The sequence below is a fragment of the Gossypium arboreum genome, chromosome 8 (genome assembly GCF_025698485.1).
Source record: "Gossypium arboreum isolate Shixiya-1 chromosome 8, ASM2569848v2, whole genome shotgun sequence".
NCBI lineage: Eukaryota > Viridiplantae > Streptophyta > Magnoliopsida > Malvales > Malvaceae > Gossypium > Gossypium arboreum.
In genome coordinates, this window is record NC_069077.1 from 138,191,184 (window position 1) to 138,263,272 (window position 72,089).

General features: G+C 34.7%; 2 protein-coding genes and 2 long non-coding RNA genes across 5 annotated transcripts; 1 reads left to right on the plus strand and 3 right to left on the minus strand.

The window, feature by feature from the left end:
- Positions 1–12,906: 12,906 nt before the first annotated feature.
- LOC108458721 (uncharacterized) lies at positions 12,907–13,527 on the minus strand. Its single transcript, XM_017758123.1, has 2 exons — positions 13,112–13,527; positions 12,907–12,994 (listed from the first exon to the last, which is right to left on the minus strand). The coding sequence occupies exons 1-2, from the start codon at positions 13,525–13,527 to the stop codon at positions 12,907–12,909; spliced, it is 504 nt and encodes a 167-aa protein (XP_017613612.1).
- Positions 13,528–22,124: 8,597 nt separating this feature from the next.
- On the plus strand, positions 22,125–25,247 carry LOC108458720 (uncharacterized). The gene is made up of 5 exons (XM_017758122.1): positions 22,125–22,648; positions 22,751–22,867; positions 22,919–23,682; positions 23,767–24,561; positions 24,607–25,247. The coding sequence occupies exons 1-5, from the start codon at positions 22,125–22,127 to the stop codon at positions 25,245–25,247; spliced, it is 2,841 nt and encodes a 946-aa protein (XP_017613611.1).
- An 11,863-nt stretch (positions 25,248–37,110) lies between these two features.
- On the minus strand, positions 37,111–37,830 carry LOC128296284 (uncharacterized). 2 transcript variants are annotated; one of them, XR_008286841.1, is made up of 2 exons: positions 37,711–37,830; positions 37,111–37,485 (listed from the first exon to the last, which is right to left on the minus strand). It is a non-coding gene; the product is annotated as an uncharacterized LOC128296284 (long non-coding RNA). The 2 variants fall into 2 exon arrangements; XR_008286840.1 differs by having other exon boundaries at positions 37,575–37,824.
- Positions 37,831–53,739: 15,909 nt separating this feature from the next.
- LOC108459932 (uncharacterized) lies at positions 53,740–54,473 on the minus strand. Its single transcript, XR_001867436.2, has 2 exons — positions 54,337–54,473; positions 53,740–54,112 (listed from the first exon to the last, which is right to left on the minus strand). It is a non-coding gene; the product is annotated as an uncharacterized LOC108459932 (long non-coding RNA).
- Positions 54,474–72,089: the final 17,616 nt, after the last annotated feature.

Genomic DNA, 72,089 nt, shown 5'->3' on the forward strand with positions numbered 1-72,089 from the left:
TATCTTGACCCAAGCTGTAGTCGTTAAATACATTAATTAAATCAAGTCACTCTTTATGAGTATTATGTGGAAATGACTAGCTGGCATGATATTATAAAAATAGCCGTTAAATCAATTAATTAAAAGATTGTATGGATAGCATATAAATTCGATGGATCGAAAATTAGAACCATGCATATTCAATTGAAAAGATATGAAATTATGATACTTGAATGAAGTATAACAAAAATAAATTAGTTCTTTTTGACAACCTTTTTATTCACTAATCATTTATTTGCAAAAGTTTTGGATACAAAGTTTATCTTATAATATATGACATTGTTGGAAGGCTTAAATTTAGTTCTCTGAACCAAAAAAATATTGTTTTATTTTTCTAGGGACAATGCTTGTAGAAACAAATGCCACCTTGAATGTTATAGGCTTAATAAGCTGGTGGGAAATCCTTTGCAGTTTCCGTCATCGCTGCATAGCATCCACCTTTGTTGCAATGTTAGATGGTAGTTGCTCTAACACTGGTAAACAACTACATTTTTTAGTTTTCAAGTCACAAAAGCCACCATGTTTACACTGGCCCAAACAGTTCCAAACAGTCTATGTCATGAGTGCATGCTTGTAAGTTTGATACACTCGCAAATTAAACAACAGTTTTTTCATCATTTAAACATTTTGTTAGTTATTTTATATTAGGTATTATATATAATGAGTTTAAGACACACATGATTTGAATCGCAACGATTGCAAACCTTCCCTTATTTTAAGATTGCAATCTCTTTTATACTAAAAAAAAAACACATGTACATATATTATGTAATAACTAAATATTGAACTAGATAAATATTTTAGATACTAGCAAAAAGCCACAAGCAAAAAGAGAAACAACGCCGAAAGAAGCCATAAATTAAAATAAAAGCTATTGAGAGATGAAACAAATAGTTAGTTATATGATAACAAGCTCATGATATACAAAAAATGACATGCATTTAGCCATTTTACAACTGAATTTCTTGGAAATTTTTTAACCTAATATTACATTAAAGTTATGACTTGGTAGGTGAAGATATACGTGTCAATTTTGTAGCAAGAGAAAAATCATATAGAAGATTTTGCAATATGCTTTATACGTCATCTATGGCAATATAATAATTACACAATTAATTTAGATATCGTTACCATATATTAACATTTTCTATTTTTGATAATTAATTGAAAATAATATTTTTATATTGTAGGTAATAAAAAATCGCAAATAATTGGCTATTATTTTTGTCCACACCTTAGTAATTATGCTCATAAACTCAAAATAAACCCTAATTAATACGGTTGAATTTTTTTTATTAATCTCTGTACTATACATAAGTTGTAGATTTAGTCCTTTTAATTTTATCTAATCAATTTTAATTATTCTACTTTTTAATTTGAAATTCTAGTACTTGCAAAAACAATAGCAGTTAGATTTGTTAGATTAAATTATGCAAGTAGTCTAGTGCTATGTGTTAGTTGTGGATTTAGTTCCTATTCTCTAATAAGATCATTTTTTTTTTGTTTTTATATTGTCGAAACCATTTTTTAAAGGAATGTTTGAAAAATGGGGATCGACTTTTGAAAAACGAAAACGGGAGTCACCACCAACCTTTTTAGGTGTGATTGGATCACCTTATAAAACGTTTTGGTCTACGAAAATTAAGAAAACAGGTTCGGGAGTCGGTTATGTACGAGGAAAGATTAGCACCCTCGCAACGCCCGAAATTGGTACCAAATTGAATAGTTTTCTGTCTTAATGTCAAAAATTTGAAAGGATTTAAAAATAGGATCCCTTTTTTAAAACCGAAATTATTTAAGTTGAAAAATCGAGATTCCTTATCTCCGAAAGAATACAAACATCACATCCAGCATGATAGGACACGGTATACTTAGACTCTCGTAACTGAAATCATCTCGTGATTTACAAAATCTATTTAGAAGGATACTTTAGGCATTTAGACAAATGGGAAATCGCAACCCAGCATGTTAAGGCACTATTTCCCGAATTCCTAAATACGAAAAACATTGCCTCATTTTAGAAAAACCTTTGGATAAAATATGACAATTAAATGAAATATATTTTTTAAAATAATGATTTGAGTAAAATTTAAAAATAACTAAGAGTAATACTAAAAATAATTATTAAAAATGAAAGAGTTTGATATGATACTAAAATTATTAAAAAATTAAAATATATATAAAAAAATCCGGGATACATGGATTAAATCAAAATAAAAAGGGTTGAAAAACGAAGATGAACAAAGAATAAAATAAGAACAAACCGTAGAAAATAAGAATGTAAGAGGGAGAGAAATTTGAGTGAAAGCTCTCAAAATTTTTTATTGTTTCCCAAAACTCCAGTGTGTTTACAATGAAGGAAGAGGCCTCTATTTATAGTTGAACCTCCTTAAATCCAATGGTACAGATCAATTACATCAACAGTTAAGATTAAAAGGTATCTACAAATTAAATCTCTAAGATTACAAAATCATATCTTCTAAGATTGCATATCATATCTAAGATTGTATCATATCAAAGATTTCATATCATATCTAAGATTGCATATCATTGAAGATTATATTTCCATATGAGTCAAGCTTGTAGATGGACCTTAAATCTTTTCAAGTAATAGGCCATTCCAATCGGGCCAAACTATATTTGTAATTCTGGACTGAACTTGGACTTCGTTTTTTTTTGGGTTTATTATTTTTCTTTTTGGATTTATTTCTGGGCTCGGGCAAAATTGAGTGTCTACAGCTGCCCCTCTTTTCTCATTGTTGTGTAACAGGAATAGAGCAAAGACTATAAAAGGACCAATTTTTCCCGGGCTCGCCGAGTCTTGAGTTCTTGATCCTTGATCTTCTTTAAATGGCCTCTTGACGGCTTCAATCTGCTTCACTGCAACTCAGGAAGGCGATATCTGCTATCTTTGATCTGCTCCCCGTCTAATACAGAGACGCCAAATCTGTTATCTTCGATCTGCTCTCCGTATAATATAGAGACGCCAAATCTTCTTCTTCAATCTGCTCCCCGTCTAATACAGAGATGCCAAATCTGTTATCTTCGATTTGCTCCCCGTCTAATACAGAGATGCCAAATCTGTCATCTTGGATCTGCTTCGATGTAAACATATGAAGGTCAGATCTACTATGTCTTCGATCTGCTCCCCATCTAATACAGAGATGCCAAATCATCTTGGATCTGTTTCAATGAAGGTCCAATCTGTTATGTCTTTGATCTACTCACTGTCTAATACAGAGATGCCAAATCATATTGGATCTGCTTCAATGAAGGTCAGATATGCTGTGTCTTCAATCTGCTCCCTGTCTAATACAGAGATGCCAAATCAACTTGGATCTGCTTCAATGAAGGTCAGATCTGCTATGTCTTCGATCTGCTCTTCGTCGAATATGGAGATGCCAAATCTGTTTCTTCGATTTGTTCTCTGACAGTACAGAAATGCCAAATCATCTTAGATCTACTTCAACGTAAACACGTGAAGGTCAGATCTGCTATGTCTTCGATCTGCTCCTCGTCTAATACAGAGATGCCAAATCATCTTGGATCTGCTTCAATAAAGGTCCAATCTGTTGTGTCTTCGATCTGCTCCCCGTCTAATACAGAGATGCCAAATCATCTTGGATCTGCTTCAATGAAGGTCAGATCTGCTATGTCTTCGATCTGCTCTCCGTTGAATATGGAGATGCCAAACCATCTTGGATCTGCTTCAATGAAGGTCCAATCTGTTGTGTCTTCGATCTGCTCCCCGTCTAATACAAAGATGCCAAATCATCTTGGATCTGCTTCAATGAAGGTCAGATCTGTTATGTCTTTGATCTGCTCTCCATCGAAAATGGAGATGCCAAATCTATTTCTTCGATTTGTTCTCTGACAATACAGAGATGCCAAATCATCTTAGATCTGTTTCAGCGTAAACACGTGAAAGCCAAATTTGCTATGTCTTCGATCTGCTCCTTGTAAATGCAAGGATGCCAAATCATCTTGGATCTACTTCGATGTGAAAACATCCGAAGGTTAGATCTACTATGTCTTCGATCTGCTCTCCGTTGAATATGGAGATGCCAAATCTGTTTCTTCGATTTGTTCTCTGACAGTACAGAGATGCCAAATCATCTTAGATCTGCTTCAGCTAAACATGTGAAGGTCAAATCTGCTATGTCTTCGATCTGCTCCTTATCAACGCAAGGATGCCAAATCATCTTGGATCTACTTCGATGTGAAGACATCCAAAGGTTAGATCTGCTATATCTTTGATCTGCTCTCCGTCGAACATGGAGATGCCAAATCTATTTCTTCGATTTGTTCTCTAACAATACAGAGATGTTAAATCATCTTGGATCCGCTTCAGCGTAAACACCTGAAGGTCAAATCTGCTATGCTTTAGCCTGTTACCCTACTGCTTAGGGGGTTAAGGCTCATCAATCTTCATTGTCCCTTAAGGACATAACCTGTATAATGTGTATGAGTTCATGCCTAATGATTAGGATGCTATGACCGAAGTGAGTCAAATACTCTTAATTAAACCTGTTATAATGCAAAATGTTTATGAATATGACCCCTATTCCAGACGTCACCACCCATTCTTTCGTCGAAGTTTATCCTTATTTCTCTCGAAGTATCATTCCTACTCAGCCTGTGGGTTTGTACCATTCTTCAAATGCTATGACCCACCAAAAATGTCTGTAAGATGATCCTCTCTTAGGATCGAATCATTTGATTTGTCCAATCATCATTTTGGACTAAAGAAAGAATTTTCTCGAGTTCTTTCAAACCTCACTTACGTGAATTCTTGAACAATTGTTACGCTTTTAGTTTCTTGTATTATCTAGAAATTTCCGAGTAATGAGCAAAACTTCATTTGTGAAAATTATTTAGTTCATCTATCATTATTTTAATGCAACATACTTTAAGAATAATGAAAGATGAATTTAATCTTGAGAATAATTAGATTTGAATAAATTTGTCAAAAATACAAAGGAAATTAATCTGAAAGCCTATCTTTGAGAAGAAAAAAAATCTAAAGATAGCAAACAGGACAAAAGTTAGATGCCTTAGATATCACCGTTTGAGCGTTTATATGCCAGCTCCATGAAGACTTTCTTGAATTCAACATGTGTTTAAAAGATCCAAAGTACTTTGTTGATGCCCCGATATGCAACGCGCTTCACTCTTCGTTAAATCAGATATAGCAATATTACCGTGTGCTCTTCAAAATTTGAGCTACCCTTTCGGTTTTTCAACTCAAAACCCCTTTGGTCACAAGGTGCCCTTTGCAGGTTTTCACCTTAGCCTCTCTATTTTTTTTTCGAAAACTCAAGGCGCCCTTTGCGGGTTTTCACCCTGAATTCTTCTCTCCTTTAGACAAAGTACTTTTTGACTGAGTCTGAATTCACTGGATTGGGAAAACTCTTCCCATCCATTTCCGTTAAGATCAATGCACCCCTAGAGAAGGCCTTCTTCACGACATACGGCCCTTCCCAATTTGGCATCCATTTTCCTCTAAAGTCTTTCTGAATAGGGAGGATCTTTTTCAACACAAGATCCCCCTCGTAGAATTCTCTTGGTCGCACTTTCTTGTTGTAAGCTCGTATCATTCGCTTTTGATACATCTGACCATGACGAATGGCCTTTAGCCTCTTTTCCTCAATCAAGTTCAACTGATCATATCGCGATTGTATCCATTCAGCTTCATTCAACTTTATCTCTAACAAGACTCGAAGAGACGGTATTTCCACTTCAATGGGTAACACTGCTTCTATCCCATAAACCAATGAGAAAGGAGTTGCCCCGGTAGAGGTTCTGACAGACGTTCAGTAAGCTAAGAGTGCAAATGGTAACTTCCCATGCCAGTCTCTATAGGTTTCAGTCATTTTCCCCACTATCTTCTTGATGTTTTTGTTAGCAGCTTCCACTGCCCTATTCATCTTTGGGCGATACGGCAAAGAGTTATGATGCTTAATCCTGAACTGACTGTAAACTTCTGCTATTGTTTTGTTGTTCAAGTTCAGTGCATTGTCTGATATGATCTTTTCAAGCATCCCATACCGACAAATAATCTCTTTCTTTAAGAAACGACTTACAGCCGACTTAGTAATATTCGCAAAAGAAGCAACCTCTACCCACTTCATGAAGTAATCAATGACCACAAAAATAAAGTGATGCCCATTTGAAGCTTTTGGTGATATTGGCCCAATGACATCCATGCCCCACATAGAAAAAGGTCATGGAGAAGTCATAACGTGCAGAGGTAAAGGTGGCACATGAATCTTGTCTCCATAAGTTTGACATTTATGGAATTTTTTGGCATAGTTGATACAATCTCCTTCCAAAGTAGACCAATAATATCCAAACCTCATGATTTGTCTAGCTATCGTGAAACCATTAGCGTGCGTCCCACAAACACCCTCGTGAACTTCTTCCAAGATTAACTTAGCTTCCACGGCGTCAACACATCTCAACAGTACTTGGTCCTTTCTTCTTTTGTACAAGATGTCCCCATCCAAAACGTAGTCGCAGGCTAATCTCCTTAAAGTTCGCTTATCATTTTCAGTTGCCTGTTCTGGGTATTTACGATCTCTCACATATTGCAATATATCCTGATACCAAGGGTTATCATCCTTTTCTTCTTCCTCAATGTTACAATAGTGAGCAAGAGCCTCAAAGATACTCATTTGAATGGGTATCATCTCCTCCTCTTTATTCACTTTAATCATTGAAGCCAAGGTTGCTAGAGCATCTGCCATCTGGTTTTCGCCTCGTGGGATATAATTGAAAGTGATGTCATCGAACTCCTCAAGTAACCTCAAAAATACCTTTCAATAATTGATCAATTTAGGATCCCTTGTCTCCCATTCACTTTTAAGCTGGTAAATTACCAACACGGAGTCTCCATAAACTTCTAAGGTTCTTATTCTTCGCTTTATAGCCGCTCGGAGTCACATGATGCACGCTTCATACTCGGCCGTATTGTTTGTGCAATCAAAATCCAACTTGCACGTGAATGGATAATAATCACCATTTAGGGATACCAAGACTGCCCCAACTCCATTTCCCACTACATTGGATGCCCCATTAAAGCTCAACTTCCAAGGTTAATCCTCTGTAGCTACTACACACATCAACTCCTCATTTGGGAAATCAAAATTCAATGGCTCATAGTCTTCTAGAGCTCTACTAGCCAGAAATTCCGCTATCGCACTTCCTTTTATAGCCTTCTGGCTCACATAAACTATGTCAAACTCTGAAAGCAGAATTTGCCACCTCGCCATTCTTCCATTCAAAGCTGTTGACTCCATCATATACTTCAGAGGATCAAGTTTTCAAATAAGCCAAGTAGTATGATACAACATATATTGCCTCAACCTTCGTGTCGTCTAGATTAAAGCACAGTATAATTTCTCAATTGGCAAATATCTCATCTCACACTCTGTGAATTTCTTGCTGAGGTAGTATATCGCCTTCTTCTTTCTTCCCAACTCGTCATGTTGGCCAAGCACACATCCCAAAGAATTGCTAAACACTGATAAGTACAGAACTAATGGTCTACCTAGATTAGGTAGAGATAACACAGGAGCATTTAACAACTATTGCTTAACCTTATCGAAAGCACTCTGGCATTCCTCATCCCAAGTACCTTGGTTGTGTTTTCTAAGGAGGCGAAATATAGGGTTATATTTCTCAGTTAATTGTGAAATAAATCGAGCAATATAATTCAACCTTCTAAGAAAACCCCGAACTTCTTTCTAAGTACGCGGTGAAGGCAAATATTGTATGGCTCTAACTTTTTCTGAATCAAATTCTATTCCTTTTTCACTGACCACAAAACCTAGTAACTTTCCCGACCTGGCTCCGAAAGTGTAGTTTGCCGGATTAGGTTTTAACTGAAACTTCCTTAATCACAAGAATAGTTTCTTTAAAACCTCAATATGTTCCTCCTCTATTCGAGATTTGGCAATCATATCATCAACATGCACCTCAATTTCCTTGTGCATTATATCGTGAAATAAGGTCACCATAGCCCTTTGGTATGTTAGCCCTGCATTCTTTAGCCCAAAGGGCATTACCTTGTAACAGAAAGTCCCCCACAAGGTTATGAAGGTGGTTTTGTCCATGTCTTCAGGATGCATCTTTATTTGATTGTACCCTGAAAAACCATCCATGAAGGAGAATAACGAATATCCCGCTGTGTTGTCTACCAAAGTGTCTATGTGAGGCAGAGGGAAATTATCTTTTGGGCTAGCTTTGTTCAGATCTCTGTAATCAACACACATTCGTACCTTCCCATCCTTCTTAGGAACTAGTACAATGTTAGCTACCCATTCAGAATACTTCACCTCTTGTAAGAATCCTGCATCGAACTGTTTCTTGACTTCATCCTTTATTTTTAATACGATATCTGGTCTCATTCTTCACAACTTCTGTTGAACTGGTTTACAATCCTGTCTTATTGGAAGATGATGCACCACAATATCAGTATTTAACCCTGGCATATCCTGATAGGACCATGCGAAGATATCCTTGAACTCATGTAACAACTCAATCAGTCATTGTCTTATATCATCAGCAATATGCGTGCCAATTTTCACCTCTTTCCCTTCCTCTAGGGCTACATTCTCTACTACCTCTTTATCATGTGGCATGACTTGTTTCTCCTCTTGTTTCACCATCCTCAAAAGATCTAGAGACACATCACAATCCTGGACATCTTCAAAATCCTGTGATTCCTCTAAACACATGTCTTGCTCACGAGAGAAATTAGGATTTGTAATATCAATGCTCATGTCATTGCTATTTAGGGATCTGTGAAGTATAAAGAATATACAAAGAATGAATGAATTTAAGAATGATTATTTATGTGGTATGAATGAAAGAATAAGAATTGCCAAAATTTAACGGAATATTGGTTGATAAAAATGAAACAATACTCGTTCAAATTGATAAAAGTTACGCTTTATTAAAAAATAATAGATGATTGTAAGCCCATTTCACAAATGAAATCCTATTACTCTTAGGCTCTAGAGTAGCAAGAATGTTTCGAGAATTACTCTGAAAAATTCCTAAAGACTACAGGAAGTTCCTCCACAGTCCAATTGTTCAGAGAGCTTCCCGGTTCGTAAGGGCGAATGCCCTCAAGGTTTTCTTGCTCCTATCCTTTGTCGTGTATAGCATTAATCTGATGACCTTCTTCTAAAAGTAACCCTCCTGGTATAAAGGTTTGGGATATTGGAGGGCATGTCATCGGCTCCCACTCCACTTCTCTTCTATTAAGGTGCGCCCTTCTTCCCTCTTTGTGCTTCTCAACTTCCTTCCTCCTTTGCTTATAGTCTGGCTTGAAGCCCAGACCAAAGCGATCTCTCTTCTCTTTTAGTTCTGGGATTTGAGTCCCTCCTTGCAGGTATTTTCCTAACCCCCTTCCTGGTAAGGCTCCCTTTCCCACTATCATTTGTAGAGCCATCCTCATGGCTCTTGCTATCTTTGGCGCCGGTGGCTCACTCCCTTCTGAAATGAAGGTTGCATTTACAAATTATAAAGAGCGAAAGGAACACTCAATAGACTCTTCGTTCGTCTCGACAGGGCCTTGCTAGTGACTGTGGCTATAATATCCTCCTCCGCATTGATGGTTACTAACCATCCATCCGTCACTAACTTTAATTTTTGGTACAACGATGAGGGCACCGTTCCTACTGAATGTATCCATGGCCTCCCTAATAAGTAATTGTAGGAGGGCTTGATATCCATCACCAAGAAATCTACTTCATATATATTCGGCCCAATTTCCAAGGGGATGTCAATCCTTCCCATCACTTTCCTTTCTGTACCGTCAAAGGCTCTTACCACATTTTTACCTATCTTCATGTGAGAATCGTCAATGGGTAATCTGTTTAGAGTAGACAACGGTAGAACATTCAAAGCCGATCCATTATCGACGAGCATGCTTGGAAGTGTGTATCCCTTACATTGAGTGGTAATGTGTAGGGCCTTTGTTGACCCCCTGCCCCCGGTGGGATTTCATCGTCATTAAAATAGATGAAATTATCCACACTTATGTTATTCACCAACTGGTCCAGCTTGTTAACGGATATGTCATGGGTGACATATGTTTCGTTGAGCACCTTCATCAATGCATCCCGATGCACCTCAGAACTCAGAAGTAGAGCTAATACTGATATGTGAGTCGGCTGCTTACGCAATTGTTCGACCACGTTATACTCGCTATGTTTAAGGAACTTTAGAAATTCCTTAGCCTCTTTCTCCTTTACTAGCTCTTTGATAGGTGCTTCGGCCTCTTTCTCATTCTCTGTACTAACATTCTTTATTTTTGTGGGCTCCTCTCAGATGCCCACTATATCATACCGCTTCCCGCTTCGTGTATGGGAACCCTCACCTTGAACTTCCTTAGAAGCACTTACTATATCCTCCCTCCCTGGCATTGACACATGGCAGTTATAACTCCATGGTACTCTCTTGTTATCCTTATAAGGAAAGGAAACAGGTTTATGAATGATGACTTTCGGTACCGTCAGTATTTCAACTTCATTACTTCCTGGTAAAGAAATAATGATCCTTGGCTGGTTTTGATTCTTCAGTGCACCTTTTAATGTGCATATATGTCTCTCATTTGGCCCAGCTTCATAAAATCCTAGCTCCTTGTTGTCCATAAGGCTTTGTATCAAGGCCTTAAACTCATCGCATTTCTGAATCTTGTACCCCTCTTCGGCATGGAACTCACAATAGCCCCTTGCTTATTCAATCCCCTCTTTAGAGATTATCATCTCTCTTTTTACCATTTTTTCCCAAATCATCTTCATCGGTATTCTCACCTCAGCCACGCTTTCCTTTATTCTCCTCTCACTGGTTTCATCAATGGCGTTCACTCCTTGATCGCTATGATTTGGTAATGGGTTTTCAGTATTCGAGGTATTATCAAACTTCACTACCCCCATCTTAATAAGCCTTTCTACGGCCTTCTTAAAACCAGTACAGTTTTCAATTGAATGCCCCGGTATTCCAGCATGGTATTCGCATCTGTGTTTGCGTCATACCATTTAGGATATGGGGGCTACAATGGCTTAAGGTGAAAAGAAGAAATAACATGTGCATCGTATAAGCTTTGATAGAGCTCATGATACGTCACGGCGATAAGTGTGAATTGCATCCTTTCAGAATTCTGCCTTGTGCCTGACTCCTGCCTTTGAAAACTCTATTGCTCAACCGCAGCTATTTTAGGTTGACCAACTGTGATTGCCCTCATGTTGAAAGTTCTTGTGTTATTCACTTCACTATCCTTTCTCTTTGGGGCCGATCTTTTAGTTGTTTCCCCCTCAATTTGCCACCCCTTATGGCATTCTCAATCATCTCTCCTGCCATGACTATATCCGCAAAGCTTTTGGTGGTGCTCCCAATCATGTGAGTGATGAATAGAGCTTTTAGAGTGTTGATGAACAACATGGTAGTCTCTTTCTCCAACAACGGTGGTTGAACTTGCATTGCTACCTCTCTCTATCTCTGTACATATTGCCTAAAATTTTCATTAGGCTTTTTCTCCATGTTTTGCAGCTTGATCCTATCCGGAGTCATGTCAGTCACATGATTGTACTGCTGCATGAAGGCCTGTGGAAGATCCCTCCATAAACTTATTCTGGCCCGGCTCAGTTGATTATACCACTTGGCTGCTGCTCCAATTAAACTGTCTTGGAAACAGTGAATCAACAATTGATTATTATTCACATACCCAGTCATCCTCCTACAGAACATTGTAATATGGGCTTTTGGGCAAGTAGTCCCATTATACTTCTCAAATTCTGGCATCTTGAATTTGTGAGGAAGCACCAAGTCTGGGACCAAGCTTAGATCTTTGGCATCAACCCTATGATGCCCATCAGCATTCTCTAAAGCCTTGAACTTTTCCTTCAACCATTTGCAGTGATCTTCTAACTGTCTTGCAGCTTCAGTTCTTAGATCCTCTTTTTCAGCCATGTCTAAGTCAGGAATAACAGAATTTGCAGGATTGTCACCCAAATTGAATCCTGAACCAGTTGGGAAATTCATGGGGATCCTAGTATCGACCGACCCTTGTTGGGGCCTTATAGTGACAGATGGCCTCCTAGGAAGTGCCTCGGTTTGTGTAGGCACGTGGGGTGGGGTGAAACCTGGAGGATGATCCTCACCCTCCTCGCCAGTAATTGCCATGGGAGCCTTTCCCTTATCAGTGGCCCTCAGAAGTTGGGCCATCTCAGCCATCATGTTCCTTTGTGCCTCCAACATTTGCTCCCTCATGTCGTTTTGCATCTTTGCCAATTACTCTTGCAATTGGTCCTGCATGTCCTTCATCAGAATCGTTCAAATCTTTGGTCCATGTTCTTAGTTTTTGCACGAGTTTCGTAGTGATGTGTTGCTTCCAAATTTTCTTTCTCTTACTCTGTTTCTCCCTATTAATTTTAACTAATTAGGGTCTTTCTATAAGATTGAATGCATATGATACAATGAGATGCTATGAAATGCAAATGCATGAATGCAAAAAGATGTCGATTCTGATTCAATTTCATTTTAAAAAACGTTATTTAAGGAATAAAAATCTTTTCATAAAACGGATTACAAATACGCTTTCGCCCGTAGGCCTAGAGTCTTAACCCTATCTAATAACAATGTTAACTCTCTTCCTCTGTCTGATGATGACTCATACATTATACTCAGCGTTCTAGCTTGTACTGCCAAATCCTGCAAGTGTTCAGCAACCTCTCGAATCTGAACTAAGGCTTCTCCTATGAGATAATCCCTATTTCCAAGTTGATCCTGAAGATGGTGAAGTTCTCCCTTCCACTGTTCTTCTCTTACCTCGAGCTGCTCAATCTGTAGCTCACAGCCCTATAGTGCTGCTCCCAACCTTCCAATATCGTGCTTCATTTCCTCAATCTTATTCAAGCTTGCCTTTAACTCGATTGCAAGGTTACGGCTTCAGTGATGATGAAGAGATCGTCCAAGTTCAGCCACCTTAGTTTTTAATCCTTGATTTTCCTTCTCTAGGGCCTGATTACACGACTGCATCTCTTGGAACTTCTTCTCCTAATACTCGGCTTTGGCTCTTTCTTCCTGAATCTCTTGCTGCCACTGCTCTAGAGATCTCCCTAATCCGACCCTTTTCAACATTACCTGGGCCTTTTTATAGTGCGTCTTTAAATCATCTCGATCTTCCTCGATCTTTCTCTTTTCCTTTTTGACCTTCTCGACTTTCATCTTTTGAACATCAATGTCGAGACTTAAGCACATTTTTTCCTCTTCGAGCTTTTCAATCCTCTTTTCAATCTTCGAATCCTTTCTCTCGAACTCTTGCTTCATAACCTCCAACTCTGATGAAATCACTTGTAAGCTCTCCTCTAATGATCGAGCCACTCCCAAAATTGGCCTAGGGACATTATCGTTGCCTCTCCTACTAAACCATCCTTTATACTCAAGGATTGACGTCGAGCCTTCGGTCAAGATCTTCATATAGAAAGGCTTCTTCCAAGCCTCAAAAATCTCTCGCACTTCTTCTTATAGTGATCTCCTTTATAAGAGAAATCACTTTAAGCTAGACCCTGTGTAATCGGTATGAACTGCCTCGCTCTATATTGCCTTAGAACAAGCAATGGTACATATCCAACAACTCCCCAAATTCCTGGCAAAAGGACCCAATCAAAACTGCCACAGCAGTAAAAGACTTCACTAGGAACCAACCAAGGAGCCTTCCACATAACATCTTCCTCTCGAAGATTCTGAAGAATGTCTATCCACCTCTCCTCTGAAATGTCATCTCTTCTCGGCATTTCTACTGCTTCTTTTAAGGGAGAATAACCCTCAAAGAATACTCGACAAGGAACCTTATCAAGCTTCCAAAAATGACTGTGGAACCAAACCAACAACAACTATGCACATCCAATGAATCTACCTTCGCCGACTCTCCGACATGCACTCAAAGATCTAAATGTCTCAGCTAGGATTGCTGGTATCGGTGTATTTTGCTTACCAACGCGATCGAACAAATCCACAACTACCTCATCTATGTGCCCCAACACCTTTGGGAAAATTATCATGCCGTAAATACTCAAAGCCAGGACGTCGACCCTTTTCTTTACGTCTGGATATGTCGATATCAAATCCCTCAAAATGGCCCATGGAATGCACTTACTATCATCCTTTTGCTGTATACGAGCTACAGTCCACTGCTCCCTCATCCCAGTAATCATCACCAACTTCTTTGCAAAAGTTAGAAGACTAGCAGGCCTAACATAAGCCTTGTGACCCTGAATCCTCGGGTAACGCAGTAAAGTCGTATACTCCTCCAAAGTAGGTGCAAGATCAACATCACCAAATGTAAAGCAACTATAAGCAGGGTTTCAGAACTATACCATAGCTCGAAACAAGTGCCTATCTACTTTTACGTCTAGCAAATAGGAAAGGTCTCCATAATTCTGATAGAAAAGCTGCTTAGCCTCGTCATCCCATTGGGCCCAAATGTTTCTCAGCTCCTGAAACTCATTCTGTGTCGAATTAATACGGGTGAAGTCCCATAACTCTGACGTATATCCCTCGGTGACACTATCTTCTTTCTCTAACTGGGTTTTCTCTGACCAGGTATAGATAGAAGCATTGTCCTCCACTCTATCAAGGTATTCATTCCTCATTACAAAACTTTTTAATCTAAAAATCGAGTCGTGAATCGACACCTTTAAATGCCAAATGACATGCAATGACAACAAAATAAAAATAGGTCAGTATCATAAAAAAATGATAAACAAGTACTTACAAGGGTAGCTTACTAAAGGCTATCACTATCTTTCCTTAACTCTTTAAAGTTCACTATATGAGTTTTAGCTCTAAAGCCAGGGTACCTGAACCAGCAGATGAAAATCTCACGAAGACATAGGTACAGTATCCCGGAAGCAATCTACTAGCTCATACGAAGGTGAAAACCTTACGAAAGCGCAGCTTCTCACTCTCACTTAAGGGTGTGACCACAACGGTCATGGAAATACAATGTACAACAATAAGGAAACAAACATATGCAGGAAACACATGTAAAAAGGATCCAATTTTAAATTTTCCAAACTTTCGACATTAAGACAGAAAATACTCAATTTCTTGGCTTGACTCTCTTAAGTCCCCAGTGGAGTCGCCAAGCTGTCGAAACCATTTTTTAAAGGGATGTTTAAAAAATGGGGATCGACTTTTGAAAAACGAAAACTGGAGTCGCCACCAACCTTTTTAGGTGTGATTGGATCACCTTATAAAACGTTTTGATCTACGAAAATTAAGAAAACAAGTTCGGGAGTCGGTTAAGTACGAGGAAGGATTAGCATCCTCGCAACGCCCAAAATTGGTACCAAATTGAATAGTTTTCTGTCTTAATGTCAAAAATTTGAAAGGATTTAAAAATAGGATCCCTTTTTTAAAACTGAAATTATTTAAGTTGAAAAATCGAGATTCCTTAGCTCCGAAAGAATACAAACATCACATCCAGCATGATAGGACACGATATTCTTAAACTCTCGAATCGAAATCATCTCGTGATTTACAAAACTATTTAGAAGGATACTTTAGGCATTTAGACAAACGGAAATCGCAACCCAGCATGTTAGGGCACTATTTCCCAAATTCCTAAATACGAAAAACATTGCCTCATTTTAAAAAAACCTTTGGATAAAATATGACAATTAGATGAAATATATTTTTAAAAATAATGATTTGAGTAAAATTTAAAATATAATTTACAAAGAGTAATACTAAAAAAATTATTAAAAATGAAAGAGTTTGATATGATACTAAAATTATTAAAAATTAAAATATAGAAAAAATCCGGAAACATGGATTAAATCAAAATAAAAAGGGTTGAAAAATAAAGATGAACAAAGAATAAAATAAGAACAAACCGTAGAAAATAAGAATGTCTGAGGGAGAGAAATTTGAGTGAAAGCTCTAAAAATTTTTTATTGTTTCCCAAAACTCCAGTGTGTTTACAATGAAGGGAGATGCCTTTATTTACAGTTGAACCTCCTCAAATCCAATGGTAGCAGCCCAAAATTGACCGGGCTTAAATAAAACAAAAGAAAATAAATAAATACATATTTATTTATTAAACAGTCCATTAAAATCCAGGTTATAAAGCCCAAACAATTGGGCCCAATGTCTAAACATAGCAGACCGACCCAAACCCCACATCAGGCCCAAATTCTAAAACACGTTACAAACAGACCCTTAAAAATCTATCAGGTTAACCCAAATCTAAAAGCAACCCAAAAGGCCTAAATGACTGAAGAGAAACAGGAAACCTTAGGGTTTCCTGAAGACTGCAGCGCCGCAGCATCTTCTAGAAGCCTCGGGGAGCATCTGTCCAACTCCCCAAATAGAGGCCATCAATGCACTGTTGACGCACCATTAATGCGCTGCCCAGAAGCTTGTCTCTCTCACGACCGTCCAGCTCCAGAATCAAGGCCCAATTGACTCTGTTCTAGCGACCTTTTCGCTGCTGAAATCATTGCCCCCGTAGCAGTCCTAGCCTTGGATCGTGCCACCATCGGCGCTTCAGCATTCATCACGCCAGCGGCCCTTGAATCACCGATATCCTCGCGGTCACATGCAGGAAAAGGAAAGAAATCAAAGCAAAATCGCAGCAAATAGATTAGAACAAGATATGGAAAGAAACCTTGTGATTTCTTTCCTAAAGTATGTCAGTTTAAGGCTATAAAGCCTTTCTGAGAATCTGTAAAGGAATTACGCAGAGGTTACCCACGAGACACAGAAAAAAAAGTAGAGATTTATATCCAAAAAAGCAAAGAAACACACACTTACATACAAAATAGAGTTTCTTACACATACAGAGAAAAAGAATACAAAGAGACAGATATTTATAAACAGTTGTATCTATTCAAAGCGGAAGAAATAAAAGGCAGTTTCTCATTTTTTTTCTCAAGGTAATCGAGTTATTTTTTTAGTTTCATTTACCTGTTAATTTTCTAGCATGAATACACAGATTAAAAAATGTAATCAATGAAAATAAGAAAAAAGGATACCTGGCGATTTGCAAGGAAAGGGGGAGGTTTTCTCGAACCCTAGCCACCGTGTGCAGTAGTTCTTAGGACGGCGTGTCGGCGCGTAAAGACCACGTACAACGGAGCTCAAGGATGAGCAGTGATATTCCCTTGACCGGAGCTTAGAGAGCCGGAGGGATTTGAGAGAGATTTCTCTCGTTTTTTTTAGAAACGGGCTAAAATGAATTTCAAATAAAAGAAATCGGCCTTATATAGTTTCGACGAAACGACACTGTTTCTGCTTAATCCAATAAGCTCAAAACGGTGTCGTTCTAGAGCTAAGGATTCGCGTGTTGACCCGTTTACCCGGGAAAGATCCGCGTGTTTTTAAAGATTGGGTTAATTACTCAATTGGTCCTCTCGTAATTTTAATATTTATAATTCCGTTTTATTTATTTTTTTAATTTAGCTCTAATGTTCTAATTTTGTCTCAATTTAATCCTTATAATGATTTTAAATTGTAATTCGGGAAACAATGTCATTTGGGATTAGGGCAAATTGCCCAAGGAGTCCTTCAACTTTAGTCCGTGTTCCAATTTAGCCCAGTTCTCTTTATTTATTCGTAATTAACCCTAAATTCCCTAATTAAATTTAATTTTAATCCTTATATACCTTTAATTTAACTTATTTAAAACACTTTATATATTTTTTTAATAAACATTAGTTATGTATATAATAATATATTATTCTATTGTTTGTAACATTATATATAAATTTTATTATATGTTATGGATTTTATTATATTACATATTTTATTGTATTTTGTGTAAAACATTTGTTACATTATTATTATTATACATATTTCATATTATATTTCATTATAATTATTTAAGTTTTCTTCATTATATATATATTATTATTATGCATTATTAAATATTGTATTTTAATTATATATGTTTATTTTTAAATAATTACTCACTTTATTTCATGACTTAATACGTATTAAATCTTTTATATATTGTTGTGTTTTATTAAATGCTAGTTTCATAATGTTATTAAGTGTTGTTTGTTTTATATATATATATATATATATATATATATTACTACATTGGTTTATTTTATATTATTACATTTGTTTTTTATATGTATTTATATGTCTAATTGTATAGCATGCATCGTTTTTAAATTAATTATTACTTGGTATGTTCGCATATTTTGTTTATTCATGTTCAATATATATTATGTACATCTTAATTTGTATGTTGTTATGTAACTAAGATTCGCTATATTTATGTATGTATCTAGTATAAGACCTTCATATAATTGCTATTATATTATTTAAATGCATGTTTTAGTCACTTATTATTGTGATATACTATCTTGTATGTTATATTTTATAATGTTAATATGATTCCTCATGCATTAATTAAAAACGTGTTTCAAAAGTTTTCAAAAATAAAAAGGCAATGCTTGGTATTTGGAAACTTCGAGAAAGGTAGTGCCCTAACTTACTGGGTTGCGACTTTTCACGTTGAATTCGAATAGTCAAGCACCCTTCTAAGTTTCTAAGGTTTTCAAAATATGAGCAACTGTCTTGAAATTTCAAAGTGTTGTGTCCTAACTTTCTGGATATGGCGTTTTGCCGTTTTGAGATAGGGATTTTCAAAAAGGGCTAGCTTAGCTTCGAATGTCTTAAAAATATCGCTTCCTAACTTATTGGATGTAATATTTTGATTCATTTGATACAAGAGAACCCTAATTTTTGAAATTAAAGTATTCTAATTAAAAGAGGTTTGCATCTTAAAACTTTCAAATTTCAGACATTAAAGACACTTGATAATCAATTAGGTACCAATTTTTGGGCGTTACGAGGGTGCTAACCCTTCCTCGTACGTAACCGACTCCCGAATCCGTTTTCTCGACTTTCGTAGACCAAAATTAATGTTTTAAAACAAAACATTTTATAAGGTGATCCAATCACACCTAAAAAGATTGGTGACGACTCCCGTTTTCGTTTTTCTTAAAGTCGATTCTCATTTTCCAAAACTCGATTTAAAAATGGTTTTGATAACTTGGCGACTCCGCTGGGGACTAATAAGAGAGTCAAGCTGTGTAATTGATTATCTCTTGTCTTAATATCGGAAATTAAAAAATTTAAAATTTAATCCTCTTTGCATTACATGTGTTTGTATTATTGCATGTGTTACTATATTCTGATACGCATTACATTTGCATGACCGTTGTGGTCACACCCTTAAGTGGGTGTGAGAAGCTATACCTTCGTGAGGTTTTCGCCTCCGTGCAGGATAGTGGATCACTTTCGGGATACATCCGTACCTATGGTTTCGTGAGATTTTCATCTCCGTGTAGCCATTGGGAAATGTATTCCCCTAAACTGAACTCGATTCAAATGATCCTATAATGGGTGAGAATCGAGGAATCTGCTGGTTCAGGTACCTCAAACTTTAGAAATAAACCACATATAGAAAAACCGTAAGAGCTCAATATAGATAGAATTATACTTAGGTTATTTTTGTGTTTATTAATATCATATGATACTGACTGTTTTCTTTCTTTTGTGCATGTCATTTTGCATTTAAAAGGTATCGATTCACGGTCAGTTTCTAAGTTAGAAAGTTTTATTATGGAGAACGGACTTCTTGATAGAGTGGAGGGCAACGCCAACGTCCATAGATGGTCGGAGCAAACTCAACTAGGAAAGGGGGATAGTATAGCTGTGGGATATATGTCGGAGTTGTCAGACTACACTCGCATCAGTGTCACACAGAATAATCTGCAGGAGCTTAAGGAGGTTTGGGATCAGTGGGGCAATGAGATCAAGCAGTTATTCTACGATAATTACAGAGATTTACCTTACTTGCTCGATATTCAGGTAGATGAGCACTTGTTCTGAGCCCTTGCTCAGTTTTGGAACCCTGCGTACAGTTGTTTCACTTTTGGGGAAGTAGATTTGGTACCTACCGTGGAGGAGTAGACTGCTTTACTTCGTTGTCCCAGGTTTCAGAGTGATAGGATCTATTCTCGAGCTGCCTGTGTCCCTACCTTTTGGAAGAAATTAATGACCATTACGGGAATGAGCGAGCAGTGGATCACGGCCAGAATTAAAGAAAAGGGTGAGTGCAAGTGCATTTCATGGGACGCTTTGAAAGATCTGATTTTGACACACCCCGATGAGATGAAGAAGGTAGACGTTTTTGCCTTAAGTTTGTATGGACTGATGGTTTTCCCTAGGGCTTTGGGATATGTGGACGAGGCAACCACGGATCTTTTTCATCGACTCAGTAAAAAGGGTTACTTCTATCCCTGCGATTTTGGCGGAGACATTCAGGTCCTTAGGTGTATGTAGGAGGGCTTGTGCAGGCAGGTTTATAGGGTGTGCTCAGTTACTTTTGGCTTGGTTCTACAGTCACTTTTGATTGATTGATGGGATTGTTTGTCGGGTTTTCTTTGAGAACTACTCCCCGTTGAAAGATATAGTAGCCTCATCTAGGAAAGTGGATGTGCCGGAAGAGAATTGGATAGCATTACTTCGAAATCTTCAATCGGAGGATGTTGAGTGGAGAGCTCCATGGATGGTTCCTGGTGAGATATTTTATCGATGCGACAGCTTTGATTAGGTTCCCCTGTTGGGAATTTGGGGTGCTATTGGTTATGCCCCTTTGCTCGTGCTAAGGTAGCATGGATTGAGGCAGTTCGTACCAGTGACTCATGGGTTAGCTCAAAGTGAGTTTGTATACAGAGGAGCCGATTACAAGAGGAAGGTTAGCGAGGTTTCTAGTGCTTGGAACAAGACTTGTCGGTTGAAGGGAGTGGCCATTAATCCTGCTACGACACCGGAATATGTGAAGTGGAGGAGTAGAAGGATTAAAGATAATGTCCCTATGACAAAAATGGAGGAAGTTCAACCAATGGAGGAATATCTACAAGTGATACCCTCGGAGCTTGATATCATGAAGCAAGAATTTAAGAGAAAGAATTTGGAACTTGAAAAGAAGATAGAAAAGCTTGAGGAGGAGAAGATGTACCTGAGTCTAGATGTTGACCTGCAAAAGAAGGAGGTTGAAAAAGTTAGAAAGGAGAAAAAAAAGGTTGAGGAAAACTGAGATGATTTAAAAGAGGAGTATAAGAAGGCACAAGTATCTTTAAAGCGAGTGGGGTTAGGAAGGTCTTCGAAACAGTGGCAGAAAGAAGTTCAAGTGGAAAAAGCTAGAGCCGAGTATTGGGAGAGGAAGTTCCAAGAGATGCGGTCGCAGAATTTGGAATTAGAGGAAGATAATAAAGGGTTGAAGACCAAGGTAATTGAGCTTGGAAGATCCCTTCGTTGGCATCGAAACCATGATCCTACGGTCGAGTTAAAGGAGCTAAAAAGTAAGGTTGAAGATTTGGAAGTGGCATTGCATGATGGTGAATTTCAGATTGAGCAGCTCTAGGCGTAAGAAGATTGTATAAAAGGAGAGCTCCATCAAGTTAAAGGTCAAGTCAGAGATAGGGATTACATTATTGGGGAAGCTATAGCCCAAATCCGAGTGATTGTTGCATATGTTCGAGACTTAGCTGTACAAGCTGACGCGTTGAGTATAATGTATGAGTTAGCGTCTGATAAAGGTCGAGAGTTAGCCCTTTTATTAGATAAAGTTAGAACTCTGGGCATTAGGGCAAAGGCGTATATGTAATCCATTTATATGTAAAGATATTCTTTTTCTAAATAAAGTTTTCTAAATGAGATTGAATCGAGATCGATGCCTTTTTGCATTCATGCATTTGCATTACATCACATCATATGCATTCAAAGTTATAGAAAGACCCTAATTAGTTAAATTTTACTTCCAGAGAGGTAAAAAAGAAAATTTGGAAATCACACATCCTTACGGCACCCGCACTAAAACTAAGAGTATGGATCAAATGTTCGAACAATTCCAAAAGGATATGCAAGACCAATTACAAGAGCAGTTGGCCAAGATGCATAATGACATGAGGGAGCAAATGCTAGAGGCTCAGAGGAATATGATGGCTGAAATGGCTTAGCTTCTAAGGGCCACTGATAAAGGGAAAGCCCCCATGGCTATCACTGGTGAGGAGAGTGAGGATCATCCTCCGGGTTTCACTCTGCCTTATGTGCCACTGCAAATCGAGGCACCTCCTAGAAGGCCGTCTATCACTTTGAGGCCTCAACATGGGCCGGTTGATGCCAAAATCCCCGTGAATTTCCCATCTGGGTCGGGAAATAATTTGGGCGATAGCCCGATCAACCTTATCACTTTTGATCTGGATATGATGGAGAGGGAAAGAATGGCAACCGAATCCTTAAAACAGTTGGAGGATTGTTGCAGATGGCTGGAGGAGAAATTTAAGGTTTTAGAAAGTGCTGACGGGCATCATGGAGTTGATGCCAAAGAACTAAGCTTGGTCCCAAACTTGGTGCTTCCTCACAAATTTAAGATGCCAGAGTTTGAGAAATACAATGGAACTACTTGCCCGGAGGCCCACATCACGATGTTTTGTAGGAGGATGACTAGGTATGTGAACAACGATCAACTGTTGATCCATTGTTTCCAGGACAGTTTAGTGGGAGCGGCAGCCAGGTGGTATAATCAGTTGAGTCGGGCCAGAATAAATTCATGGAGGGATTTTGCACAAGCCTTCATGCAACAGTATAATCATGTGACTGACATGACTCCTGATAGTATCACGCTGCAAAATATGGAGAAAAAGCTTAATGAGAATTTTAGGCAATATGCTCAAAGATGGAAAGAGGTTGCCATGCAAGTTCAACCACCATTGTTGGAGAAGGAGATCACCATGTTGTTCATCAACACTCTGAAGGCCCCATTCATTACTCACATGATTGGAAGCACTACCAAAAGTTTTACGGACATAGTCGTGGCGGGAGAGATGATCGAGAATGCCATAAGAGGTGACAAAATTGAGGGGGAAGCGGTCAAAAGATCGGCCCCAAGGAGAAAAGACAATGAGGTGAACAACACAAGTAGCTTCAACTCGAAGGCAATCACAGTTGGTCAACCCAAAGTAACTGCGGTTGGGCAACAGGGTTCTCAAAGGCAGGAATCGGGCACAAGTCACGAGAGGATGCAATTCACACCTATCCCTGTGATGTATCGTGAGCTTTATCAAAGCTTATACAATGCACATGCTTTTGTTCCTTTCCACTTGAAACCATTACAGTCTCCACATCCTAAATGGTATGATGCAAACGCCAAATGCGAGTACCACGCTGGAATATCGGGGCACTCAATTGAAAATTGTACCGGGTTCAAGAAGGCTGTAGAGAGGTTGATCAAGATGGGGGTTGTGAAATTTTATAGTACCCCAAATACTGAAAACCCTTTGCCAAATCATGACAATCAAGGAGTGAATGCCATTGGCGAAGCTAGTGAAAGAAGGATGAAGGAAAATGTTACTGAGGTGAGGATGCCTATGAAGGTGATTTGGGAAGAGATGATGAAGAGAGGGATAATAACCTCTAGGAAAGAAAGAGAAAAAATGGAGAACTACTGTGAGTTCCATGGAGAAGAGGGTCATGAGACCCAAAATTGTGAAGAATTCAGAGCCTTGGTGCAAGGCTGTATAGATAATAAAGAGCTACAAATTTTTGAAGGTAGCTTTTATTAAAGAGAAATAAGTGTGCTGGAAGGTGAACAAAAAGGAACCAGCTGGCCAAGGATCATTATCTCCCTGTCAGGGAATAACGAAGTGGGGACACCAGCAGTGCCCAAGGTCATTATCCATAAACCTACTCCTTTCCCTTACAAGGATAGCAAGAGAGTACCATGGAATTATGACTGTAGTGTGACAGTGCTGAAAGAAGAAAATATAGCCAGCGCATCTAAAGACGTGCAAGTGGAATGTTCTCACACCCGGAGTGGGAAACGTTATGATACGGGGGGCGTCAGAGTGGAGCCCACAAAAACAAAAGGTGTCGAGGTTGAGAAGGGGAAAGAGACCGAAGTACCCATGAATGAGCCAGTAAATGAGGAGGAGGCTAAGGAATTTCTAAAGCTCTTTAAACATAGCGAGTATAGCGTGGTGGAGCCGTTGCGTAAGCAACTAGCTCGCATATCAGTATTGGCCCTCCTTTTGAGTTCTGAGGTGCATAGGGAAGCATTGATGAAGGTGCTTAACGAAACATATGTCACTCATGACATATCCGTTAATAAGCTGGACCGATTGGTGAACAACATTAGCGCGGATAATTTCATCTACTTTAATGATGATGAAATCCCACCGGAGGGTAGAGGGTCAACTAAGGCCTTGCATATTACTACTCGATGCAAGGGGTACACACTCCAAAGCGTGCTCGTTGATAATGGATCGGCTTTGAATGTTCTACCATTGTCTACATTAAACAGATTATCCATTGACGATTCTCACATGAAGACATGTCAGAATGTGGTAAGAGCCTTCGACGGTACAGAAAGCAAGGTGATAGGAAGAATTGACATTCGCTTGGAAATTGGCCTAAACATGTATGAAGTAGGTTTCTTGGTAATGGATATCAAGCCTTCCTACAATTGCTTATTAGGCAAGCCATGGATACACTCAGCAGGAGCGGCGCCCTCGTCGTTGCACCAGAAATTGAAATTAGTGATCGATGGACGGTTAATAGCCATCAATACGGAGGAGGAAATTATAGCCGCAGTCACTAGTAAGGCCCCTTATGTTGAGACAAACAAAGAATCTATTGAGTGTTCTTTTTGCTCTTTAGAATTTGCAAATGCGACTTCTATTTCGGAAGGGAGTGAGCTACCAGTGCCAAGGATAGCAAGAGCTACGAGGATGGCTCTACAAATGATGGCAAGAAAAGGAGCCTTACCAGGAAGAGGTTTAGGAAAGTATCTACAAGGAGGGATTCAGATCCCAAAGTTGATTGAGAAGAAAGACCGCTTTGGTTTGGGCTTCAAGCCAGACTATAAGCAAAGGAGGAAAGACATCGAGAAGCGCCAAGAAAGGAGAAGAGCACGTTTAGATGGAAGAGAAGTGGGGTGGGAATTGATAACATTCCCTCCTATATCCAAAACCTTCATATCAAGATTAATGCTACACACAACGAAGGATTGGAGCAAAGGAATCTTAAAGGGAATTGGCCCTTACGAATCGGGAAGCTCTTTGAATAATTGGACTGTGGAGGAACTTCCTGTAGTCTCTAGGAATTCTTCAGAGTAATTCTCGAAACATTCTTGTTACTCTAGAGCCTAGGAGTAATAGGATTACATGTGTGAAAATAGGCTTATGTTCATCTATTATTATTCAAATAAAATATAACTTTTTTCAATTTGAACGAGTATTGTTTCATTTTTATCGACCAATATTCCTTTATATTTTGGCAATTCTTATTCTTTCATTCATTGCACATAAATAATCATTCGTAAATTCATTCATTCTTTGTATATTCTTCTTAGATTCCTAGATGTCAATGACATGAACATTGATATTACAAATCCTGATTTCTCTCACGAGCAAGACATGTGTTTAGAGGAATCTCAGGATTTTGAAGATGTCCAAGATTGTGATGTGCCTCTAGATCTTTTGAGGATGGTGAAATAGGAGGAGAAACAAATCATGCCACATGAGAAAGAAGCAATAGAGAATGTAGCCCTAGAGGAAAGGAAAGAGGTGAAAATTGGGACACTTATTGCCAAGGACACAAGGCAAGAACTGATTGAGTTGCTACGTGAATTCAAGGATATCTTCGCATGGTCCTATCAGGATATGCCAGGGTTAAATATCGATATTGTGGTGCATCGTCTTCCAATAAGATAGGATTGTAAGCCAGTCCAACAGAAGTTGCGGAGAATGAGGCCAGATATTGTTCTGAAAATAAATGATGAAGTTAAGAAGCAGTTTGGTGCGGGTTTCTTACAAGAAGTAAAGTACTCAGAATGGGTAGCTAACATTGTGCCTGTTCCTAAGAAGGATGGGAAGGTACGAATATGCTTGATTACAGAGATCTGAAGAAAGCTAGCCCAAAGATAGACCACTAATATTATACTTATCAGTATTCAGCAATTCCATTGGATGTGTGCTTGACCAACATGATGAATCGGGAAGAAAGGAGAAATGGATATATTATCTTAGTAAGAAATTCACCGAATGTGAGATGAGATATTCGTGAATTGAGAAATTGTGCTGTGCTTTAATCTGGATGACTCGAAGGTTAAGACAGTACATGCTATATCATACTACTTGGCTTATATCAAAACTTGATCCTTTGAAGTATATGATGGAGTCAACAGCATTGAATGGGAGAATGGAAAGATGGCAAATTCTGCTTTCAGAGTTTGATATAGTCTATGTGAGTCAAAAGGCCATAAAAGGAAGTGCGATAGCGGATTTTCTGGCTAGTAGAACTCTAGAGGACTATGAGCCGTTGAATTTCAATTTCCCAAATGAGGAGTTGATATGTGTAGCAACCACAGAGAATTGTTCTTGGAAGTTGAGCTTTGATGGAGCGTCCAATGCAATGGGAAATGGAATTGAGGCAGTCCTCATATCCCCAGATGGTGATTATTATCCATTCATATGCAAGTTGGGTTTTGATTGCACAAACAATATGGTCGAGTATGAAGCATGCATTATGGGACTCCGAGCGGCTATAGAGCGAGGAATAAGAATCTTGGAAGTATATGGAGACTCTGCGCTGGTAATTTACCAGCTTAAAGGTGAATGGGAGACAAGAGATCCTAAACTGATCAATTATCGAAAAATAGTTTTGGGGTTACTTGAGGAGTTCGATGACATCACTTTCAATTATATCCCACGAGACGAAAACCAGATGGCAGATGCTGTAGCAACCTTGGCTTCAATGATCAAAGTGAATAAAGAGGAGGAGATGAGACCCATTCAGATGAGTATTTTTGAGGCTCCAGCTAGCTGTTGTAACATTGAGGAGAAAGAAAAGGATGATAACCCTTGGTATCAAGATATTTTGGGATATGTGAGAGATTGTAAATACCCAGAACAGACAACTGAAAATGATAAGCAAACTTTAAGGAGATTAACATGCGACTACGTTTTGGATGGGGACATCTTGTACAAAAGGAGAAAAGACCAAGTACTGTTGAGATGTGTTGATGCTGTGGAGGCTAAGTTAATTTTAGAAGAAGGTCACGAGGGTGTTTGTGGGACACATGCTAATGGTTTCATGATGGCTAGACAAATCATGAGACTTGGATATTATTGGTCTACCATGGAAGGGGATTGTATCAACTACGCCAAGAAATGCCATAAATGCCAGATATATGGAGACAAGATTCACGTACCACCTTCACCTCTACATGTTATGACTTCTCCATGGCCTTTTTTCCATGTGGGGCATGGATGTCATTGGGCCAATATCACCAAAAGCTTCAAATGGACATCGTTTTATTTTTGTGGTCATTGATTACTTCACAAAGTGGGTAGAGGCTGCTTCTTATGCGAATGTTACTAAGTCAGCTGTAAGTCGATTCTTGAAGAAAGAGATTATTTATCGGTATGGGATGCTTGAAAGGATCATATCAGACAATGCACTGAACTTGAACAACAAAACGATAGCAGAAGTTTGCAGTCAGTTCAAGATTAAGCATCATAACTCTTCGCCGTATCGCCTAAAGATGAATGTGGAAGCTGCTAACAAAAACATCAAGAAAATAGTGGGGAAAATGACTGAAAACTACAGAGATTGGCATGAGAAGTTACCGTTTGCACTCTTAGCTTATCGAACGTTCGTCAGAACTTCTACAGGGGCAACTCCTTTCTCATTGGTTTATGGGATGGAAGCAGTGTTACTCAATGAAGTAGAGATACCGTCTCTCCGAGTCCTGTCAGAAACAAAATTGGATGAGGCTGAATGGATACAATCGCGATATGATCAATTGAACTTGATTGAGGAAAAGAGGCTAAGGGTCATTCGTCATGGTGATGCGAGCTTATGACAAGAAAGTACGACCAAGAGAATTCCATGAGGGGGATCTTGTGTTAAAAAAGATCCTTCCCATTCAGAAGGACTGTAGAGGAAAATGGATGCCGAATTGGGAGGGGCCATATGTCGTGAAGAAGGCCTTCTCTGGGGGTGCATTGATCTTAACAGAAATGGATGGGAAAAGTTTACCCAATCCAGTAAATTCAGACTCTGTCAAGAAGTATTTTGTCTAAAGGGGAGGAGAATCCAAGGTGAAAACCCGCAAAAGGCTCCTTGAATTAAAAAAAAATGATGAAAATGGAGAGGCCAAGGTGAAAACCCGTAAAAGACGTTTTGTGACCAAAGGGGTTTTGAGTTGAAAAGTCGAAAGGGCAGCTCAAATTTTGAAGAGCACACGGTAATCTTGCTATAACGAAGAGTGAAGCACGTTGCATAATAGGGCATTAACAAAGTACTTTGGATCTTTTAAACACATGTTGAACTCGAGAAAGTCTTCATGGAGCTGGTGTATAGACGCTCAATCGGCGATATCTAGGGCATCTAACTTTTGTCCTGATTGTTATCTTTAGATTCTATTTCTTCTTAAATATAGGCTTTCAGATTAATTCCCTTTGTATTTTTGAAAAATTTATTCAAATCTAATTATTCTTAAGATTAAATTCATCTTCCATTATTCTTAAAGTATGTTACATTAAAATAATGATAGATGAGCTAAATAATTTTCACAAATGAAGTTTCGTCCATTACTCTGGAAATTTCTAGATAATACAAGAAACTAAAACAAAATAATTGTTCGAGGAATTCACGTAAGTGAGGTTCGAAAAACTCGAGGAGATTTTTCCCTTAAGTCCAAAATGATGATTGGACAAATCAAACGATTCGATCCTAAGAGAAGATCATCTTACAAACATTTTGATGGGTCATAGCATTTGAAGAATGGTACAAACCCACAGGCTGAGTACGAATGATATCGCGAGAGAAATAAAGACGAGCTTTGGCAAAAGAATGAGTAGTGACGTCTGGAATAGGGGTCATATTCATAAACATTTTGCATTACAACAGATTTAATTAGGAGCATTTGGACTCATTTCGATCATATCATCCTAACCATTAGGCATAAACTCATACACATTATACAGGTCATGTCCTTCAAGAGACAATGAAGATTGATCCGCCTTAACCCCTAAGCAGTAGGGTAATAGGCGAAGGCATAGCAGATTTGACTTCGGATGTTTTCACACCAAAGCAAATCCAAGATAACAGATCTGGCATCTCCATTTCGACGGAGAGCAGATACATAGCAGATCTCACCTTCAGATGATTTCACTGAAGCAGATCCAAGATGATTTGGCATCCCTGTGCTTACGGGGAACAGATTGAAGACATAGTAGATTTGACATTCCTGTGCTTACAGTGAAGCAGATCGAAGATTTCAGCATGGCATAGTAGATTTGGCATCCTTGTTTACAAGGAGCAAATTAAAGACATAGCAGATTTGGCTTTCACGTGTTTGTGTTGAAGCAAATCTAAGATGATTTGGCATCTTTGTATTGTCAAGGAACATATCGAAGAAGTAGATTTGGCGTCTCTGTGTTCGACGGAGAGCAGATCGAAGATATCAACATGACAGTCTTGAGTTTGCATTGAGCAGATTGAGGACCATAATCCGATAAGGCCGGGCAAATTTGGTCTTTCTATGAGTCTTTGCTCAATTCCTGTTACATAGCAATGACCAAAGAGGGGCAGCTATAGTAGCCCAAATTTGACCGGCTTAAATAAAACAAAAGAAAATAAATAAATAAATATTTATTTATTAAACAGTCCATTAAAGTCCAGGTTACAAAGCCCAAACAGTGGGGCCCAATGTCTAAACATAGCAGATCGACCCAAACCCCACATCAGGCCCAAATTCTAAAACACATTACACAACAGACCCTTAAAAATCTATCAGGTTAACCAAAATCTAAAAGCAGCCCAAAAGGCCCAAATGACTTAAGAGAAACAGGAAACCCTAGGGTTTCCTGAAGACTGCAGCGCCGCAGCATCTTCTGGAAGCCTCAGGGAGCATCTGTCCAACTCCCTAAATCGAGGCCATCAATGCACTGTTGACGCACCATTAATGCACTACCCAAAAGCTTGTCTCTCTCACGACCGTCCAGCTCTGGAATCAAGGCCCAATTGACTCTGTTCTAGCGACCTTTTCGTTGCCGAAATTATTACCCCCGTAGCAGTCCTAGCCTTGGATCGTGCCACCATCAGCGCTTCAACATTCATCACGCCAGCGGCCCTTGAATCACCGAGATCCTCGCGGTCATATGCAGGAAAAGGAAAGAAATCAAAGCAAAATCACAGCAAATAGATTAGAATAGGATGTGGAAAGAAACCTTGTGATTTCTTTCCTAAAGTATGTCAGTTTAAGGCTATAAAGCCTTTCTGAGAATCTGTAAAGGACTTACGCAGAGGTTACCCACGAGACATAGAAAAAAAAAGCAGAGATTTATATCCAAAAAAGCAAAGAAACACACACACTTACATACAAAATAGAGTTTCTTACACATACAGAGAAAAAGAACACAAAGATATAGATATTTATAAATAATTGTATCTATTCAAAGCGGAAGAAATAAAAGGCAGTTTTTCGTTTTTTTTCTCAAGGTAATCGAGTTATTTTTTTAGTTTCATTTACCTGTTCGTTTTCTAGCATGGATACACAGATTAAAAAATGCAATCAATGAAAATAAGAAAAAAGGATACCTGACGATTTGCAAGGAAAGAGGGAGGGTTTCTCGAACCTTAGCCACCACGTGCTGTTGTTCTTAGGACGGCGCGTCGGCGTGTAAAGACCACGTACGACGGAGCTTAAGGATGAGCAGTGATATTCCCTTAACCGAAGCTCAGAGAGCCGGAGGGATTTGAGAGAGATTTCTCTCGTTTTTTTTTTAGAAACGGGTTAAAATGAATTTGAAATAAATGAAATCGGCCTTATATAGTTTCGACGAAACGTCTGCTTAATCCAATAAGCTCAAAACGGTGTCGTTCTAGAGCTAAGAATCCGCGTGTTGACCCGTTTACCCAGGAAGGATCCGTCTGTTTTTAAAGATTGGGTTAATTACTCAATTGGTCCTCTCGTAATTTTAATATTTATAATTCCATTTTATTTATTTTTTAATTTAGCTCTAATGTTCTAATTTTGTCTCAATTTAATCCTTATAATGGTTTTAAATTGTAATTCGGGAAACGGTGTCGTTTGGGATTAGGGCAAATTGCCCAGGGAGTCCCTCGAGTTTAGTCCGTGTTCCAATTTAGCCCAGTTCTCTTTATTTATTCGTAATTAACCCTAAATTCCCTAATTAAATTTAATTTTAATCCTTATATACCTTTAATTTAACTTATTTAAAACACTTTATATATATTTTTAATAAACATTAGTTATGTATATAATAATATATTATTCTATTGTTTGTAACATTATATATAAATTTTATTATATGTTATGAATTTTATTATATTACATATTTTATTGTATTTTGTGTAAAACATTTGTTACATTATTATTATTATTATTATTATACATATTTCATATTATATTTCATTATAGTTAGTTAAGTTTTCTTCATTATATATATATATATTATTATTATGCATTATTAAACATTGTATTTTAATTATATATGTATATTTTTAAATAATTACTCACTTTATTTCATGACTTAATACGTATTAAATATTTTATATATTGTTGTGTTTTATTAAATTCTAGTTTCATAATGTTATTAAGTGTTGTTTGTTATATATATATATTACTACATTATTTTTTATATTATTACATTTGTTTTTATATGTATTTATATGTCTAATTGTATAGCATGCATCGCTTTTAAATTAATTATTACTTGGTATGTTGCATATTTTGTTTATTCATCTTCAATATATATTATGTACATCTTAATATGTATGTTGTTATGTAACTAAGATTCGCTATATTTATTTATGTATCGAGTATAGGACCTTCATATAATTGCTATTATATTATTTAAATGCATGTTTTAGTCACTTATTATTGTGATATGCTATCTTGTATGTTATATTTTATAATGTTAATATGATTCCTCATGCATTAATTAAAAACGTGTTTCAAAAGTTTTCAAAAATAAAAAAGCAATGCTTGGTATTTGGAAACTTCGAGAAAGGTAGTGCCCTAACTTACTGGGTTGCGACTTTTCACTTTGAATTCGAATAGTCAAGCACCTTTCTAAGTTTCTAATGTTTTCAAAATACGAGCAACTGTCTTGGAATTTCAAAGCGTTGTGTCCTAACTTACTGGATATGGCGTTTTGCCGTTTTGAGATAAGGATTTTCAAAAAGGGCCAGCTTAGCTTTGAATGTCTTAAAAATATCGCTTCCTAACTTATTGGATGTAATATTTTGATTCATTTGATACAAGAGAACCCTAATTTTTGAAATTAAAGTATTCTAATTGAAAGAGGTTTTCATATTAAAACTTTCAAATTTCCGACATTAAAGACACTTGATAATCAATTAGGTACCAATTTTTGGGCGTTACGAGGGTGCTAAACCTTCCTCGTATGTAACCGACTCCCGAATCCATTTTCTCGACTTTTGTAGACCAAAATTAATGTTTTAAAACAAAACATTTTATAAGGTGATCCAATCACACCTAAAAAGATTGGTGGCGACTCCCGTTTTCGTTCTTCTTAAAGTCGATTCTCATTTTCCAAAACTCGATTTAAAAATGGTTTCAACACCAACGATACAGATCAATTACATTAACAATTAAGATTAAAAGGTATCTACAAATTAAATCTCTAAGATTACAAAATCATATCTTCTAAGATTGCATATCATATCTAAGATTGCATATCATTGAAGATTATATTTCCATATGAGTCAAGCTTGTAGATGGACCTTAAACCTTTTCAAGTAATGGGCCATTCTGATCGGGCCAAATTATATTTGTAATTTTGGACTGAACTTGGACTTCGTTTTTTTTTGGGTTTATTTTTTTTGTTTTTGGACTTATTTCTGGGCCCGGGCAAAATTGAGTGTCTACATATATTTTATATTTTATATTTTTAAAATTTTGCTGGAATAAGGCAAGAAGTTAGTTGTTGATGCGCAATGTCGGTTAAATGCAACTATGGAGGAGGTAGTGAAAAAAGAAATCACTAAATGGTTGGATGTTTGTATTGTGTATGTTATCTCTGATATTGAGAGAGTAAGTCCAACTCAATGTGTTTCTAATAAAGGTGGCATAATAGTTATCCAGAATAAATTGACTGAATTAAATTATTTCCAAAGTCATAGAAATTTTTTTGATTCAAATGCAATCCGATTGAGCTTTTTTTTAGCTACCAGAAGGACCAATTGGACATATACAATTAGGCTCGAGTAATTGCAATTATGTTCAGAAGCATCGTTTAGATAATTCGCAATTTACTTAATCTTGGAGTCAGTCCACAAGTAGTACCAAGATTGAAAACTCCTTCTTGTATACTCTTTACGAAAGCAATTCATCCAATTGCTTTGTCTGATGACCTCGCCGTGTAACAGTCTGATTTTCAGTGGTGTCGAAAATAGTGGTTTAATGACCACTATTTCGACATAATAATCCGTAAATATATTTTTTAAAATTTACAAGACCTTTAAGCTCGTATTAAATTTTAGTTAGAGAATTTTATTGTTTAGATAGTTTATTAAGTGAAAAGGACTGGACCATAAAAGCTACAAAAGTTGAGTTATTTAATTAAAGGGCCTAAATGAATAATTTAACCAATAAGGGTTAAGTTAGTGGATTAACTTGATTGCTATTATATGTGGATAAGCTTAATTAATGTTAATAGTGATTAATTAAAGTTTAATTAGTAGCGGATGGGGTAGGATTGTAAATCTGTATCTAGTATGTTCTGATTCTATTTGTATATAAGATATATATCTGTTTGACTTTTGAAAGCATGATTGAAAATTGTATCTGATATTTTTGCGTATATTTGTTATACATTGAGTTTCGAAACTCATTCTTTGTTTGTCTATTACTTTAAAGTAACTCTCAAACTTAGAACGGATCAGTGCGATGGGAGCTCGGTTTAGTTCTTTTGTTAAAATATGCAAAATGATTTGATTTATAGTATTTTCATTTTGATGGACTATTTGAGATGTTTTTGGGACTGTTTAATTTTTGGATTTTATTTTCTGGTTTATCAATTTTACCATTTTTGGTAGGCTTAAAATTTGATCCACGAAACGTTTGATTTTACAATAACAAACCTTTTTTTCAAAACTTGACCCAAATAAGAATTTTCCGCTACAAACTCAAACATTTACAAAATATACAAATATATATAAACAACATTTTTATTAATTTGGTTAAGAAGGATTTGTTTCAAATAAATCAGATCTTTATATACCAATAGCTAATGACATCTTTCCAAAACAAATAAGAAGAATAAAAAAGTGGGCGTTAAGAGACCCTCTTGTCCCAACCCTAAACACTTTAAGATCCTTTTTCAAACCTGCTCCATTTTGAGTCAAGATATAGATAAATAGACACATTCCATTGCACTGATCGGGGCCGTTTATAGTGACTGAGGGCGTCGAAGACCAAGAAGTGAATTATTTATCAGCCAAGCATTCTTCTTATGGCTAGATCCAATTTCTTAGTCCCTATAGAAAGGAAAAAGAATTTTACATTCTTCCTTTCAGGAGGGTAGGATTAGGAAAATCTTATTGATTGCAGCTTTCTCTGGACCTTCAGGAAAAGCATGAAAAAATGGCTCGAATGGTACGATCCTTTCATCACCCCAAAATGAAAAGGGCGATCTTATAGTTCTTGGTCCGTGAAGATACATTGTTAGGTGCTCCATTTTATTCTCCCATTGAGGCTGAACCTAAACTTATTCTCGAGAGATAGCTATCCATAAACTGATAAGAGATGTATGGATTATCGAAAAGAGAGGGTTAGTGATGGTCCCCCCAGACCACCCATATCCCACGAGCGAATAGAAAGTTGGATCTATATTGGATTTCACCTAAATTGCCCCATCTTTCCTCATGAGGAGAAGTTTGGTTTCAAACACCGGTTTGAATAGGAAAAATACACCATGCTAATGTTCCTTGGATGATCCACATCTCAGGGTCAGACGTTGATGAGCACATTGAACTATCCATGTGGCTGAGAGCCCTCACAACCTAGGCACAACAACGTAATTATCAGGGGCGTGCTCTACCACTTAGCTAATAACCCGTCGTGCAAGTCTCCTACTGGATTTTCAAATGAACATACTGTAACATCTCTAGATCTGGCCATAACATTTAGGCCGGGTTTAGGGCGTTACACATATACTATCGATAATCATAGATATGTCATTATCAATCATGGTTTTAAATTGTAATTCCTAAATCATCAAATTCTAACTACTATTATGATATCATTTACAACTTTAAGAAAATAATCAATAATCATAAACATATAAAGCACAAAGATATTTCATACCATCCTATTCTAGGACCTAACTGCATAATCTAGTTCTCTAGATGCCTTAAAAAATCTAATCTAGGACTAAATTGCATAAAATAAATGAAAATAAGGTAAAATTGTAATTTTGAGTTTTTAAGGGCCACACGGTCGTGTGTCCAGCCCATGTGCCTTGCCCCAGGACGTGTCTGAAACAAAGAAGTGCAGGTACAAGGGCCTCTTGGTCGTGTGTCCAGGCCGTGTGCTAAGAGTGGATATGAGGGAAAAACAAGGGACACGGTCATGTGAGGGACTGTGTAATCCACAGGGGTAGACCATGTGTACCAGTGTAGTTTCAAATTTTAACTCGATTTTTCGTAAAAAGTCACCCACCATACTTTTTCGGAAACTCAAATTTTAAGCTTGATCAAAACACCTACAAGGATCTTTTAATTGACAAAATGCGATAATTACTGATGGGTTTTCAAGACTTGATGGTGCTTTTCGATAGAAATGTTTAAAGATTCAATAACGGGTTGATAAATTGGTTAAAGCTCGTTGCTTCCTCAAGATTCAAAAGTACTGATTGAAAGGGAACAAAATACTTACTAATTTTGACAGGGACTTGACGAGTAAGCGATGCAAGATCCAATGTTTTTGATGAAGACGATGGATTATGGCTTGATTGCAAAAATTCAAGAATTCAAAAGATTTCCAGCAATAAGGTTTTGAGAACAAGTTTGTAACATGAGGATTTCCGAGGTTATGTGAAAATAAGAGTTGGGGTATGGTTTTTATTTGCTAAAATAACAAATGAGAATTTTAGTTGAATTGGGGATAGTCTTTTAGAGAATTGGGTTGAGCGAAGGTTTGGGATTTTATTAGGCAATTAGCCCATCTATGAAGAAAATCATTAAAGTAGGATGGCCAACGGGGATTGGGTCTTTTGTAAATAGGTGGAAAAAATAAGAAAGAGTGCAATTTAAAAGGCTTGAAACTTTGGTTCTCTATACTTTCTACTAGGCTCTTAACCACTATACTAGGATTCAATTCATGATAACTTCTAAGAATCTAACCTCCTATTATTTGGGATGTTACAACTCTCCCCTCCTTAAAGAAATTTTATCCTCGAAATTTTACCTATTTCAAATAAGTGGGGATATTGTTGACGGAGTGAATCTTCCATTTCCCTCGTAACGTCCTCAACACCATGGTTTTGCCACAACACTTTTACTAATGGAATTTGATTCCCTATCAAAACTTTCACATCTTTTTAAATAATTCTAACGTATTCTTCTTCAAAGGACAAATCAAGTCTTACCTCGATTGCTTCGATGGACACAATATACAATAGGTCAAAATGGTAACATTTGGTGCGAACTCTTTTGAGGATTTGGTGGTAATTTGAGTTGATAAGCCACATGGCCAACTCTTTTGAGGATTTGGTGCGAACCTATGAAGCAATGACTGAGTTTCCCTTTTTGGGCACTGACAACATGTTCCATAACCTTTAGTAATGCCTGGGTTACCATGTTATCACCCACAGTATATGAATAGCTTATAAATTCGACGGATCGAAAATTAGAACCATGCATGTTCAATTGAAAAGATATGAAATTACGATACTTGAACATTCTATAACAAAAGGAAATTAATTCTCTTTCACAAACTTTTTATTCACTAATATTTTATTTGCCAATTTTTTTGATACAAAGTTTATCTTATAATATATGACATTGTTGAAAGGCTTAAATTTAGAGTTTTTTGAAAAAAAAATTATTTTTTCTCAAGCACAACGCTTGTAGACACAAATGCCACCTTGAATGTTATGGGCTTAACAAGCTGGTGGGCAATCCTTTGCAGTTTCAATCATCATTGCATAGCATCCACCGTTGCTGCAATGTTAGATGGTAGCTGCTCTGACACCGGTAAGCAACTACATTTTTTAGTTATCAAGTCACAAAAGCCACCATGTTTACACTGGCCCAAATAGTCTATGACACGAGTGCATGCTTCTGAGTTTGATACACCTGCAAATTAAACAACAATTTTTTCATCATTTAAACATTTTGTTAGTTATTTTATATTAGCGATTATATATAATGAGTTTAAGACACACATGATTTGAATCGCAATGATTGCAAACACTCCTTTATTTTAAGACTGCAATCTCTTTTATACTAAAAAAAATTTACATGTATATATATGTATGTAATAATTAAATTTTGAACCGGATAAATATTTTAGATGCTAACAAAAAGCCACAAGAAAAACTGCAAAAAGAGAAACCATGCCGAAAGAAGCCATAGTTTAAAATGAAAGCTATTAAGAGATGAAACAAAGAGTTAGTCGTATGATAACAAGCTGATGATATACAAAAAATGACATGCATTTGGCCATTTATAGCTGAATTTCTTGGAATTTTTTTAACCTAATTTGCATTAAAGTTATGACTTGGTAGGTGAAGATATACTTGCCAATTTTGTAGCAAGAGAAAAATCATATAAAAGATTTTGCAATATGTTTTATAGGTCACCTATGGCAATATAATAATAGCACAACTAATTTAAGATATAGTTACCATATATTATCATTTTTCTATTTTTGATAATTAATTGAAAATAATATTTTTATACAATAATTTATAGGTAATAAAAATTGCAAATAATTGGCTATTATTTTATCTACACCTTAGTAATTGTGCTCGTAAAGTCAAAAAATAAACCCTAATTCATACGGTAGAATTTTTTATTATTAATCTTTGTACTATACATAAGTTGTGGATTTAGTCCTTTTAATTCTATCTAATCAAATTTAATTATTCTACTTTTTTAATGTGAAATTCTAGTACTTGCATATACAATAACAGTTAAATTTGTTAGATTAAATTATGCTATTAGTCTCGTACTATGTGTTAGTTGTGGATTTAGTTCCTATTCTCTAATTAGATCATTTTTTGTTTTTATATTTTATATTATTTATTTTTTAAAATTTTGCTGGAATAAGGTAAGAAGTCAATTGTTGATGCGCAATGTCTGTTAAACCAAATTATGAAGGAGGTAGTGATAAAAGAAATCACAAAACGGTTGGATGTTTTTATTGTGTATGTTATCTCTGATAGTGAGAGAGTAAGTCCAACTCAATGTGTTTCTAATAAAGGTGGAATAATAGTTATCCTGAATAAATAGACTCAATTAAATTATTTCCAAAGTCATAGAATTTTTTTTTTGATTCAAATGTAGTCTGATTGAGCTTTTGTTAAGCTAGTGGATGGACCAATTAGACATATATAATTATGCTCGAGTACTTGAAATTATGTCCAGAAGCATCGTTGAGATAATTTGTAATTTACTTAATCTTGGAGTTAGTCCATAGTACCATGATTAAAAACTCCTTACTCTACACTCTTTACGAAAGCATTTCATCCAACTACTTTGTTTAATGACCTCGTCGTGAATGCGTTACCCTCATATGATATCATTGATTCCTTTGAGTTAAATTCATTCAATCAATACAATCATATTTTATCTCATCATCATTGTTGTGTCTTCTTAATGGTTAATATGATCATTGTCAACTAATGACTGTGACAAATTACTCGTTCGAGGTTACTCGTTCGAGGACAAGCAACCCTGTGGCCAAATCCATTTTTATCAATTCAAGCAATATCTATGAGAGGATATCGTTAACTCCTAGTCGAGCTATGACTTTCATTGTTGTTAGTAAAGCAATGCCAAACATAAGTCATGTGCCCAACATATTGGCTATTAACTCAGTCATGTTGAGAGCATAAGCCTACACTAATATCAAATGACATGAGTTACATACACATGGTTAGTGACTAACTCAGGATTTAGGTAAGTCATACCATGAACGTCACAAGTGAATTGATCCAACTTAGGTCAAGTCTAATGTCTCATTCTTCCAATCAGTACATTATGTCTCTACCCGTGGAGCCAACTGCTCAGATGGCTAAGACTAATCATCTCTCTAACTGGAATTGTATAAGACATAATAATGCTTCTGAGTATTTGAATCAAATGCTCACTTTGATTCTTTTACAGGATTACAGACTCGTTTAGATTATCAACAGAAGTAAATTGCCTTTCTCAAAATGTAAACATTCTTACAGTACCACACTTATCATCAGTTTCAACTTAGACAATCAATGAGCTAACATTTGCTTGTCACAATTTCAATACGTAAGCAAAACATGAAAGACAGAAACACAAGATATATGAGTGAAATGTGAAATTAACTTTATGTATTTATTCGTCGTTTAAATACATAAAAAACAGTTACATGTTTACTACAATATCAGCACATTTACCAACATGTTTCTCTTTAATGTGAGATTTTATTAAAGGCTTAATTGAATAGGAGGCCCTTGAACTATTTGCTTTGTTTGACATAGGTACCTAAACTATTTTTTGGCCAATCCAAATACCTAAACTTTGATTCTCTTGCTAAAGTTGGTACTTACAGTTAGTGGCATCAAAATAAAGTTTTAACTAATGGGATTGCTACGGTCAATACCCTATAAAAATTTATTTAAAAATAATTTTATATTAATATTAATAATAAATAAATATATTATTATAACAATAAAAAATTACCCATCCTTCATCCCTCTCCATCTCTCCCCACGATTACTGTAACCTTTCTACTTTTTAAAATTTGAAATCCTAGTGCTCAAATAAGCAATAAAGTAGATTAAATTATGTTATCAATCTCATAGTATTGATGTGAAAAATAAAATAAAATAAAATAAATAAAATAAAGAACACACAAATTTTACGTGGAAACCCTTTCAGGAAAAAACCACGGGCAGAGGAGAAGAAAATTCACTATGTCGAAAAATTTGACTCAAAATACAAGAGGAATAGACTATGTCTATTTACAGGCTTGCAAAGCCATATTCTAGTAGGATTGAAACACATTATCCTAATCAATATAAAATAGATGGAGTTTAATAAGGTTTAAAAACCTTATTCTAAAATAAAAATAAAAGAAGTCTAGTTCTATATGGATTTTACTTTTATTTTATTTTCTATCGTATTTTATTTAAATAATAATTTGGGTCACTTAATTCTAACAATCTCCACCTTGACACAAATTCTCAATGAACAAGTTCTTCATCGCGAACTTTCAATAAACAAGTTCTCCACCTCTTCCATAAAACCCCTTAAGGGTTTAACTTCAACAATGAACACCAACCAAGTCTAAGCAATGCTCAAACTTGGTTATAGGAAGTGACTTAGTCATCATATTTGCAGGATTTTCATGAGTACTAATTTTGCTCACAACAATATCACCACGAGCAATAATATCACGAACAAAATGATACCGAATATCAATGTGTTTTGTTCTCTCATGAAACATTTGATCTTTTGTAAGAAAGATGACACTGATCGTCACAAAATCTTGTCTTGATTTGAAGGTCTTCATTGAGTTCACTAAATAGTCCTTCAACCAAATAGCTTCTTTACAAGCCTCAAGAATCGCCATGTACTCACCTTCAGTGGTAGACAAAGTGACTGTAGTTTGCAAAGTGGCTTTCCAACTAATTGCACAACCTCCGATTGTAAAGACGTAACTCGTGAGAGATCTTCTTCTATCAAGGTCTCCAAAGAAAATCAGCATCAACATACCCTATAACTCCATCTTTAGTTCTTCCAAATCGTAAGCAAACATCAGTAGTGCCTAGTAAGTATCTTAAAATCCATCGAATCGCTTTCCAATGTTCTTTACCGGATTTGTCATATATCGCTAATCTGACCGATCGCATATGATAAATCTGGACGTGAACAAACCATAGCATACATGAGAGATCCCACTGCACTAGAGTATGGAACATGTGACATGTACTAAATCTCATCATTTGATTGAGGAGACAAGGTCGATGAAAGTCTGAAATGGGCTGCTAAAGGAGTACTAACAGGCTTAGCACTCTGCATATTGAACCTGCAAAGAACTTTCTCAATGTACCCCTTCTGACTTAGGTACAATTTACTTGCTTTTCTATCTCTGAGAATCTCCATACCACGTATCTTCTTTGCTGGTCCTAAATCTTTCATCTCAAATTCTTCACTTAGTTGTACTTTAACCTTTCTTATCTCTCCTTTATCTTTTGCTACTATCAACATGTCATCAACATAAAGAAGTAGATACACAAAAGAACCATCACTGTTTTTCTTAAAGTAAACACAACTGTCTAAACTACTTCTTTTGAAATCATGAGAAGTCATAAAGGAATCAAACCTCTTGTACCACTGTCTTGGTGACTGTTTCAAACCATAAAGGGACTTTCTCAGCAAGCAAACATAGTCCTCTTTTTCTAAGACTATAAAACCCTCTGGTTGTCCACAATACCAAGCAAAGCTCGAATTGAACTATGCTTAACAATTGGAGAGAACACATCTGTGAAGTCCACTCCTGGAATTTGACTGTAACCCTTTGCAACAAGCCTTGCTTTATATCTGGGTTCTTCAACTCCTAGAGTCCTTTCTTTCTTTTTAAACACCCATTTACAACGAACAACCTTTTTACCTTTAGAAAGTTTGAGAATGTCCCATGTTCTGTTTTTGTGGAGTGATTCCATCTCTTCTTGCACAGCAAACATCCACTTTTCTGAGTCTTCACAGCTAACCGCCTCAGAATAATTAGATGGCTCTTGATTCGCATCTATATCTTCAGCCACATTTAAAGTATAAGCAACTAGATCAACCTCGGCATACTTCTTTGGAGGTTTAATTTCTTCTAGTTCTTTTTGGCGATAGAGTATTATGGTGAAGAAGCAACTCTATTCTCAATTTTGTTCTAGCTTGAGGAGTTGACTCAGATTAACTCGATGCTCCACCGCTTTTGATTTTCTTTATTGGAAGAGTCTTTAAGAGATAAGTTAGGTAGCATAGCGCTTCATCAAAAACAACATCTCGCTAATCACAACTTTTCTATTTTTAGGACACCATAACTTATACCCTTTTACACCAGCTTTATAACCAAGAAAAATGCATTTAATAGATCTCGGTTCCAATTTTCCATTATCAACATGAGCATACGTAGGACACCCAAAAATCTTTAAATCAGAATAATTAGCAGGATTACCAGACCATACCTCTTGTGGAGTCTTTTTCTTAACGGCAACGGATGGAGATCGGTTGATCAAAAAACATGCAAGAGAGGCCGTCGCCAAAATGCCTTCGTAAGTTGGCATTTGACAACATACATCGAACCTTCTCCATGATCGCTCGTTCATCCGCTCGCAACGCCGCTTTTTTGTGGAGTATGACGAATCGTCAAGTGTCTCATGATCCCTTCGACTTGCACAATCTATTAAACTCATCGTAACAAAACTCTAAGCCATTGTCTGTGCGGAGGTATTTTATCTGTTTTCCCTTCTATTTTTCAATCATAATTTTCCAAGACTTAAATGTGAAAAACACATCGCTTTTCTGCTTCAGGAAAAATGCCCAAACTTTTCTGGAAAAATCATTAATAAAGGTTAGCGTATAATTAGCTCCACCTCTTGAAGGCACTCTGGATGGCCCCCGCAGATCAGAATGAATATACTCTAACATTCCCTTCATGTTATGGATTCCTCTAGTAAATCAAAGTCTCTTTTGCTTCCCAAAAACACAGTGCTCACAGAAATTCAGTTTGCAAATTCCTTGCCCATTAAGAAGTCCTTTTTTGCTTAATTCTGCCATGACATTCTCACTCATATGCCCTAGGCGCATATGCCAAAGTTTAGTAATATCATCATCTGACAAGGAAGAGTAAGCGACAGCTGCATCATTAGTAACAGTAGAACCCTGTAAAACATATAACTTGGCAATCTTTCTGTGCCCTTCCATCACAACAAGGGACCCTTTGGAAATCTTTAAAACCCCACTTTCAGCTATGTATCTGTACCCTTTTGAATCAAGAGTACTCAATGAAATTAAAATTTTTTTCAATTCTGGAACATGCCGCACGTCACTAAGTGTTCTGACAACTCCATCAAACATCTTAACTTTAATTGTTCCAACACCTGCGATTTTACATGAAGCATTATTTCTTATCAAAACAACACCTTCAGATACTGTTTCGTAAGTCGTAAAACAATCCTGATGGGACTCATGTGGAAGGTGCAGCCTAAATCAAGTATCCACTCCTTGCTTACTTTAGAATCATTGACAGAAGCGACTAGAAGTTCACCATCGCTGTAGTCTTCTACAACATCAGCTTCACCGGAAATTTTTGGTTGTTTTCCCTTTTGATTCGCAGCCTCCCTTTTAATATTATTTTGTACCTTATAGCACTCAGATTTAATGTGCAGAAGTTACAAGTTTTACCTTTGTTTGAAGACTTTGATCTACCCTTAGATTTACCACGAGGATTCCGTTCCTGTGTCCTACCACGATCATCATCAGCATTCCGATCTTGTCTCCCACGGACAATGAGACCCTCTCCCTGAGAGTCGGGTTTAACCACAAGATGCTTCATCTTATCATACGAGGTTAAAAAATCATAAACCTCATCAACTGTGAGAGACTCGCGGCTATATAAAATCGTGTCTCTAAAGGTTGAATAAGACGAGGGCAACGAACAAAGTAGAATCAACCCTAGATCTTCCTTATCATACTGAACCTCCATGGCCTCCAAGTTTGAGAGAATTTCTTTAAACACTGTGAAGTGTTCGTGTACAGACGCACCTTCCTCCAAACGATGACCATAAAGACGCTGCTTCATATACAACTTTCTTGTTAGAGTTTTCGACATACATATTTGTTCTAGCCTCTTCCATAATGCAGCAACAGTTTTCTCTTTCATCACATCCTGCAAAATTTCGTTGGACAAATACAGATGTAATTGTGTTAATGCCTTTCGATCCTTACGCTTCTTCTCTTCATCTGTTAATGTTGAAGGCATCTTATCTATCCCTAGCAGGGCATCCTCCAGATCCATCTGTGCAAGAACTGCTTGCATCTTAATTTGCCACAACGCAAATCTGGTGTTGCGATCCAACAGCGGAATTTCATACTTGAAAGATGCCATTACCGTGATCGAGATGAATAACCCGGACGCTCTGATACCAATTTGTGAAAGATAAAATAAAATAAAATAAATAAAATAAAGAACACACAAATTTTACGTGGAAACCCTTTCGGGAAAAAACCACGGGCAGAGGAGAAAAAAATTCACTATGTCAAAAAATTTGACTCAAAATACAAGAGCAATAGACTATGTCTATTTATAGGCTTGCAAAGCCATATTCTAGTATGATTGAAACACCTTATCCTAATCAATATAAAATAGATGGAGTTTAATAAGGTTTAAAAACCTTATTCTAAAATAAAAATAAAAGAAGTCTAGTTCTATATGGATTTTACTTTTATTTTATTTTCCATCGTATTTTATTTAAATAAGAATTTGGGTCACTTAATTCTAACAATTGATAAGTTGTGGGTTTAGTTTCTATTCTCCAGTTAGATCATTTTTTGATTTTTGATATTTCTAACTTGACCCAAGCGTAGTCGTTAAATACATTAATTAAATCAAATCACTCTTTATGAGTATTATATGGAAATGACTAGCTGGCATGATATTATAAAAATAGCCGTTAAATCAATTAATTAAAGGATTGCATGGATAGCATATAAATTCGATGGATCGAAAATTAGAACCATGCATATTCAATTGAAAAGATATGAAATTATGATACTTGAACGAAGTATAACAAAAATAAATTAGTTCTCTTTGACAACCTTTTTATTCACTAATCATTTATTTGAGAAATTTTTGGATACAAAGTTTATCTTATAATATATGACATTGTTGAAAGGCTTAAATTTAGATCTCTTAACCAAAAAAATATAGGTTTTCTTTTTTATAGGGACAACGCTTGTAGACACAAATGCCACCTTGAATGTTATGGGCTTAACTAGCTGGTGGAAAATCCTTTGCAATTTCAATCATCGTTGCATAGCATCCACCGTTGCTGCAATGTTAGATGGTAGCTGCTCCGACACCGGTAAGCAACTACATTTTTTAGTTATCAAGTCACAAAAGCCACCATGTTTACACTAGCCCAAACAGTCTATGTCATGAGTGCATGCTTCTGAGTTTGATACACTTGCAAATTAAATGAAAATTTTTTCATCATTTAAATATTTTGTTAGTTATTTTATATTAGCAATTATATATAATGAGTGTAAGACACACATGATTTGAATCGCAACGATCGCAAACCCTCCCTTATTTTAAGACTGCAATCTCTTTTATACTAAAAAAAACACATGTACATATATTATGTAATAACTAAATATTGAACTAGATAAATATTTTAGATACTAGCAAAAGCCACAAGCAAAAAGAGACGCATACCTTGAAAGAAGCCATAGTTTAAAATGAAAATTATTGAGAGATGAAACAAATAGTTAGTTATATGATAACAAGCTGATGATATACAAAAATGACATGCATTTAGCCATTTTATAACTGAATTTCTTGGAAATTTTTAACCTAATATTACATTAAAGTTATGACTTGGTAGGTGAAAGATATACTCGTCAATTTTGTAATATGCTTTATACGTCACCTATGGCAATATAATAATTGCACAATTAATTTAGATATAGTTACCATATATTAACATTTTTCTATTTTTGATAATTAATTGAAAATAATATTTTTATATTGTAAGTAATAAAAAATTGCAAATAATTGGCTATTATTTTTGTCCACACCTTAGTAATTATGCTCATAAACTCAAAATAAACCCTAATTAATACGGCTAAATTTTTTTATTAATCTCGTACTATACATTAGTTGTAGATTTAGTCCTTTTAATTTTATCTGATCAATTTTAATTATTCTACTTTTTTAATTTGAAATTCTAGTACTTGCAAAAACAATAGCAGTTAGATTCGTTAGATTAAATTATGCAATTAGTCTAGTACTATGTGTTAGTTGTGGATTTAGTTCCTATTCTCTAATTAGATCATTTTTTTTTTGTTTTTATATTTTATATTTTAAATTTTTTTAAATTTTGCTGGAATAAGGTAAGAAGTCAGTTGTTGATGCGCAACGTAGGTAATGCAACTATGGAGGAGGTAGTGAACAAAGAAATCACTAAATGGTGGATCTTTGTATTGTGTTTGTTATCTTTGATAGAGAGTAAGTCCAACTCAATGTGTTTCTAATAAATGTGGCATAATAGTTATCCAGAATAAATCGACTGAATTAAATTATTTCCAAAGTCATAGAATTTTTTTTGATTCAAATGTAGTCTGATTGAGCTTTTTTTTAGCTAGCAAAAGGACCAGTTGGACATATACAATTAGGCTCGAGTAATTGCAATTATGTTCAGAAGCATCGTTCAGATAACTCTCAATTTACTTAATCTTGGAGTCAGTCCACAAGTAGTACCAGGATTGAAAACTCCTTATTGTATACTCTTTACGAAAGCAATTCATCCAACTACTTTGTCTAATGACCTCGCCGTGTAACAGTCTGATTTTCAGTGGTGTCGAAAATAGTGGTTTAATGACCACTATTTCGACATAATAATCCAGTAAATATATTTTTAAAATTTACAAGACCTTTAAGCTTGTATTAAATTTTAGTTAGAGAATTTTATTGTTTAGATAGTTTATTAAGTGAAACGGACTGGACCATAAAAGCTACAAAAGTTGAGTTATTTAATTAAAGGGCCTAAATGAATAATTTAACCAATAAGGGTTAAGTTAGTGGATTAACATGATTGCTATTATATGTGGATAAGCTTAATTAATGTTAATAGTGATTAATTAAAGCTTAATTAGTAGCGGGTGGGGGTAGGATTGTAAATCTGTATCTGTAAATCTGTATCTGGTATATTCTGATTCTATTTGTATATTAGATATATATCTGTTTGACTTTTGAAAGCATGATTGAAAATTTTATCTGATATTTTTACGTAAATTTGTTATACATTGAGTTTCGAAACTCATTCTTTGTTTGTCTATTACTTTAAAATAACGCTCAAACTTAGAACGGATCGGTGTAACGGGAGCTCGGTTTAGTACTTTTGTTACAATATGCAAAATGATTTGATTTATAGTATTTTCATTTTGATGGACTATTTGAGACGTTTTTGGGACTGTTTAATTTTTGGATTTTATTTTCTGGTTTATCAATTTTACCATTTTTGGTAGGCTTAAAATTTGATTCACGAAACGTTTGATTTTACAATAACAAACCGTGTTTTCAAAACTTGACCCAAATAAGATTTTTCTGCTACAAACTCAAACATTTACAAAATATACAAATATATATAAACAACATTTTTATTAATTTGGTTAAGAAGGATTTGTTTCAAATAAATCAGATCTTTATATATCAATAGCTAATGACATCTTTCCAAAACAAATAAGAAGAAAAAAAAGAGGGCGTTAAGAGACCCTCTTGTCCCAACCCTAAACACTTTAAGATCCTTTTTCATACTTGCTCCCATTTCGAGTCAAGAGATAGATAAATAGACACATTCCATTACACTGATCGGGGCGTTCAGAGGATCGAGGAGTCGAAGACCAAGAAGTGAATTATTTATCAGCCAAGCATTCTTCTTATGGCTAGATCCAATCTCCTGGTCTCTATGGAAAGGAAAAAGAATTTCACATTCTTCCTTTAAAGAAGGTAGGATTAGGAAAATCTTATTGATTGCAGCTTTCTCTGGTCCTCCGGGAAAAGCATGAAAAAATGGCTCTAATGGTACGATCTTTTCATCACCCCAGAATGAAAAGGGTGATCTTATAGTTCTTGGTCTGTGAAGATACATTGTTAGGTGCTCCATTTTATTCTCCTATTGAGGCCGAACCGAAACCTATTCTCGAGAGATAGCTATCCATAAACTGATAAGAGATGTATGTATTATCGAGAAGAGAGGAGTAGTGATGGTCCCCCCGGACCACCCATATCCCACGAGCGAATAGAAAGTTGGATCTACATTGGATCTCACCTAAATCGCCCCATCTTTCCTCATGAGGAGAAGTTTGGTTTCAAACACCGGTTCGAATAGGAAAAGTACACCATGCTAATGTGCCTTGGATGATCCACATCTCAGGGTCAGATGTTGATGACCACATTGAAATATCCATGTGGCTGAGAGCCCTCACAACCCAAGCACAACAACGCAATTATCAGGGGCATGCTCTACCACCTAGCTAATAACCCATCGTGCAAGCCTCCCACTGGATTTTCAAATGAACATACTGTAACATCTCTAGATCTGGCCATAACATTTAGGCCGGGTTTAGGCGTTACACATATACTAGGCATCAAATTCTAACTACTATTATGATATCATTTACAACTTTAAGAAAATAATTAATAATCATAAACATATAAAGCACAAAATTATTCATCCATGTAGATATTTCATATCATCCTATTCTAAGACCTAGTTGCATAATCTAGTTCTCTAGATGCCTTAAAAAATCTAATCTAGGACTAAATTGCATAAAATAAATGAAAATAAGGCAAAACTGTAATTTTGAGTTTTCAGGGGCCACACAGTCGTGTGCCCAGCCTGTGTGCGTCGCCTCAGAACGTGTGTGAAACAAAGAAGTGCAAGTACAGGGGCCTCTTGGTCGTGTGTCCAGGCTGTGTGCGAAGAGTGGATATGAGGGAAAAACAAGGGATACGGTCATGTGAGGGACTGTGTAATCCGCAGGGGTAGACCATGTGTACCAGTGTAGTTTCAAATTTTAACCCGATTTTTCGTAAAAAGTCACCCACCTTACTTTTTTGGAAACTCAAATTTTAAGCTTGATCTGTAGCACCCCAAACCCAGCCCAGAAGTTATGGCCGGATCCGGCATGCCACATCAAAAACGTTAAAAAAAAAATTTCCATTCTAAGTCCAGAAAATCGTACTTGATGTTCAAAAGATTAATTCATTATGGGTTAAAGTGAATGGAAGCTGTGCACCAGGTAGGAAACCGGAAAAGAGGTGGTGAGTCCATCGGACTACTTAAGTACCAAGCTCCCTTCGGATCCAATCCTAGACATGCATACCGCCATTGCCACACCTTAATATCGTGGATATTTCTAGGAAACCAGTTCGATTAAGTCATTCTTAGGAAAAGTGATTAATTTTGGAAAATACTTTCATTGCGGAAGCTTTGCTTGTTGTCGTGTTATTTTGGAATCAACTGTTGTTTTTGAAAACGCGCCCTAAAGCTATCCAATTTCAATAGTTAAAATAAGTATTACCTATCTTAGTAATACTATTAAAACCATCAAAAATAATTAAGCGGCCTTATTACATTTAAAAACCCAAAACTTCAAACGTAAATAAAAGGATGTCCAGTTCACCAGAAGAAAAATCAAACTTTCGAGCGGGTGGCCACTCGAATTCCCTCACGACTCCAAGCCCACTATGGTTGGGGATTTCCAGCGTGGATGAAAATAAAAGGGGTGAGTTTGGGAAACTCGGTGTGTAAGGAAAACCCATTCAAAGCCCAAGTCACTAAAGCCCATTGGGCCTAAGCCCATTCAACAGCAGTGGTCTTGGGCGAGCCCTTTCAGATTACAATAAACCGGGCCTTAGCCCTTATTCAGATAATGATATGGCCCATAGGCCCATTTCAAAATACATGCAACATCGGTAAACATATGCAAGCTCCTTTGGGTAACAGTGGTCTTGGGCGAGCCCTTTTCATTATAATAAACGGGCCTTAGCCCTTATTCAGATAATAAGATGGCCCATAGGCCCATTTCAAAATACATGCAACATCAATAACATATGCAAGCCCATTTGGGAGACTACTCAACCCACCAACCACTACACTCCACCCATACCACCATACACTCCATGTAGGAATAGCTCAACCCACCCAACCCAACACTCCACAGTTGCAACCTTGCTGCTCGATTATCGAAGAATTGAGGCAAAGCCTCCAAGACGTAGACAAGCCACTTTCAAGACTTCCTCGTCAATATCCCGGTCCATGCATCAGATAATAACAACATGGCATGCAGTAAATAACAACAGTCAAACATGCATTTAGGTCAATTTAACCCTAGGGGTATTTCGGTAATTTATCTCTTAGGGGTAAAATTGTAAATTTTCCACTTTTAAAGGTATTTCAGTAATTTATCTATTTTAGGGTTTTTCATACATATTCCTACTTTTCACGTACTAACAGAATCACGTACCGAGGGTTCTTACGAATTGGGCTGTTGGCCCATCATTCCAATTTTGGCCCATTAAGCCCAAAATATCGAGGGCACGTAAATCATGCACTTTGCGGTCCAAACATTGCAGCCTACCAAAAACATTAATCGATTTACCTCACGAGCATTACTTTTTCGCAAATCTACAAAATACCGGTTTTCAACATTTCAACTTTTCGCTTTTGCCAATCTAGACTAAGAAAGAGGGTGTTAGTTACACACTTTTGCGACGATATCTTGATGAGATCCACACACGAACCGCCTACAATTGGATTACTAACACGTTAATCTAACTATTCAAATACAAACTACGTATTAACCCCTTACAATATTCGGCCAACCACACCTACAGATCATAGTAAGCTTATAAGAAATCAATAAGCAACTCATTAACAAATTTTTGTCAGTGTTTACCACATAATCACAATTTCACTGCAAGCTGTCTTCCTGAGCAACAGTCACTAAATCATTTATAACTAGAGCTACGAAACTCCAAATCAAGTTCCGTTAATTTTCCCTGAAAATAGACTCATATATCTTCTGTCCATAAAATTTTCAGAATTTTTAGTTTAGCCAATCAATACCAGATATTTCTCAAAGTTTCCCATGTTTCACTATTTGACTAATCTGACCACTCTTCATTACGAATCAAATTTCTCATTGTACAGAATTCAAAATATGTTCTTGTTTATTTCATTAGAAACTAGACTCAATAAGCTTTAATTACATAATTTATTAAGCTTCTAATTCATCTCCCACAATTTATGGTGATTTTCCAAATTCACGTTACTGCTGCTGTCCCAAGCAGATTTATTACCAAATCACTCTTTCACACATAACTTGCATGCATGTTATTTAAACATGTATATCACCAATCAATCATCACATATCTATGATTTTACTTAAGTATAATCTCCATTTCATCATTTTAAAGCACAACATGTTAGCCGATTTTTCCCTTTAGCATCTAAGGCACATGCATGTTCATTTGTTTGGCTCAACTTCACCTATCTTCCATTTTTCATCAAAAAAACATGAAACAACAACCATTTCCTTCATTTTAATTCATGACCAAATGCTCACAACACAACCAAAAACCAAAATATGCTTCAAGAGTTAAGGTAGAATCAAGAAGAACTCATGAACATCAAGATAGAAGCAAACTACCATGAACTTACCTTCAATTTTCTTCCCCAAGTGACCGAGCATTCAAGAGCTTTCTCCTCTCCTTTCTCTTCTCTAACTTTCAACTATGATGAACAAAGATGGACAAAACTTTGTTCTTTTCACCCCTTTTTCTTTTAATAAAACTTCATATTTCATCCATTTAATTCTTTAATACAAAAGACATGAAATTCTTATCATGAAACATTTACCTAACCCATTATCATGAAACATTTACCTAACCCATTATCATGGAACATTTACCTAACCTATTATCATTGAACATTTACCTAACCTATTATCAATTTGTACCATAAATTATGGATATCAAGTGTACATTTTGTCCACAACAACATGATGGTTGGCCACTTCATGTAAAATGGGAGGTTTGTCATGCAAATCCTCCTATTTTGCACTCCTATTTATTTGGCCACTTCAATTTAGCCTATAGCATTTTCAAACATTTTCACATAGGTCCTATTTCATAATTTCACCCCCTTTTTCTTATGGAACAAAAATTAACTCAAATTGTCGGGTTCTATCTTAAGTTTGGGCTTTCTAGAGGCCCACAAACATAATTAAACCTATGCCAACATTCACAGAATTCCCAAAAATTGAGGCGTTACATGATCAAAACACCTACAAGAATCTTTTAATTGACAAAACGGAATAATTATTGGTGGGTTTTCAAGACTTGATGGTGCTTTTCGATAGAAATGTTTAACGATTCAATAACGGGTTGATAAATTGGTTAAAGCTCGTTGGTTCCTAAAGATTGAAAAGTCCTAATTGATAGGGAACAAAATACTTACTAATTTTGAATAGGACTTGACGAGCAAGTGACGCAAGATCTAATGTTTTTGATGAAGACGATCGATTAAGGCTTGATTGCAAAAATTCAAGAATTCAAAAGATTTCCAGCAATAAGGTTTTGAGAACAAGTTTGTAACATGAGGTTTTCTGAGGTTATGTGAAAATAAGAGTTGGGGTATGGTTTTTATTTGCTAAAATAACAATTGAGAATTTTAGTTGAATTTGGGAAAGTCTTTTAGAGAATTGGGTTGAGCGAAGGTTTGGGATTTTATTAGGCAATTAGCCCATCTATAAAGAAAATCATTAAAGTAGGATAGCCAACGTGGATTGGGTCTTTTGTAAATGGGTGGCAAAAATAAGAAAGAGTGCAATTTAAGAGTCTTGAACTTTGGTTCTCTATACTTTCTACCAGGCTCTTAACCACTAGACTAGGATTCAATTCATGATAATTTCTAAGAATCTAACCTCCTATTGTTTGGGAAGTTACAACTCTCCCCTCCTTAAAGAAATTTTATTGTTTGGGATGTTACAACTCTCCCCTCCTTAAAGAAATTTTATCCTCAAAATTTTACCTATTTCGAATAAGTGTGGATATTGTTGGTGGAGTGAATCTTCCATTTCCCTCGTAATGTCCTCAGCACCATGGTTTTGCCACAACGCTTTTACTAATGGAATTTGTTTCCTTATCAAAACTTTCACATCTTTTTAAAGAATTCTAATATGTTCTTCTTCAAAGGACAAATCAAGTCTTACCTCGATTGCTTCGATGGGCACAATATGCAATAGGTTAGAATGGTAACATTTTAGCATGGAAACATGGAAGACGTCATGGATACGATCTAGTTTAGGTGGTAATTTGAGTTGATAAGCCACATGGCCAACTCTTTTGAGGATTTGGTGCGAACCTATGAAGCGACGATTAAGTTTCCCTTTTTGGGCGCTGACAACATGTTCCATAACCCTTAGTATTGCCTGGGTTACCATGTCGTCACCCGCAGTATATGAATAGCTTATAAATTTGATGGATCAGAAATTAGAACCATGCATGTTCAATTGAAAAGATATCAAATTACGATACTTGAACGTTCTATAACAAAAGTAAATTAATTCTCTTTAACAACCTTTTTATTCACTAATATTTTATTTGCCAATTTTTTGGATACAAAGTTTATCTTATAATATATGACATTGTTGAAAGGCTTAAATTTAGAGTTTTTTGAAAAAAAATTATTTTTCTCAAGCACAACGCTTGTAGACACAAATGCCACCTTGAATGTTATGGGCTTAACAAGCTGGTCGGCAATCTTTTGCCGTTTCAATCATCGTTGCAGAGCATCCACCGTTGTTGCAATGTTAGATGGTAGCTGCTCTGACACCGGCAAGCAACTACATTTTTTAGTTATCATGTCACAAAAGCCACCATGTTTACACTGGCCCAAACAATCTATGTCACGAGTGCATGCTTCTGAGTTTGATACACCTGCAAATTAAACAACAATTTTTTCCTCATTTAAACATTTTGTTAGTTATTTTATATTAGCTATTATATATAATGAGTTTAAGACACACAGGATTTGAATCGTAATGATTGCAAACACTCTCTTATTTTAAGACTGCAATCTCTTTTATACTAAAAAAAAATACATGTATATATATGTATGTAATAATTCAATATCAAACTGGATAAATATTTTAGATACTAACAAAAAGCCACAAGCAAAACTGCAAAAAGAGAAACCATGCCGAAAGAAGCCATAGTTGAAAATGAAAGCTATTGAGAGATGAAACAAAGAGTTAGTTGTATGATAGCAAGATGATGATATACAAAAAATGACATGCATTTGGCCATTTATAGCTGAATTTCTTGGAATTTTTTAACCTAATTTGCATTAAAGTTATGACTTGGTAGGTGAAGATATACTTGCCAATTTTGTAGCAAGAGAAAAATCATATAGAAGATTTTGCAATATGTTTTATATGTCACCTATGGCAATATAATAATAGCACAACTAATTTAAGATATAGTTACCATATATTATCATTTTTCTATTTTTGATAATTAATTGAAAATAATATTTTTATACAATAATTTATAGGTAATAAAAATTGCAAATAATTGGCTATTATTTTTATCTACACCTTAGTAATTGTGCTCGTAAACTCAAAAAATAACCCTAATTCATACGGTAGAATTTTTTATTATTAATCTTTGTTCTATACAAAAGTTGTGGATTCAGTCCTTTTAGTTTTATCTAATCAATTTTAATTATTCTACTTTTTAATGAGAAATTCTAGTACTTGCATATACAATAGCAGTTAAATTTGTTAGATTAAATTATGCTATTAGTCTCGTACTATGTGTTAGTTGTGGATTTAGTTCCTATTCTCTAATTAGATCATTTTTTGTTTTTATATTTTATATTATTTATTTTTTAAAATTTTGCTGGAATAAGGTAAGAAGTCATTTGTTGATGCGCAATGTCTGTTAAACCAGATTATGAAGGAGGTAGTGATAAAAGAAATCACAAAACGGTTGGATGTTTTTATTATGTATGTTATCTCTGATAGTGAGAGAGTAAGTCCAACTCAATGTGTTTCTAATAAAGGTGGCATAATAGTTATCCTGAATAAATAGACTCAATTGAATTATTTCCAAAGTTATAGAATTTTCTTTTGATTTAAATGTAGTCCGATTGAGCTTTTGTTAAGCTAGTGGAGGGACCAATTAGACATATACAATTAGGCTCGAGTAATTGCAATTATGTCCAGAAGCATCGTTCAGATAATTCGTAATTTACTTAATCTTGGAGTTAGTCCACAAATAGTACCATGATTAAAAACACCTTATTGTATACTCTTTAGGAAAGTAATTCATCCAACTACTTTGTTTAATGACCTCGTCATGAATGCGTTACCCTCATATGATATCATTGATTCCTTTGAGTTAAATTTATTCACTCAATACAATCATATTTTATCTAATCATCATCATTGTGTCTTCTTAATGGTTAATATGATCATTGTCAACTAATGACTGTGACAAATTACTCGTTCGAAGACAAGCAACCCTGTGGCCAAATCTATTTTTATCAATTCAAGCAATATCAATGAGAGGATATCGTTAACTCCTAGTCGAGCTATGAATTTCATTGTTGTTAGTAAAGCAATGTCAAACATAAGTCATGTGCCCAACATATTGGCTATTAACTCGGTCATGTTGAGAGCATAAGCCTACACTAATATCAAATGACATGAGTTACATACGCATGGTTAGTGACTAACTCAGGATTTAGGTAAGTCATACCATGAACGTCACAAGTGAATTGATCCAACTTAGCTCAAGTCTAATGTCTCATTCTTCCAATCAGTACATTATGTCTCTCCCCGTGGAGCCAACTGCTCAGATAGCTAAGACTAATCATTTCTCTAACTGGAATTGTATACGACATAATAATGCTTCTGAGTATTTGAATCAAATGCTCACTTTGATTCTTTTACGGGATTACAGAATTGTTTAGATTATCAACAGAAGTAAATTGTCTTTCTCGAAACGTAAAATTTCTTACAGTGCCACACTTATCATCAGTTTCAACCTAGACAATCAATAAGCTAACATTTGCTTGTCACAATTTCAATACGTAAGCAAAACATGAAAGACAGAAACACAAGATATAAAAGTGAAATGTGAAATTAACTTTATGTATTTATTCATCGTTCAAATACATAGAAAACAGTTACATGTTTACTACAATATGAGCAGATTTACCAACATCTTTCTCTTTAATTTGAGATTTTATTAAAGGCTTAATTGAATAGGAGGCCCTTGAACTATTTTCTTTGTTTGACATAGGTACCTAAACTATTTTCTGGCCAATCCAAATACCTAAACTTTGATTCTCTTACTGAAGTTGGTACTTACAGTTAGTGCCATTAAAATAAAGTTTTAACTAATGGGATTGCTAAGGTCAATACCCCATAAAAATTTATTTAAAAATAATTTTATATTAATATTAATATTAAATAAATTTATTATTATAACAATAAAAAATTACCTGTCCTTCATCCCTCTTCATCTCCCCCCACGATTACTGTAACATTTCTACTTTTTAAAATTTGAAATCCTAGTGCTTAAATAAGCAATAAAGTGGATTAAATTATGTTATCAATCTCATAGTATTGATAAGTTGTGGGTTTAGTTTGTATTCTCCAGTTAGATCATTTTTGATTTTTGATATTTCTATCTTGACCCAAGTCAGTAGTCGTTAAATACATTAATTAAATCAAGTCACTCTTTATGAGTATTATGTGGAAATGACTAGCTGGCATGATATTATAAAAATAGCCGTTAAATCAATTAATTAAAGGATTGTATGGATAGCATATAAATTGAAGGATCGAAAATTAGAACCATGCATATTCAATTGAAAAGATATGAAATTATGATACTTGAGCGAAGTATAACAAAAATAAATTAGTTCTCTTTGACAACCTTTTATTCACTAATAATTTATTTGAGAAATTTTTGGATCTGAAGTTTATCTTATAACATATGACATTGTTGAAAGGCTTAAATTTAGTTCTCTGAACCAAAAAATATTGTTTTTTTTCTAGGGACAATGCTTGTAGAAACAAATGCCACCTTGAATGTTATGGGCTTAATAAGCTGGTGGGAAATCCTTTGCAGTTTCTGTCATCGCTGCATAGCATCCACCTTTGTTGCAATGTTAGGTGGTAGCTGCTCGACACCGGTAAACAACTACATTTTTAGTTTTCAAGTCGAAAAGCCACCATGTTTACACCGCCCAAGCAGTCTATGTCATGAGTGCATGCTTCTGAGTTTGATACACTTGCAAATTAAACGAAATTTTTTTCATCATTTAAACATTTTGTTAGTTATTTTATATTAGCAATTATATATAATGAGTTTAAGACACACATGATTTGAATCGCAACGATTGCAAACCCTCCCTTATTTTAAGACTGCAATCTCTTTTATACTAAAAAAAAACACATGTACATATATTATGTAATAACTAAATATTGAACTAGATAAATATTTTAGATACTAGCAAAAAGCCACAAGCAAAAAGAGACGCCATGCCGAAAGAAGCCATAGTTTAAAATGAAAATTATTGAGAGATGAAACAAATAGTTAGTTATATGATAACAAGCTGATGATATACAAAAAATGACATGCATTTAGCCATTTTATAACTGAATTTCTTGGAAATTTTTTAACCTAATATTACATTAAAGTTATGACTTGGTAGGTGAAGATATACTCGTCAATTTTGTAGCAAGAAAAAATCATATAGAAGATTTTGCAATATGCTTTATACGTCACCTATGGCAATATAATAATTGCACAATTAATTTAGATATAGTTACCATATATTAACATTATTCTATTTTGATAATTAATTGAAAATAATATTTTTATCTTGTAGGTAATAAAAAAATTGCAAATAATTGGCTATTATTTTTGTCCACACCTTAGTAATTATGCTCATAAACTCAAAAATAAACCCTAAGTAATACGGCTCAATTTTTTTTATTAATCTCTGTACTATACATTAGTTGTAGATTTAGTCCTTTTAATTTTATCTGATCAATTTTAATTATTCTACTTTTTTAATTTGAAATTCTAGTACTTGCAAAAACAATAGCAGTTAGATTCGTTAGATTAAATTATGCAATTAGTCTAGTACTATGTGTTAGTTGTGGATTTAGTTCCTATTCTCTAATTAGATCATTTTTTTTTGTTTTTATATTTTATATTTTAAATTTTTTTAAATTTTGCTCGAATAAGGTAAGAAGTCAGTTGTTGATGCGCAACGTAGGTTAAATGCAACTATGGAGGAGGTAGTGAACAAAGAAATCACTAAATGGTGGATGTTTGTATTGTGTTTGTTATCTTTGATAGAGAGTAAGTCCAACTCAATGTGTTTCTAATAAATGTGGCATAATAGTTATCCAGAATAAATCGACTGAATTAAATTATTTCCAAAGTCATAGAATTTTTTTTGATTCAAATGTAGTCTGATTGAGCTTTTTTTTAGCTAGCAAAAGGACCAATTGGACATATACAATTAGGCTCGAGTAATTGCAATTATGTTCAGAAGCATCGTTCAGATAACTCTCAATTTACTTAATCTTGGAGTCAGTCCACAAGTAGTACCAGGATTGAAAACTCCTTATTGTATACTCTTTACGAAAGCAATTCATCCAACTACTTTGTCTAATGACCTCGCCGTGTAACAGTCTGATTTTCAGTGGTGTCGAAAATAGTGGTTTAATGACCACTATTTCGACATAATAATCCGTAAATATATTTTTTAAAATTTACAAGACCTTTAAGCTTGTATTAAATTTTAGTTAGAGAATTTTATTGTTTAGATAGTTTATTAAGTGAAAAGGACTGGACCATAAAAGCTACAAAAGTTGAGTTATTTAATTAAAGGGCTTAAATGAATAATTTAACCAATAAGGGTTAAGTTAGTGGATTAACATGATTGCTATTATATGTTGATAAGCTTAATTAATGTTAATAGTGATTAATTAAAGCTTAATTAGTAGCGGGTGGGGGTAGGATTGTAAATCTGTATCTGGTATGTTCTGATTCTATTTGTATATAAGATATATATCTGTTTGACTTTTGAAAGCATGATTGAAAATTTTATCTGATATTTTTACGTAAATTTGTTATACATTGAGTTTCGAAACTCACTCTTTGTTTGTCTATTACTTTAAAGTAACGCTCAAACTTAGAACGGATCGGTGCAACGGGAGCTCGGTTTAGTACTTTTGTTAAAATATGCAAAATGATTTGATTTATAGTATTTTCATTTTGATGGACTATTTGAGACGTTTTTGGAATTTGTTTAATTTTTGGATTTTATTTTCTGGTTTATCAATTTTACCATTTTTGGTAGGCTTAAAATTTGATTCACCAAACGTTTGATTTTACAATAACAAACCGTGTTTTCAAAACTTGACCCAATTAAGATTTTTCTGCTACAAACTCAAACATTTACAAAATATACAAATATATATAAACAACATTTTTATTAATTTGGTTAAGAAGGATTTGTTTCAAATAAATCAGATATTTATATATCAATAGCTAATGACATCTTTCCAAAACAAATAAGAAGAAAAAAAGAGGGCGTTAAGAGACCCTCTTGTCCCAACCCTAAACACTTTAAGATCCTTTTTCATACTTGCTCCCATTTCGAGTCAAGAGATAGATAAATAGGCACATTCCATTGCACTGATCGGGGGCGTTCGTAGTGACTGAGGGAGTCGAAAACCAAGAAGTGAATTATTTATCAGCCAAGCATTCTTCTTATGGCTAGATCCAATCTCCTGGTCCCAATGGAAAGGAAAAAGAATTTCACGTTCTTCCTTTCAGGAAGGTAGGATTAGGAAAATCTTATTGATTGCAGCTTTCTCTGGTCCTCCGGGAAAAGTATGAAAAAATGGCTCTAATGGTACGATCTTTTCATCACCCCAGAATGAAAAGGGTGATCTTATAGTTCTTGGTCTGTGAAGATACATTGTTAGGTGCTCCATTTTATTCTCCTATTGAGGCCGAACCGAAACCTATTCTCGAGAGATAGCTATCCATAAACTGATAAGAGATGTATGTATTATCGAGAAGAGAGGAGTAATGATGGTCCCCCCGGACCACCCATATCCCATGAGCGAATAGAAAGTTGGATCTACATTGGATCTCACCTAAATCGCCCCATCTTTCCTCATGAGGAGAAGTTTGGTTTCAAACACCGGTTCGAATAGGAAAAGTACACCATGCCAATGTGCCTTGGATGATCCACATCTCAGGGTCAGACGTTGATGAGCATATTGAAATATCCATGTGGCTGAGAGCCCTCACAACCCAAGCACAAAAACGCAATTATCAGGGGCATGCTCTACCACCTAGCTAATAACCCATCGTGCAAGCCTCCCACTGGATTTTTAAATGAACATACTGTAACATCTCTAGATCTGGCCATAACATTTAGGCCGGGTTTAGGGCGTTACACATATACTAGGCATCAAATTCTAACTACTATTATGATATCATTTACAACTTTAAGAAAATAATTAATAATCATAAACATATAAAGCACAAAATTATTCATCCATGTAGATATTTCATATCATCCTATTCTAAGACCTAGTTGCATAATCTAGTTCTCTAGATGCCTTAAAAAATCTAATCTAGGACTAAATTGCATAAAATAAAAGAAAATAAGGCAAAACTGTAATTTTGAGTTTTCAGGGGCCACACAGTCGTGTGCCCAGCCCGTGTGCGTCGCCTCAGAACGTGTGTGAAACAAAGAACTGCAAGTGTAGGGGCCTCTTGGTCGTGTGTCCAGGCTGTGTGCGAAGAGTGGATATGAGGGAAAAACAAGGGATACGGTCATGTGAGGGACTGTGTAATCCGCAGGGGTAGACCATGTGTACCAGTGTAGTTTCAAATTTTAACCCGATTTTTCGTAAAAGTCACCCACCTTACTTTTTTGGAAACTCAAATTTTAAGCTTGATCAAAACACCTACAAGAATCTTTTAATTGACAAAACGGAATAATTATTGGTGGGTTTTCAAGACTTGATGGTGCTTTTCGATAGAAATGTTTAAAGATTCAATAACGGGTTGATAAATTGGTTAAAGCTCGTTGGTTCCTAAAGATTGAAAAGTCCTAATTGATAGGAACAAAATACTTACTAATTTTGAATGGGACTTGACGAGCAAGTGACGCAAGATCTAATGTTTTTGATGAAGACGATCGATTAGGGCTTGATTGCAAAATTCAAGAATTCAAAAGATTTCCAAACAATAAGGTTTTGAGAACAAGTTTGTAACATGAGGTTTTTCGAGGTTATGTGAAAATAAGAGTTGGGGTATGGTTTTTATTTGCTAAAATAACAATTGAGAATTTTAGTTGAATTTGGGAAAGTCTTTTAGAGAATTGGGTTGAGCGAAGGTTTGGGATTTTATTGGGCAATTAGCCCATCTATGAAGAAAATCATTAAAGTAGGATAGCCAACATGGATTGGGTCTTTTGTAAATGGGTGGCAAAAATAAGAAAGAGTGCAATTTAAGAGTCTTGAACTTTGGTTCTCTATACTTTCTACCAGGCTCTTAACCACTAGACTAGGATTCAATTCATGATAATTTCTAAGAATCTAACCTCCTATTGTTTGGGATGTTACAACTCTCCCCTCCTTAAAGAAATTTTATTGTTTGGGATGTTACAACTCTCCCCTCCTTAAAGAAATTTTATCCTCAAAATTTTACCTATTTCGAATAAGTATGGATATTGTTGGTGGAGTGAATCTTCCATTTCCCTCGTAATGTCCTCAGCACCATGGTTTTGCCACAACGCTTTTACTAATGGAATTTGTTTCCTTATCAAAACTTTCACATCTTTTTAAAGAATTCTAATATGTTCTTCTTCAAAGGACAAATCAAGTCTTACCTCGATTGCTTCGATGGGCACAATATGCAATAGGTTAGAATGGTAACATTTTAGCATGGAAACATGGAAGACGTCATGGATACGATCTAGTTTAGGTGGTAATTTGAGTTGATAAGCCACATGGCCAACTCTTTTGAGGATTTGGTGCGAACCTATGAAGCGACGACTGAGTTTCCCTCTTTGGGCGCTGACAACATATTCCATAACCCTTAGTATTGCCTGGGTTACCATGTCATCACCCGCAGTATATGAATAGCTTATAAATTTGATGGATCGGAAATTAGAACCATGCATGTTCAATTGAAAAGATATGAAATTACGATACTTGAACGTTCTATAACAAAAGTAAATTAATTCTCTTTAACAACCTTTTTATTCACTAATATTTTATTCGCCAATTTTTTGGATACAAAGTTTATCTTATAATATATGACATTGTTGAAAGGCTTAAATTTAGAGTTTTTTGAAAAAAATTATTTTTCTCAAGCACAACGCTTGTAGACACAAATGCCACCTTGAATGTTATGGGCTTAACAAGCTGGTCGGCAATCTTTTGCAGTTTCAATCATCGTTGCAGAGCATCCACCATTGTTGCAATGTTAGATGGTAGCTGCTCGACACAAACAAGCAACTACATTTTTAGTTATCATGTCACAAAAGCCACCATGTTTACACCGCCCAAACAATCTATGTCACGAGCTCATGCTTCTGAGTTTGATACACCTGCAAATTAAACAACAATTTTTTCCTCATTTAAACATTTTGTTAGTTATTTTATATTAGCTATTATATATAATGAGTTTAAGACACACAGGATTTGAATCGTAATGATTGCAAACACTCTCTTATTTTAAGACTGCAATCTCTTTTATACTAAAAAAAATACATGTATATATATGTATGTAATAATTAAATATCAAACTGGATAAATATTTTAGATACTAACAAAAAGCCACAAGCAAAACTGCAAAAAGAGAAACCATGCCGAAAGAAGCCATAGTTGAAAATGAAAGCTATTGAGAGATGAAACAAAGAGTTAGTCGTATGATAGCAAGATGATGATATACAAAAAATGACATGCATTTGGCCATTTATAGCTGAATTTCTTGGAATTTTTTAACCTAATTTGCATTAAAGTTATGACTTGGTAGGTGAAGATATACTTGCCAATTTTGTAGCAAGAGAAAAATCATATAGAAGATTTTGCAATATGTTTTATATGTCACCTATGGCAATATAATAATAGCACAACTAATTTAAGATATAGTTACCATATATTATCATTTTTCTATTTTTGATAATTAATTGAAAATAATATTTTATACAATAATTTATAGGTAATAAAAATTGCAAATAATTGGCTATTATTTTTATCTACACCTTAGTAATTGTGCTAAGTAAACTCAAAAATAACCCTAATTCATACGGTAGAATTTTTATTATTAATCTTTGTACTATACAAAAGTTGTGGATTTAGTCCTTTTAGTTTTATCTAATCAATTTTAATTATTCTACTTTTTTAATGAGAAATTCTAGTACTTGCATATACAATAGCAGTTAAATTTGTTAGATTAAATTATGCTATTAGTCTCGTACTATGTGTTAGTTGTGGATTTAGTTCCTATTCTCTAATTAGATCATTTTTTGTTTTTATATTTTATATTATTTATTTTTTAAAATTTTGCTGGAATAAGGTAAGAAGTCATTTGTTGATGCGCAATGTCTGTTAAACCAGATTATGAAGGAGGTAGTGATAAAAGAAATCACAAAACGGTTGGATGTTTTTATTATGTATGTTATCTCTGATAGTGAGAGAGTAAGTCCAACTCAATGTGTTTCTAATAAAGGTGGCATAATAGTTATCCTGAATAAATAGACTCAATTGAATTATTTCCAAAGTCATAGAATTTTCTTTTGATTTAAATGTAGTCCGATTGAGCTTTTGTTAAGCTAGTGGAGGGACCAATTAGACATATACAATTAGGCTCGAGTAATTGCAATTATGTCCAGAAGCATCGTCCAGATAATTCGTAATTTACTTAATCTTGGAGTTAGTCCACAAATAGTACCATGATTAAAAACACCTTATTGTATACTCTTTAGGAAAGTAATTCATCCAACTACTTTGTTTAATGACCTCGTCATGAATGCGTTACCCTCATATGATATCATTGATTCCTTTGAGTTAAATTTATTCACTCAATACAATCATATTTTATCTAATCATCATCATTGTGTCTTCTTAATGGTTAATATGATCATTGTCAACTAATGACTGTGACAAATTACTCGTTCTATGACAAGCAACCCTGTGGCCAAATCTATTTTTATCAATTCAAGCAATATCAATGAGAGGATATCGTTAACTCCTAGTCGAGCTATGAATTTCATTGTTGTTAGTAAAGCAATGTCAAACATAAGTCATGTGCCCAACATATTGGCTATTAACTCGGTCATGTTGAGAGCATAAGCCTACACTAATATCAAATGACATGAGTTACATACGCATGGTTAGTGACTAACTCAGGATTTAGGTAAGTCATACCATGAACGTCACAAGTGAATTGATCCAACTTAGGTCAAGTCTAATGTCTCATTCTTCCAATCAGTACATTATGTCTCTCCCCATGGAGCCAACTGCTCAGATAGCTAAGACTAATCATTTCTCTAACTGGAATTGTATACGACATAATAATGCTTCTGAGTATTTGAATCAAATGCTCACTTTGATTCTTTTACGGGATTACGTAATTGTTTAGATTATCAATGAAGTAAATTGTCTTTCTCAAACGTAAACTTTCTTACGATTGCCACACTTATCATCGGTTTCAACCTAGACAATCAATAAGCTAACATTTGCTTGTCACAATTTCAATACGTAAGCAAAACATGAAAGACTGAAACACAAGATATAAAAGTGAAATGTGAAATTAACTTTATGTATTTATTCATCGTTCAAATACATAGAAAACAGTTACATGTTTACTACAATATGAGCAGATTTACCAACATCTTTCTCTTTAATTTGAGATTTTATTAAAGGCTTAATTGAATAGGAGGCCCTTGAACTATTTTCTTTGTTTGACATAGGTACCTAAACTATTTTCTCGCCAATCCAAATACCTAAACTTTGATTCTCTTACTGAAGTTGGTACTTACAGTTAGTGCCATTAAAATAAAGTTTTAACTAATGGGATTGCTAAGGTCAATACCCCATAAAAATTTATTTAAAAATAATTTTATATTAATATTAATATTAAATAAATTTATTATTATAACAATAAAAAATTACCTGTCCTTCATCCCTCTTCATCTCCCCCCACGATTACTATAACCTTTCTACTTTTTAAAATTTGAAATCCTAGTGCTTAAATAAGCAATAAAGTGGATTAAATTATGTTATCAGTCTCATAGTATTGATAAGTTGTGGGTTTAGTTTGTATTCTCCAGTTAGATCATTTTTTGATTTTTGATATTTCTATCTTGACCCAAGCTGTAGTCGTTAAATACATTAATTAAATCAAGTCACTCTTTATGAGTATTATGTGGAAATGACTAGCTGGCATGATATTATAAAAATAGCCGTTAAATCAATTAATTAAAGGATTGTATGGATAGCATATAAATTCGAAGGATCGAAAATTAGAACCATGCATATTCAATTGAAAAGATATGAAATTATGATACTTGAACGAAGTATAACAAAAATAAATTAGTTCTCTTTGACAACCTTTTTATTCACTAATAATTTATTTGAGAAATTTTTGGATACGAAGTTTATCTTATAACATATGACATTGTTGAAAGGCTTAAATTTAGTTCTCTGAACCAAAAAAATATTGTTTTTTTTTCTAGGGACAATGCTTGTAGAAACAAATGCCACCTTGAATGTTATGGGCTTAATAAGCTGGTGGGAAATCCTTTGCAGTTTCTGTCATCGCTGCATAGCATCCACCTTTGTTGCAATGTTAGGTGGTAGCTGCTCTGACACCGGTAAACAACTACATTTTTTAGTTTTCAAGTCAGAAAAGCCACCATGTTTACACTGGCCCAAACAGTCTATGTCATGAGTGCATGCTTCTGAGTTTGATACACTTGCAAATTAAACGAAATTTTTTTCATCATTTAAACATTTTGTTAGTTATTTTATATTAGCAATTATATATAATGAGTTTAAGACACACATGATTTGAATCGCAACGATTGCAAACCCTCCCTTATTTTAAGACGCAATCTCTTTTATACTAAAAAAACACATGTACATATATTATGTAATAACTAAATATTGAACTAGATAAATATTTTAGATACTAGCAAAAAGCCACAAGCAAAAAGAGGCATACGCTTGAAAGAAGCCATAGTTTAAAATGAAAATTATTGAGAGATGAAACAAATAGTTAGTTATATGATAACAAGCTGATGATATACAAAAATGACATGCATTTAGCCATTTTATAACTGAATTTCTTGGAAATTTTTTAACCTAATATTACATTAAAGTTATGACTTGGTAGGTGAAGATATACTCGTCAATTTTGTAGCAAGAGAAAAATCATATAGAAGATTTTGCAATATGCTTTATACGTCACCTATGGCAATATAATAATTGCACAATTAATTTAGATATAGTTACCATATATTAACATTTTTCTATTTTGATAATTAATTGAAAATAATATTTTTATCTTGTAGGTAATAAAAAATTGCAAATAATTGGCTATTATTTTGTCCACACCTTAGTAATTGTGCTCATAAACTCAAAAATAAACCCTAAGTAATACTGCTCAATTTTTTTATTAATCTCGTACTATACATTAGTTGTAGATTTAGTCCTTTTAATTTTATCTGATCAATTTTAATTATTCTACTTTTTAATTTGAAATTCTAGTACTTGCAAAAACAATAGCAGTTAGATTCGTTAGATTAAATTATGCAATTAGTCTAGTACTATGTGTTAGTTGTGGATTTAGTTCCTATTCTCTAATTAGATCATTTTTTTTTGTTTTATATTTTATATTTTAAATTTTTTAAATTTTGCTCGAATAAGGTAAGAAGTCAGTTGTTGATGCATAGCGAGGTTAAATGCAACTATGGAGGAGGTAGTGAACAAAGAAATCACTAAATGGTGGATGTTTGTATTGTGTTTGTTATCTTTGATAGAGAGTAAGTCCAACTCAATGTGTTTCTAATAAATGTGGCATAATAGTTATCCAGAATAAATCGACTGAATTAAATTATTTCCAAAGTCATAGAATTTTTTTTGATTCAAATGTAGTCTGATTGAGCTTTTTTTTAGCTAGCAAAAGGACCAATTGGACATATACAATTAGGCTCGAGTAATTGCAATTATGTTCAGAAGCATCGTTCAGATAACTCTCAATTTACTTAATCTTGGAGTCAGTCCACAAGTAGTACCAGGATTGAAAACTCCTTATTGTATACTCTTTACGAAAGCAATTCATCCAACTACTTTGTCTAATGACCTCGCCAGGTATACGATCGATTTTCGATGGTGTCGAAAATAGTGGTTTAATGACCACTATTTCGACATAATAATCCGAAAATATATTTTTGAAAATTTACAAGACCTTTAAGCTTGTTTTAAATTTTAGTTAGAGAATTTTATTGTTTAGATAGTTTATTAAGTGAAAAGGACTGGACCATAAAAGCTACAAAAGTTGAGTTATTTAATTAAAGGGCCTAAATGAATAATTTAACCAATAAGGGTTAAGTTAGTGGATTAACATGATTGCTATTATATGTTGATAAGCTTAATTAATGTTAATAGTGATTAATTAAAGCTTAATTAGTAGCGGGTGGGGGTAGGATTGTAAATCTGTATCTGGTATGTTCTGATTCTATTTGTATATAAGATATATATCTGTTTGACTTTTGAAAGCATGATTGAAAATTTTATCTGATATTTTTACGTAAATTTGTTATACATTGAGTTTCGAAACTCATTCTTTGTTTGTCTATTACTTTAAAGTAACGCTCAAACTTAGAACGGATCGGTGCAACGGGAGCTCGGTTTAGTACTTTTGTTAAAATATGCAAAATGATTTGATTTATAGTATTTTCATTTTGATGGACTATTTGAGACGTTTTTGGGACTGTTTAATTTTTGGATTTTATTTTCTGGTTTATCAATTTTACCATTTTTGGTAGGCTTAAAATTTGATTCACGAAACGTTTGATTTTACAATAACAAACCGTGTTTTCAAAACTTGACCCAATTAAGATTTTTCTGCTACAAACTCAAACATTTACAAAATATACAAATATATATAAACAACATTTTTATTAATTTGGTTAAGAAGGATTTGTTTCAAATAAATCAGATATTTATATATCAATAGCTAATGACATCTTTCCAAAACAAATAAGAAGAAAAAAAAGAGGGCGTTAAGAGACCCTCTTGTCCCAACCCTAAACACTTTAAGATCCTTTTTCATACTTGCTCCCATTTCGAGTCAAGAGATAGATAAATAGACACATTCCATTGCACTGATCGGGGCGTTCAGTAGTGGTCGAGGAGTCGAAGACCAAGAAGTGAATTATTTATCAGCCAAGCATTCTTCTTATGGCTTGATCCAATCTCCGTTTAATGAAAATATTAAGATAATTATATCAAGATTATACATGTCATTAATTAATTTATAATTATTGAATTAATATTAGTATATGAATTTTATAATTAGTGATTATTTAATTATGATTAATTTATATAAATGTTAGTCTATGACTAAGTTATTAAGATTTATTAATAATGTTCAACTATTAATTAGCAATTTAATTAATTACTCTTTGATATATAATTATATTTAGTCTAAACTTAATGATATAATTATCATTAGTATATTAATTAATTCAATTCATTAGAATATTGTCTTATGATAATTTTAAAACATTGATTTATAGTTTGATATGCACATTAGTAATTATACACTATAAATATGATATTAGTACTTAGTACTATTGTAAATATTAGATAGTTGTTGTCAATATTTGAATTGACATCATTATATTAGTTCAACATATAGATTAGATAATAATATAATTAACAAGTTATAGATTAATCAATTGTTATTAGATATCTAAATAATTTTCAATTTATAAATATTATTAATAATAATTTTATATAATTTAATATATACATAATATTAAATTTAAAATTAATTGGTAATTTAATAAACATTAACTAATTTAAATTTAATAAAATATAAATATCGTAAAATAAAAATATATCAATTAAACTACATTTTTTAAATAATAACTTTAATTAATATCAATATATTTAATATTAAAGCTCAATAATTAAATTAAATTAAATGTATTATTTCAAAAAAATTTAAATAATAATAATTCTGAATTAAAATAATAAATATTAAATTTTAAATAATTAATAAATTAATATATATAATGATCTTTTAACTTTATGAATAATACCAAATTAATTTTAAAAAAATGACTTCAGTAAAACCAATAATTTTTTAATTTTTACTAATTTAACATTATTACTATTTACAAATATTAAACATTTTTAAACATCCATATTAAAAAATATTAATTAATATTTAATTAAATAATTAATTATTAAATTAATATCAAATTAATACAAAATAAAATAAATTATTAATATTAATATATAAACAATTTTTTAAAAATAATCTTTATAATTTAATTTAGTTAGAATATTTATATAATTATTTTAATAAATTTATTTAATATTAAATCATATTTAACTTTATTTTAATGAATATAAATATAAAATTTATAATAATTTAAAATTAAATAAATTTCTAAAATATTAATTCTATTTAAAATAATTTAAATGTTTTAAGTAAACATTATAATAAAAATAAATCCAATTTATTTAATAAAATTTAATATATAAACAATCTTATATTATAAAATTAAATTATTTAAATATATTTAATATATTAAAATTAATCATTAAATAATACCATTAATAATTAAAATTTAATCTATATATATTTTAAATAAATTATTTATAAAAATACAATTTATTGGAAAATATCATTGAAATTTATAACTAATATGTATAAAATAATATGATATAATAAAATAAGTATTTAAATAATTGTATACGATATAATAATGCTTCTGAGTATTTGAATCAAATGCTCACTTTGATTCTTTTACGGGATTACAGACTCGTTTAGATTATCAGGAGAAGTAAATTGTCTTTCTCGAAATTGAAATATTCTTATAGTGCCACGCTTATCATCAGTTTCAACTTAGACAATTAATGAGCCGACATTTGCTTGTTACAATTTCAATACGTAAGCAAAACATGAAAAATAGAAACACAAGATATAAAAGTGAAATGTGAAATTAACTTTATGTATTTATTCATCGTTCAAATACATAGAAAACAGTTACATGTTTACTACAATATGAGCACATTTACCAACATGTTTCTCTTTAATTTGAGATTTTATTAAAGGCTTAATTGAATAGGAGGCCCTTGAACAATTTGCTTTGTTTGACATAGGTACCTAAACTATTTTCTGGCCAATCCAAATACCTAAACTTTGATTCTCTTACTGAAGTTGGTACTTACAGTTAGTGCCATCAAAACAAAGTTTTAACTAATGGGATTGCTAAGGTCAATACCCCATAAAAATTTAATTAAAAATAATTTTATATTAATATTAATATTAAATAAATATATTATTTTAACAATAAAAAATTACTCGTCATTCATCCCTCTCTATCTCCCCCCATTATTACTGTAACCTTTCTACTTTTTAAAATTTGAAATCCTAGTGCTTAAATAAGCAATAAAGTAGATTAAATTATGTTATCAATCTCATAGTATTTGTAACGCCCCAAAAATTGGGCCTAGAAATATTGGGTTTGGAGTCCGAGTTCGGGTAGAAGATGGCCCGAGATAGAATTATTGATGTTTTAACTTTTTACGGGAAATTATTATCAATATTGTTATTAATTATTTTGTATAGGATCTAAGTGAATTACGATGGATTTATAGTGTGGGAAAAGGCTTGGGTTCGATTCAAGACTCTAGCAAAAAAAAATTAAATTTTATGCTACCTTAGGGAATCTAGGCTATAGGCCTTATTAATAATTTGGGCTGAATTTTAGCACAAACAAGCACCTGGCCCAGTGGCTAAGCACGCTAGGAGGGTGTGGGAGGTGCCTGGGTTCAAGGCACGGCGTGCGCAAATGGTTGTTTGTTTTTTTAGTATTCAGGTTGCAGTTAAAATAGGGTTAAGAGGAGTTGCAAGCATAATCCAGCACAAGGAGTGCCCATGGCGCAGTGGCAGCAGCGTGCTGGGCACGCGGAGAGGGCGCAGGTTGGAGTCCTTCCGCGAGCAAATTTTGTTTTATTTTTTTAAAGTGGGGCAGAACTGAAGCAGGTAAGGGTTATAAATTATTGTGGCAGTATTATATTGAAAACAAGGTTGTGTCCCAGTGGCCAGTAGTGTGGGGGTGTGCCTGGAGGACCCAGGTTCGAGCTGTTGTGCGCGCGAAGGACTCTCTTTTTGCTGCATGCGTGAGGGAGAGTAGTAGAGTTGGACCGAAACTCTTCTTAGCAGCATGATGAAGAGGTGGATAAGGCTGCTAATCGGTTAGGAGTTTGAATGAAATTCAAACATTGAATTTGGCCAAGAATTAAGGAGCAAAACATGGAATTTAAGTCAGGAAGGAATTGTGCCGAAACTGTTCTTTTAATTTTGGGCTTTTATGAGTTGTTTCCTTCTTGTTCATCTCTTCTTCATCAAGAACCAAACATATCTTCTTCTACTCTTCTCTTCTCTTTTTACTCATCTTTTCTCTCGATTAATGATAGCCTATTACCCTTAAAAGCCAAAACCTTCATAAGTCATAGTGATTCGGGAATTAATATCTAGTTCTATTCTCTACTCGTATTTTAAGATTGGATTCACTGTGGATCTGAGACTGGGGAAGTGTTGGAAACGCTCT

What these genes read in the sequence shown, in the direction of transcription:
- LOC108458721 (XM_017758123.1), bottom strand. Translation starts at nt 13,527, where the DNA reads ATGAAGATCTTGACCGAAGGCTCGACGTCAATCCTTGAGTATAAAGGA. An exon ending in GAAGAAAGAGCCAAAGCCGA is followed by an intron (nt 12,995 to 13,111) that starts GTATTAGGAGAA and finishes TCATCACTGAAG; the next exon opens with CCGTAACCTTGCAATCGAGT.
- LOC108458720 (XM_017758122.1), top strand. Translation starts at nt 22,125, where the DNA reads ATGGCTATCACTGGTGAGGAGAGTGAGGATCATCCTCCGGGTTTCACT. An exon ending in TTAGTGGGAGCGGCAGCCAG is followed by an intron (nt 22,649 to 22,750) that starts GTGGTATAATCA and finishes GACTCCTGATAG; the next exon opens with TATCACGCTGCAAAATATGG. An exon ending in CCTAAACATGTATGAAGTAG is followed by an intron (nt 24,562 to 24,606) that starts GTTTCTTGGTAA and finishes ATTGCTTATTAG; the next exon opens with GCAAGCCATGGATACACTCA.